The following is a 72,089-nucleotide window of genomic DNA, read 5'->3' as shown; positions in this document are numbered from 1 at the left end:
TCCTTGCTCTATGGCACATCTGGGCGCCACAAGCTCTCGTGCGTTAAAAGCAGCTGCCAACGCTATGAGGTCGCGCTTCTAGCCTTCGCTGCGGTACAACAAAAGGTGAAACAGAGTATAGTTTCAGCCTCCCCCGGCAAATGCATAGTCGTCAGCCGTCAAAGGTACCGGCGAAGCTATCAGCGACGTGACAACCACATCATGACTCATAGCCGCCACACCGAGGACTCTCTGCAGCGCCTTCTGGCGCCGCACTCTATGGTCGGCACCCTGGTGCGCAAGCGCACGGGATGTGCACGACCGTTCGAGAACCGCAACCGCTTTCCTCCTCTTTTGTTCGCGGTTGAGGTTGGGGTAAGCAAACGAGAGCCAGCAGGCTCAATTTGCGTGTAAACAAGCGCGCGAGGTGTGCAAATAACACACGAATTTTCCCGCCGTATGGGTCGACAGAGGAAAGTTTATAGCGGGTTCGAAGGACGTGACTTTTAATTACGCAGCGCAGCTGTCGCTGTGACACACGTCACTCTTCGTAGGAGTAAACAAAAAATCCATCTCCGTGATCAAAGCCAAGTGGGAAATCAGAGCGACCAAAACGGTGCGGTGCGCCAGCGGGTTAATACGATGTAGAAAGGTTTTCATCTTCATTGTTTTTGTCTGTTTTAAAACTTGGAATACCAAGATACACGAAATGCTTTCATCGCAACGGTCATCCACCGTCGATTGATTCTAAACACTAACTCAAAAATAATGACTGAATATTGTGGCTACAGAAAATTGGAACTATTTTTTTTTTCTTTTTATTATTTCGTGGTTTTAAGGCACTCGAAGCTTGAGGCTCGTGTCTACATTCGACAGAACTACGTTCACATGTTCACCATGTCGCCATAACCGTTTGCATTCACCTTCAAATTTTTAAAAGATTTCGCCACCAGCAGAAACATATTGGCAGAATTACGCTTGTAGCTAATGCTTCGAGGCCTGCCTAGACAAATAGCTGTATCAGCAGACCTATGGAGATCCATTTAAAACTAATCTTCCTCGATTGCTTGCTCAAAATATATTTCAGTGTCTCTTCAAGAAGATACTACAACGAAATTTTGGTTTTGTCTATACATGTTCAAAGGAGCAGTATCACATCGCACAAAGTAATATCTTGTTAAAAAAACAAAAAAAAAACATGAAAAGGTATTTTAAAACAAATTAAACGATTAGCAAAGAGCACCTGGTAGATGTCGCTAAAACCTCGTTTGTAATACCCGTCTAGGAACATTGAAGTTGATAGCTAGTAAAGATAACTGTTTCGCCTAGAACTACACATGATTTGAACCTGACGTCATCCCAGCAGCTCTACCGCCAGCACAAGAGAAGAGGTGAAGGAGGTACTCCCAAATCAACGGGATTCTCTTTTGTTTGTACCAGACGTCGCTCTTCTCCCCTACAAGATTATAAAAGATTAATCCGACACTCAAAATTCAAAGAAAAGCTTTGGGGTTAGTTGCGGTGGCCGGATCGCTTCCGTGCTTTGACCTCTTCGGTGGCTGGTACGGCCGGCTAGGGCACCATGACGACGTCAGCCTCGACGCAGCTTTGCTCATCCGGAGACAAACTACGTCACGATTTGGCCGGATGTGACGTGCTCTCCGCTGGCTGCTCTCCGAGCGCTTGCCAGAGTGGGCCGTCTATAACGAAAAATACAGCCATCAGGCTCAAAACAAAAAAAAAACAACAAAAAAAAAAACGTACGATTGTTTTTTATGGATATAGTTGATCGTACTCAGCATATTTCTGAACACGACGGGTAAATTTCAAATTTCGTTGAAGTATATCGTTAAGGTCGCCCTGAGGAGGTTCCTGAGATCGTCTAAATATGGCGATAACTCACTCTGTTGGTGGACGCTGCACCGGAGCCGCTTGATAGTGCCTCTCATTTGGTGCGCATAAGCTCACGCTACGTATATTCTGGCATAGCCGAGCTAAGCCACCGCAAATTTCTTTTTTCCTTTCCGTCCACTTTCTTTCTTTTATGTAACACAATAATATATATCCTGCAATTACGTGTTCTACTCGCTGATCCAAAACCTCTTTCCGAATTTCCTCGATTTTTCGTGCCGACTTCCGCCGCTTGGCATCGGACGCTCGCGCGGCGCAGAACGCTTCTCGGAAGGGGTCCATTCTGACGCGTGCTCTGGTTTCGGATTCTTATTCAAGCGCATCTTGGCGGCAGCCGTCCGGCCGTCCAACGGCTGAACCGCAGAATCAAGGCCAGCCCAAAAGTCAAAGCAGAATCTTGCAATGTCATTCGAACAGCAAGGCGTTCCTTATCGCCTGGCCACGCGAGCGCGCTACACTTCTTGTTTTTAACGAGAGAGGGAAGGGAGGCGGGCGGGCGAGAGTATACTTCGTTTCACCTTATGTCCGAGCATGGCCGATGTTATGAGCCGAAGGGCCAATCAAACAGCGCGAAAAGCGAAACGTCATGGCGTGCTCTCTGCACTTGATACGACTAGCGGGAAGAGGAGCACGCACAGAGAGATGGCGAATGCCGGCTGGTCCTATCAAGTGCAGAGAGCACGCCATGAGGGTGTGCCTCTCTCCAAGTATAGCAAATTGTCCGGCCTTGGTTCCGCGCTTCAAACGCGGGAGAGCAGGACAGATGCCGCCAAGATTCGCTTGGGTAAGAATCCGAAACCAGAGTACGCGTCATAATTGAAGGGTTTTTCGAGACATGGTAAAATGCTCGGCATGCTTTATACGTGTGTAAAAAGGGTTCATATGCAGGTTATTGATGATGCCCATTAAGTTACTAATTGAAACTATGCCCTTAAAATGAACAAATTGATGGTTAGTTTCTTAAAAAACAAAACAAAAACTTCTTTTTTTAAACGTTGTTATTTTTTCTATACAGGGTCTTCAGCGGATACCAACACGCCAACACGGCATGAACCTTTTTTCCGTGCGATGCTTAGTTTTCGAAGGAGCAATTTCTGCCGAGTTCTCTGAAACTCCTTTTACATATATACGCATATATATATATATATATATATATATATATATATATATATATATATATATATATATATATATATACATAAAAGTAGAAGCCGCCGAGGGTCAAACATACGTGGAAGGTTTAATTCAACATGTATAAGTCATACAAAAACCGCGACGTTTCGAAGGGGGACCCTTCGAAACGTCGCGGTTTTTGTATGACTTATTCATATTGAATTAAACCTTCCAAGTTTGTTTGACTCAAGGTGGCTTCTACTTTTATAAAAATGCGCCTACAGCCTACTTAGCCCCAAGATGCCATATATATATATATATATATATATATATATATATATACATGCAATAAACTCCTAGCATAGCAACTCCGCAAGTACGGATCTCTGACTTATTACATTTTCCCGGTCCATTGTTCTCAAGCTACTCTGCCTCACCTATATATATATATATATATATTAATTCATTAGTATAATATTTATACGAGGTAGGGGAGGGGAGGGGTATGGAGGACCATCACATCTTCCTCCTGCTCTCCTCTTCCCCTCCTTTTCCTGATCCTTCATACTCTCCCCTCCTCCCACAATTCCCCCGCTAAATTTAGCTGGAAAATTGACGCCACGTGACCTCAACTTCAATTCAGTTTCCCCGCTAAATTTAGTGCGAAATATAACGTCACATGACTTCGTGTCACGTCACCTATGAACAAATTCAGTATCTCCGTTAGATTTAGCGGGAAAATTTACGTCACGTGACCTCAACACCAATTCAATTCCCCGCTAAATTTAATGGGGAAACTGAATTGGTGGTGAGGTCATGTGACGTCAGTTTTACCGCTAAATTTAGCGGAGAAATTGACTGCGCAGTGTCGCATTATGGGACGCCGCAGACCTACACACCAATTCAGTTTCTTCGCTAAATTTAGCGAGGAATTGAATTTGTGTATAGGACGGGAGTCGGAGAGGAGCAGGAGGCGTGGGGGAGGGGGGGAGGAGAGGGTACGGAGGAGAAAGAAGGGCATGCCCTCCTGACCTTAACCTCCCCTCTTCCTGCTCAAGAGCAGGAAATTTACCGAAAATTGGCCGCTAAATTGCAGGGGAGCAGCCGACGAGGGTATGCCCCTCCTCCTCAAGAGCTGCGCTCTAATTCGGCGTTACAGGGGATTGTAAACGTCTTTAATTTTTTCCTCCTACCATTTTCCTATAACTATTTTACGTCCCTCTATTGTCAACTTCAAGATGGAAAATGGGGATTTAGTCGCCACCGAAGGGGCTCTTGTCGGTCGCTTGACTCGGACAATACTTGGGCACTATTTTTTTTTTTTTGTAGATTGTTGTTTTGGTTATTTTGCGACGGGCTCACGTGTATTTTTAAAGAAAGGACTCCGTTCACTCCTGAGCAGAGAGCGAAGTGAGAGCTACGTGTTCGTTGGATCAAGTTTGCTGTCGAGCCAAAACTGACGCCCCCAGAGAAGCTTTCAATGGTCAGAGGATTGGCAGATAAACCGCTGCTCCAGAACAGAAAAAGGTGCATCTCTGATGGAGTCGATCTGCTCTGCTGCACCGCCGGCCAACGCCCAAAAAGCCTGCGATGAGAGCTGCCGTTGGCAACTTTAAACGCGATAACCTCAAGCTATTAGCGTCCGACAAGGAAGAGTGATATGTCGTCCTGCCTCGTGATTTGTACGCCGCCAAAGCCATTGAAGTGATAATCAAGAACGTCAAGCTAATGAAGCCTGCATCTCTGAACAAGGCGAAGTTGAGGGCCGAAGAAATGTGCTGTGATTTCGACCTCCCTGTTTTGGTAAAGAAGGTTAACACAAGTAAGGAACTGAGCGTGGAATTTTTCTTCGCGTCAAAACGCATAAAAAATACGTTTCTTTTAGGGTGATAGTGAGGGAAAAACATTTACGGCAATTCCAGATTTCTACCTTTCTCACAACCCACCTGTCGTCACTGAAATTGCATGATGCGTTTTTGGTCTCTAGCTCGGAGCAGGTGATATATTTTCTGAAGAATAGGACTAGAGGGCAGTGTGATATACCTTGGAAAATTATGTCGAAGACCTTCTTTACTCTGTTCCACATCAGGCTCTCTTTGTTGAGGTAACCAATTGTGTGGAGAGCAATGCAGAAACGACCTGTGGTAAGAGTGTGGAACGCTTCATTGAACTTTTGTGTTCCTATCTTGAACATACACTTGTGTCTTTCAATCATACTACTACTACTACTACTACTACTACTAATAATAATAATAATAAGGCCTTTTACATTCACTTTTCAAATGCATATAAATAATGCTGGCCTACAAAAGCAGTATCCTGCTTGTGAGTAGCACCAGACAATCATGCGTTGGACCAGTCGGATGATGTGTACGTACAAAGACAGGGCATTTGTATTGGTTCGAGGGTAGTTCCCGTACTGTGTAATATCGTTTTAGGGCATTTTCCCAAGCTGTACTTGAAAAACTCGGAAATGATGACGTTTTTTTGAATTTTTCGATAAGGTCGACGATTATTTGGTCATTATCCTTCTACCTAAGGAGCTCACAAATAATGATGCAGTTGAATTGATGTGTGTTTTTTGCGGCCTACTCCCATGGTTTGAGGTTTACGCATGTCAGAAACTTGGTGGGGGGGGCTGCTTGCAGTTTATAGATTTAAAACCCACGTTTCTATACGATCACACCCCTTGTACTCATGAGCCCCGCTTCTGAAAAAGTGGCGCAACTGTGTAAACGATGGTGATGATGGAGTTTTACCGGCAGCGCCATCTTCTAGTAAACATGTGAAACGTGTAACCCTAGTAACCGCTGTGAGGGTAACTCTCGTCACCCTCGTGAGGGTAACTCTCATAACCCTTGTAACCCTCGTGAGGGTAAACCTTTTCAGGGTAACTAACCCTCGTAACAATCGTGAGGGTTACGAGGGTTACCAGGGTTACTCTCACGAGGGTTACGAGGGTAACCCTCGTGATCCTCATGAGGGTAACCCTCGTAACCCTCGTAACTTTCACGAGGGTTACGCGCGGTTACGGCGACGCCGACGCCAACGGCGACGGCGACGTCGCTCCAGCCGGAAACGGGCGCCTAAAAGCTGCGCTCTAAAAACTCTCGTTGGTGTTAAAGTGACACCCTACAGCTTCGGTGGTAATCTTCACTTAGTGTTAGGACCACCCCTTGATACTTCGGTTGAGCCACAAGATTGGAGCTCTGTGCATTGTCGACTCGCGCATCACACTGGCTTACACATGCAGCGCTATGCTGCCAGTGCAATGTCGAAAATTCTGAAAATGCAGCACCTTGATTTGCTGGCCAAAAACATTGGAAAATCTCATGACCAAGATCAACGCAGCGGCTACTAGGTTGAAGCTAGAATCGCTGGCAGCGGCACAGCAAAAGGAGTGGAGTGCGAGTCAATCTCCAGAGGCCTTTACAATGGTCGTGAGTGAGGCTGGGCGTCTAGTAAACCTTTTAACCCAAATAATTACCACCATTTAGTCGATTACTTATTCGATTAATCTGCCTTCTTCATTCTCACGCATAATTTATAAAAAAAAGTAAAGTTTTCCCTTCGCTGAAAATGTGACAAATGGCTTTCGACTCCGAATCAACCTCGATAGTTGAGAATAGCTCAAAGACGCTCACACTCACGGATTATTACATAAGTTGCATGATTAAAAGAGATCCGTTGATATTCTCCGCCAAAAGCCTCCTCCCTTGATTGTTCACAATAGTGTCTGTAGCGCTAAACAGACACTCAAACAGCCTTGAAGAGGTTCTGGACACATTTAACGTTCTACAATTGTCTGGAGGTACAAACATCGTCCTTACAGTTTACTTTAGGTTGAATTTTTCCTAAATTTTACCCTTCTTACAGTTATATTCGTCCAGATCTGCGTGTTGAAAGCGTTGAATTTTATTTTCGGTTCGTGAAACTCTTATTTAAACCGGTTCAATAAAATATTCCAGATTAAAGCATTAATCAAATAATCGGTAGGTTATTCGATCAATTCGATAAACAGTTATGAGCCTCGAGACTGACGCGCGGCATACATGCAGTAAGAACTCTTACCGCGAATCTGGCTGCCATCGGTCACAAGTCTCAAAAGGTGGCTGGAATTGTTGATGTCAACAAAGATGACGCAATTCCTACCCCAAAACATGAAACGTTGGGCACAAGGCAAGTATATGACCCTCTATTCTAAAGTAATCATCTTGAATAACCATGTGCATGACAGAAACTCTTTAGTGAACAAGATCATAAGAGAAAGAAATACGGGCAAGGCGAACACAAATTGAAACGCGGACTTGTGAAAAGGCCGAACATAAAAAAACACGAAAAATCAGAACGAAGAAAAATCAAAACGCCGGAAACTCGAAATGCCGAAATCTTGAAACGTCGGAAAGAAAAACGACAAAAAAGTGCAAAGGCTGAAAAACACTGACCACCCGAGAGTTTCCACTATGACGATTGGCAATGTTTTTTAACACCACGGGCGGGAGATCGGTGCGCGAGTGAACTAGGGCACTCCAGCTCGAAGCTCGTGGTGCGAAAGCTCGGGCGGTAGAACCCAGGGATCGTGGGTTCAATCCCCGTTTCGATCGAGATGAGCATCGTACAGGCACGCAGTCGTCTATCAATACTGTCTGGTGCACATTAAAGGGATGGTGAACCGAAATTTGGATTTCAAAAAAAACAATGCGGGAGGTATTGGCGATGGCTACATGGATAGCACTCTAAAAAAAGCCCGTGCGTCTACTTTTCCGCACAACACTCGGAGAGCCAATGACCGCAAATTGCGGAGGCAGCTGAGCGAATGACGATGCCCAAACATATGTTTAGACAAAAACAAAAACAACACACAACCTGGGCTAAGACATTAAGCAATACAAAACGTCACGCTTGCATTGCTTAATGTCACAGCTCAGACTGTGTTGTTTGCTCTGAACATATGATTTGGCATCGTCATTTGCTGATCGGCCTCCGTAATTTTCGGTGATTGGCTCTTCGTGTGTTGTGCGGAAAAGTAGACGCACGAACTTCTTTTAGACTGTGGATCGATGGTGGCGGCTGTGCCCTCCATGTTGGGCGATAGCTTGCGCCACCAAGCCTAGAACCTTTTGGCATTTAAATTCTGCGTCCAACTTTTGTATCCCTATGACTGTATAACAGGTATAAGCGAATAATGTCTTGAGCAATTTCACACTTCACTTGATGTCTACCACCAATCTTGTAACCTCCTCTCTGCAACTACATTGTGGAAGCGTCCATCGCCAACTGTAACGGGCGATCGGCGTGGATAGGCGTCGCCACAACGGTTTTGTTCCATGGAGCTTGCGTTTGGGTGGGCAATAACCATCTTGCGTGTTTGAAAACATTTTATTTCTCTCTACGTTTCGGAATAAGAACGACAAGAGCCATTACCAGCACGTTTCACATCAATCACTCCTTACGCCACATTTTCTCCCCGATGATCGACCACCGTATTTCCATTCGTTGGCTGTTCTTCTTTAAAATCGCATTTACCTCGATCGCAGACGAATCGACGTGGTATCGCCATTTCGAGCAGCAGCTCGGCGGTGAATCCAAATGTTTGTATGGTCGTTGTTCAAGGACCGCAAACGTCACACAAAACGCGCGTCGTCCCGCTCCTTCCCGAGAGGAGCTTTGGTGGCTTCGATGGGGCAAGGTATACGGTCAGTCCCCCTACCCGCGGCCGTGCCCATGGTCACCCTACTGTTGTGAATCCGCCAGATTCAGCGAGAGTTTCCTATTTTAAGATTGATCTTCCCCCTTTGGGGCGAGACTCCGGAGCCCACCGCCTCCAGTAATTGCCGTAGACGTAAAACATCGCCTTTCGGCGCACTTCTGGTCCTCCGACGCGATTTAGGTTTCAATTTTCAAACCGGTCCGAAAACTCCCTCCCCCGGCGGGAACGCCGCTCGGCGCTCTCGCCGGGCGGGGAAAAAAACGGCTGTGTGAAAGAGGCCTAAGAGCTGCGTTCTAAACTACTCGCGAGACCGTCACAGAATAGCCAGAAGAGCGATCCACGAAGAAAAGAAAGATGGAACCCGAGTACCGTCGAAGCAAGCGAAAGTCAACTTCGGTGCCCGTTTCCTGCCCGTGCGACTAAATGCTTTCCTTTTATGTTTGAAGTACACTATTGCAGAACTCGGAAGGGTTATAAGCCGCTTAAACGCTTACCATGGGAAAGGGATGTAAAATAGCGAGATTGAAATGGGCGAGGAAAAATAACAAAAACAGGGGATCTTCTGCGTGACAAGAAATATTTAAAATGCCTGCACGCCGGCATTTTAAATCCTGACGAGCAGGCAGAAAAGAGGATCCTAACACTTGCCTCTCGTTGTTTTCTTCGTTGCTGTTTCTCCCGCAACAAGAAAGCAAAAGAATAAATTTCGCGTGCCGTTGAGGATGAAAAAAGAATTGCTCCAGCGGTCAGTTTTAATCCATCATATAAGCGCAGAAACCGCGCCACCGTTCTTCCTGAATGCCCCCCCCCCCCCCCCCCCTTGAAACTGCCACATCGCAGACTTGTAAGTAATTCGTTGCAATGAACGAAGTGACTGGTAATCCGTTACATTTATCAGTAATTTTGTGAGGGAATATTCCCACATGTTACGAAGCAAGTGCCAAGTAATTTTCTTACTAATTTAGCTTAGGGAATGATTGTGATTCGTTATATTAGGGTTTCATCCCAGGAGGAAAAATTCGGGAATTTTAAGAACCACAAACGAAAAGCGGTAAATTTTTGTGTTAACATTAACTTTACCGGAATAACATTTTTTGCCTGCACTTACGAAACACGGGGCCTGGCAGACTTCAGATGCTCAAAACCATCCCTTACGGCGCCTAACTTCTCGATTTATTCTTTTTGTGACTTGTTTGTTTGGGATTTGCAGCTTTCTCGCCCACAACTAAAGGCGACACACACCAATACTGTCACGAACGACAGACGGTGAGGCGTCGGATGAACAGAAACTAAACGTTTTATTTGGAGAACTTTTGCCGAATACAAAAATACAAAGAGGTAGCGTCGAAGGTCGGCGGAGTAGCACGATGGAGCGGAAGAGCGAGACTAATTTGTACGGCGTGGTTCTGTATCGATCCTCCTCGAACTATGCATACTGAACATAAATAGGTTAGACGGTTCTGTAACCCCCACGAATCCCCTTCTACTTTCGTAAATAAAGATAAAAAGGACACGCAGTGCCGGGAATCGAAACCGAGCCACTTGCGTGTGAGCCAATGGTGCTGCCGACTCGGTGTACGTAAGCGCGCGTTGATGCGAAGGAGCGGACTCTCGGTGCAAACAATAATAGGCAAGCTCCCAAAGTCAGAATGTTTACTTCTAAAAAAAGAAATGGTTGAAGTGCGCGCTTTATTGTAGAGGGGATATGTGCGTGCCCGTTCTTTTCGTCCCTTCTCCCTTTGTTTACTCTCGAACGGAAATGAAGCCAAACGATTGCGCGCCTTCCAAAAGCTCGAGACAATTTACAATTCTCTATTCGGTTATAGTGACTACGATACCTAGTATGATGTCACAACAGGAGCGGACGGGTCCGTCTTCCGTGTAAATAAAATTTGACACGGAAATCAACTGAAAACGATGTGACAGTAACTGGCACTGCCCCTAAAAATACATTAGAACAGCCCTCTTTCTTTTGTTTTTTTTCTTTCTTTTTCCTTTTGTGCCGTTTTTCACCTGAATGTGTGGATGCTGGACTGATGCTAACAGCTGTAACTTTTATAACCGGCGGTACCTTGAGCCACCCAGCCTAGAAACTAAAACACAGAAGTATGATTCTTCTCCTTGCCCTTCAAAGCCAATTTGCTTCCCTCTGCGGTTTTCTGCCTATTTTTCTAAAGGCTCCAGGTTGCCTGCATCGCTGCCACTCTTTCGTGAGTCAGCTTTTTGTGACCTAGATAAAAATGTTAATGTTTTTATTGTTGTTTCTCTACAATATAAAGGCACGTCGTCAGTAGAATGCGTATTTTGACAAAACACCATTTGCGTTGTTTTTTAGTCTTTTTAAAGCAAATAAGAATAAGAAAAAACAAGAATAAAGGACGTCAGCTATTGTATCTTTTTAGTAAAAATTTGAATTCGTCGATTCCTGGCTTGATTGCCGTTGGCTCTCGCAGTGGAGGTAAGCTGCGCTGCGGTTTTCCCAACCGACACCTATATCGTAAAGAACATTGAGCTGTGCTACGGCCGACACGTGCTACGTGCGTTTTAGACTGCATAGTGATATTACATTTTTGTTCACCTTCGGGAGTAAAGTTAAAAAAACGCTGCGGAAGCAACATATCTCTTAGTGAAGCAAAGGTTAGTTACTTTAATGAAAGAGTTTATATATTCGTTCATTTCAATGCTGCCTTAAGCTCCAAATTTGTATGCGCAAAACGTTTAGGCTGATAGTGTTATTTTTATCGTGAAATCCGGATTGTACATACGCGTCCCACGATTAAAAAGTCTGAAAGCACGGAATATTTTGAGCTAGGTATCAGTGTAATTCTTTCTTCGTTGCGGACGAGAAAGTTGACGAGTTTTACTTTGTAAACAAACAAGCAAAACAAATAATAATAAAAAAAGATTTCTGTCGAGTTGTAAGCTGATGTGAAGAAAGGCTTTGAGCGTCTGAAGAATTCCGGGCCTTGCGTTCTGTTAGTGCAGAGTATAGTGTAATTCCAGTAAAAATGTTCCTTTAAAAAAATTGCGATTGTTTTTTGTTTACCATTTAAAATTTCCGTGTTTCCCTCCTTGAAATAAAATTAAAATGTAATGGATTACAACCGTTTCCTTACGTAGAAGGCAAGGAAATTACTTTACAATGACGTTCTAAAATATGTAATTATTTCTTAAAAAATTGCCGATAAATGTAAGGGATTACAGGTAATATGGAGCTTTAGCGAGTCATTTCTACATGAAAGGTTCGTCCTCGAACGCATCGGCGACGCCACCACGCATGCGCGCGCGAGTCGTTGTCGTTGTTGGCTTTGGGAGGCTATTCTCTTTCGTTTCTCCCATTCCGGCTGCTGGAGTCGTCACCGCGACGCAGCCGGCATCGTTCACGACTCGGGTAAAAAAAAAGATGCAGGTCGGTTTGGCGACTGACGCCGCCGATCCAGCCGAGCGTCAGACTTAGGACTGCGGGAGGCGATTCGTCATCCTGTTACTCTGCTTCTGCTCAAGTAGGAGGTGTTCGATAAAACAGCTCATAGTGAAATGGCGTTTGATGAAACGGCGTTCGAAGAAATGGCGTCGATGAAACAGTGTTCGATGAAACGGCGTCCGATGAAATGTATGGACCATGAAATCACCGCCTACAGAAGAATGCAAAAACACGCAGAAGTAACACATTTTGAACCAAAGTTTGCGAAACCTTCAGACCAACGAGTAACTAAAGAATACGACACTTTGCGTTTTCTGTTGCCTCAGTAGCGTGTTTTTAGTATGTTCAAAACTCATCACAATCGCCTGGGTCTTCAGCTTGCTTTATATTTTCAGTATTTAAAAAAATCCAAGCTGTTTTTTTAACTTTCTCAATTGCAACTTTTAAGCATGAGGGTGGAGGTCTGTTTGCACTAGTAGGTTCTTAAACAGTTTAATAGAAGCTCAAGCTCACAATTACTCGGGAAATATACGACATGAGTCCTAGAAATATTTAGTGTGCAAGTCACAATCACATTATCTAGATTCGTGCAACTATGCGGGTGCTGTGGCGTTGACAGTTGCTGACCCGTGAGTCCACTACACGCTTTTCACCCTGGCGCATTGTCGGCGCTTTCAAAGCCCCACAATTTGGCAGGAGGGCAACAACAACAACAACTGTTTGTGCATTTTCGCTTGTCCGTGAGATCCTAAACTCAAATGTAAACTGTGGTCTGCTCAGAGTCATGATCGGCTCAGCGCAGAAGTGGTGCCCGCATGTTGGAGTGGATAGCGGAGAGAATAAATAATGCGACAATTCCGGTTTGTGGACACGAGAAAAAAGCGAAGTAGCGAAAACTAACTCGTTTCAATCTATTATGAATAGAAAGGACGAGCCTTTCATGAAGTACAAATAGTAGCCCCGTGGGCTGATTGCTTCTATCGCTTTTATTTGCGTCTTACTGCAAATGTGCCGCCACTATCGGTAAGCAAATCAAAAATTTTCTTAAGTAATTCGCCTTTGAACCATCGTGTTATTTTAGTCATTTATAAACCCGATGACCATCAATGCTAACATTGATTCCCGTGCATGGATCCTCATCATAGGAATCCGGTATGCAGATGGTAAAAATAATCAAAACTGTGGGCCGCCTGTCAATACCGCCCTGACCAGGACGAGTTCCACTCACTCCGAGGAAGTCACACGGGAGCACTTTGATCGAGAAAGGTTTTATCGATACTCAAGGCTCAGGAGGGCCAAGGCTGCCGTGTGGTCCGGGTCTTCCGTTGGAGTGGCTGCCCGGCACTGGCTGTTTTGTTGGTCTCTGACTTTGAACTGCCCACACGTACCTCGCCCCCGCCACCGAGCCTCCGTTCTTCTTCTTCGCTCACGACAAAGTCTCTCCACGTGCCGTGCGGCTCATTCATTGTCCTCCACACTCCCCTTCCCTCAAGCCTCAAACTGCGGCGGGGGGGGGGGGGGGGGGGGGGGGAGGGGAGGGGGAGGGGGGTCCGGAGCTTCCCGAGTCACTGGACCGTTCGCCAAGCACTCCTCCAGCTCGCACATCTCCCCGTCAATGGTGGCGGCGGACGTGCATCAGGTAGCCGGTGAACTCCTGGTAGGGGCACTTGATGAGCTCCCGCTCCTGCAACAGGTCCGGAATCAGGTAGCTTTACGTCTGCTTGATGGCCAGGTAGGTGGCCTTGGCAACGTTGCCCAGGGTGGCCGTCGAGCCGTGGGCCGAGGTGTAGCAGTCCTCGATGCCCGACATGTGCAGCAGCTTCTTTGGCACTGGGCGGACATGATGTCCGTGACGCAGGGCTCCGGGATCAGCCGCACCTGCACGCCGCCACACCTGTCGGTCACGTTGCAGGGGACGGTGTGGGGCTTTCCGATCTTGTTTCCCCAATAGCCCCTGCGGACGGGGATGACGGACAGCTTGGCCAGGATGATGGCCCCACGGATGGCCGTGGCCACCTCTTTGGCGCACTTGACAGCACCCAGGCCCACGTGGCTGCATTAGTCCGCAATGGCCACAAAGGCCTTGAAGCAGGTGCACTGGCCGGCACGCGTCTGCTTCTGCCCCGGCATGATCTTCAGTACCTCTTCCTTTAGCGTTTGCCTGGGATTTCCCCGGTACTCCGCGTCTCCGGTGCCCCGCCTTCGTTGACGTGGTCGACGATGGGATGGCTCACCCCGTCTCTGCCAACCAGGGTGACCACCCTGACGGTTGGTCCGCCTTGCTCCTTGCCAACCGGGTTTACCACCCTGTCGGTTGATCTGGCCGTTCCCCCGCCAACCGGGTTGACCATCCTGTCGGCTGGTTTGGCCTGTCTCCTACCGAACGGGTTGACCACCCGGTCGGCTGGTCTGGCCGGTCTCCTGCCGAACGGGTTGACCACCCTGTCGGCTGGTCTGCTCGGTCTCCTGCCGAACGGGTTGGCCACCCTGTCGGCTGGTCTGGTCGGTCTCTTGCTGAACGGGTTGGCCACCCGGTGCGTTGGGCTGACTGATCCTCTGCCAGAAGGGTTGACCATCCTGGGAGTTGGTCCGGCTGGCTCCGCCGGAATCCCAGGAGGTGGAAGGTCGCCCTCCTTAATGGGGCCGCCCATTCTGGTTCCTCCGGGAGAGGAGAGAGGTGGGCATTTCTGGACAGAACAAGCTCTATTAACATCTTGGAATGATTAGATCAAGTTCTAGGCCGCAGATTATAGCGCCGCGCAGAGCACCTATCAGATCTCTCACCGACGGATTCGCGCACTGTTCGGCTACCGCACTTAGGCTGGGTTGCCGGTCGTGCGCGAGAGTCACGAGGAACGGAGGATTCTTCATTTTGTTCTCGTTCATAGTCAACCCGATCACGAAGATGGTACTTCTTCAGGTCTGTGACGTGGACCGGACCAGACACCTCGTTCGCATTTTGCCGAGCGAGCCTGTAGCTTAGGCGTGACAGTCGTGCCTTTACCACGTAGGGTCCTTCCCACTTCAGAGCAAGAGAGGCAGCGAATCCGCTAGCTGCATTGCTCAAAGGATGGATTCTCCTGAGGACCAGGTCCGCCACGTTGTACTCCAGGTGACGATGACTCCTATCGTACTGGGCCGCCTGTTCAATCCTTGCGGCATCGAAATTCTCTCTGGCGTCGTGCAACGCATTCGAAAGGCGAACTTTCAACTCCGCCGCGTATTCAGAGAGTGGGCGCTCTGTCGAACCTTGGTTATTTCGTAACCCGTTCTCCGCGGAGACGATAGCCCCTTACCGAAGTTTAGAAGCGCAGGCGTTAACCTAGTCTATCTGTTCACAGTCGTCCGGATTGCAAAACCCATCTCGACAATGTTTTCGTCCCAGTCCCTGTGTCTCTCTGCTAGTGTGATCAGCATGCTCTTCAAGTTTCGGTTCACTCTTTCAGTGATATTAGCCTCAAGATGGTATGGTGTCGTCCTTTTGTGCTTTATGTTTAGCAACAAGCAGGAGTCAGTGAACACTCTGCTGGTAAAATAGCTAGCATTATCGCTGATGTGGCACGTGGGTGTGCCGAAGCGCATGAAAGTTTCCAACAACTTCTCCCAGGTGCGCTCCGAAACCAGCTTCCTCAGCGGGTGTAACTCCACCCATTTTGAGAAATGGTCGGTTATTACCAATAAATACTGGTTCCCACGGGGACGTTTTGGTAGTGGGCCGATGATGTCGCAAGCAACCATCTCTAACGAGTAGTGACTCACAACAGGCAGTATCAGGCCTAGGGGCTCTCCCCCTCGTGGCTTCGCTTTCTAGCAGGCTGGGCAGCTACGGGCGTGTCGGAGTGTGTTCTGTCTTATTCCCGGCCAGGTCGCGACGCGACATAACTTTTGAAAAGTCTTGCTGCCGCTGCCATGACCAGCCAGAGCCGAGTCGTGGCAGTATCCGATAAACCGCCTCCGTAGCCTACTAGGAATCACAACCCTGAGCGGAAAGTCGTTCCCCTCCTCGTTGTCGATTGTTGGAATGTAGCGGAGCAATAAACCGTCTTGCCCCAGGAGGTATGAATCAATATGTTTTGTAACTTGACCGGTAGCGCTCCCGGTGGTGCTTGCCATTTCAGCAATTTTCCCTAACACCCGCTAACAAAAACCGGCAACGCGACAAAACAGCACGCGTCTAAACAGCACAGCGCCAAAACACCATGGCGACAAAACAGCACGCGTCAAAATAGCACGCGGCAAAACAGCACAGCGTCAAAACGGCACAGCAACAGAAGAGCACGTACCAAAAGAGCACGGCGCCAAAACAGCTCTGCGACAAAACAGCACGCATGTAGCAACTTCGAGCGCGCTCTTCACCTCTCTCTGCACGAATAATTATGAACCTCCTTGACCCTTTCATTATTTGTCGCTAAAGCATAAAGGCATTAATTGTTTATTTCAGTGCCTACCCGATTCCGCAAACCGGAAACCCCCCAAAAATATAAAATATCGCGTCACGACCCCCGCTTGCGCTTTTCACGAGGCTACAACTGTCAGTTTCAAACATAAGTACTAGTAGCAGTCCATATAATAAAATGTATGCTGAAACTAGCTAAACTGATGTCCATAAAACATACTGATTGCAGCAGTTGCTTCGCGAGCCCCCACTGGATCTGTCAGACCCACAGTTTTGAAGGCACGGAAGTTACTAGTGAACCACAATTTGTCAGAATATATTGCACAACAGGCAGTTACCTATCGGCATCCAGCGTAAAGCATTCGCGTAAGGTGACAGGCGGAAAGATTTAAACAATTAATTGCAATTGTTCGAACCTCCTTTAACAGGGAAGCTGTTGTTGGTAGGCTTGTCGGATTTTTTCATGTCATTGATAGCCAGCAAAAAAAACAACAAAAATAGGTCAGTATTAACTGAAAAAGGTCAGCATCTTGAGGGCGTTGGGAGGGGTGGGTGGGGAGGGGGGGTGTGTCTCATTACTGATCCGTATGACTACTTCCTTTCGCAGTTTCTAGCTTGTCTCCGATATCAGTTCAACTTTCAACAAAAGCCTAGGGGCCGCAGGGGTCTTCAAGACGAAATCTGGGTTTTCACCTGATAGGGATTTCGGTGCCGAATTCTTTGTTCAAATTAAAGAATTAAAACGTGCACTGAACAAACTAACAAAAAATCAAGGGCGTCCGTATATGCCGCAGATTTTAACACCTTTAGCTTCCGTCTTCTAGAGGAGGGCTTAAATACGATTGTCTTATTGTTGTTTCTGTGATCGGCGCGAATTTACCATCTCTCGCAGTCGTGAAAATGGGGGAAATACGCACTAAGTACAATGCTTGCAAATTTCTGAATTTTGATAATGGGCTCTCCGACCGAAGTGGCAGTGAAGCTCATGTTCGTCCTGTGTAGAAACACGAGCAAACGAGGATAATGTCAGATCACGATACGGCCCCAGTGCGTCTTGCAAAAAACGTCGTGTCGGCTTCCACAGACAGTAAGAACTAAGAAAACCAGAACCTGGTTTACTCACTATATATTTTAAACAAACGCTTTTCACTATTGCAGTTTCGTCGGTATACTGGTTTTCGACAATAAACTGAAAAGAACCGAGAAGTTTAGGAGTCTGCAAATATTCACCGTAATAATCCGAAAACTAAAAAAAATGTACGCCGAATTTCGAAATAATAAAAACCGAAAACGCCAAACCTGCCCTGTTTTAACGCTGTGCTGTTTTGTTGCGATGTTGTTTTGACGGCGTTCTCTTTTGTGGCTGCCCTTTTGACGCTGTGCTGTTTTGTCGCTGTGCTGTTTTGTCGCTGTGCTATTTTGTCGCGTGCTATTTTGACACGTGCTGTTTTGTCGCGTGCTATTTTGACGCGTGCTGTTTTGACGCCGTGCTGTTTTGACGCTGTGCTCTTTTGACACGTGCTGTTTTGTCGCGTGCTGTTTTGTCGTGTGCTGTTCTGTCATGGTGCCACAAAAACCATCTGTCTTTTGGGCCTCGACAAGCCCTTCCTTGATCACCACTTCACCCCAAGCGACGATCCTTTGTTCCCTCGTGCGGCCTCCTAACACTGCGCCGAGCTCTTGTTGCGTCGATCTTTCCCCGCTGCCTCGCTTATGAGAGGCCGCGCGGGAAACTCGCCTCTCGCGATCCCCTGGTTGCATCCCTTCCTTCGAGCCACTATCATGGAGAGCCCGAGAAAGTGCGTCTGCAACCTTGTTGGTCGAGACCTTGCGGTCTCTTCGCGCAGCTAATGTTTGCTCATCTCGTGATCCGGCGAGTAAGCGTTCTATGCCCTAACCGAAACTCGGTGGAACGGCAAAGGGGATAAAGGGAGTCAACGGATAATGGTGGTGCCCGTTATTTTTCAAGTCTATGATAATCCCCTTCCGGCAAACGATGCCCTGCCCTAACATCACATGAACTTGCATGTCTGGCAGATAGAGAAAACACTGCCTCCTTCGTCTGCCGTCGAGGCTAAGGTAAAGGCGTATTGCGCTTTGCGCCATAGCCAATCCTTCTGCTAAACGCAGCGCGTTGAAACCTTCCCGCGCGTGGAGTGCCGTTCGGCGACAGTTTTCGTAAACTCTGTCGCCGATTAGGGAAAAATTGAACATGTGTTAATTAGTGCGTAGTAAATGTTACCACCGATCTCGATGGGCACGTACGGCCACTTCTCAGATGTCAAACCCTGAGTCCGACATGCCGACGGGGCAAACACCAACCTGTAGCTGACCGCAACTCTAGCCCCGTGGGCAGATTGATGAGGGGCCTCGGCAGCGGCCGGCAACCGTGAGTCGGGAAGTCCAATTAGTGGCGCCGGCATCTCCCGTTTCCCGGAGACCCATGGGGGGGGGGGGGGGGGGGGGAGAGAAGCTGCAGTCCATGTGCACTGACGATTGATATGCCCAAGCTGATTGCATTTATACCACCTGACCTGTCCCTTGCCATTGTGTGCTGAGCGTCCGCCACTAACACCACGTGATGTGTCCGTCTCCGTATCACGTGATGTGGCAGTGTCACGCCGAGAGTCGTTGTAGTTCCCACGACCCTCGTAATGATTCGCGACACCGCGGTGGTCGGCTGCGCCACCTCCCCTACGGGGATGCGCCCTAGAAGAGCCCGTGTTGGCTGCTCTGCGCCTCTGTTCAAAAGCGAAGGGATCCAAGGCTTGGGGCACAGCATTTTCGCCACTCCTACGTCCTGTAACGGCGACGTACGGCGTACGTGAGTCGCCGCAAGCTCCCGCGCCTCGTCCTGTCCAGGCGCAACCCGGCTCCAGAGATTCATTTGCGCGTGGAGGGAGCGATACTGCAACTTGGCGAGCAAGCCCGCCTGAACGGTGCCCGCCTCTCTGGCAAGTGTTTCCAGATCAGCGAAGTCACGTCCGCGCAAGTAAGCTTTAAATCTAGGGTGATATGGCGGATCGCCCTAGCTATACCTTTTTCGGGTCTGACGCTGTAGGTTCGGCTCTGGAGTAGAGCTCCTGGAGAGCGCGGATGTATTCTACGAGGATCTCGTCCGGAGGTTGAGTACGGCTGGCTAGCTCATCTCTGATCCGCATCATATAGTCGGGAAGCAGTAATTACTCTCTTAATCATGCCCGGAAATCTGCCATCGAAAGGAACGGCCTCTGCATTCGTTTCCAACGCGCTGCGTCACCCGTCAATCCGATTGGGACGATCTGTATCAGGGCCGTTTCATCCGACGCGGCCAACGCGGCAAAGTACGCGTCTAGATCCTGCAGGAAATCGTGTAGTGATGCTGCGTCGTAGTAGTCCGAATAGGTCGGCGTCGGCACGCTCAACCGCGGGCGGGGTACGGGAGTAGGCGCGGGATTGACCACCCCTGGGGCCAAACCCATCTTTCTTGGAAACGTCGCGAACATCGCCGTCATAGCGTGCATTAGTTCGCTGAAGTCTCCCGTGTTCTCCGCTGGAATTGGGGGCTCTAGCGCTGCCGCAACGCTGGCTTATCCATTTGTGCCTTCTCCCGCGTCCGAGTCAATATCCGCCACTGACCGAATTGAGGCCTCAGGATGAGCGGCCTTATTCTGAGACCTAGACATGGCGGAAGAACGTTAAACACTGCTGTCCAGCGGAGTAACGAAAAAATTCAAATGGAAAAATAACAAAAGAAGCCTAAATCTAGACATCGCGATTCGTGGGACTCCCTGGGAGCGAACAGAAACAACGGCAGACTGACCAGGCCCCACGTCGAAAGCGCCAGTTATGTGGGTTGCGTGTCCATACCGCCCGACAAGGCCGATTCCCACTCGCTCTGTGGAAGTCACACGGGGAGCGCTATCATCAAAAAAGGTTTTATCGATACTCAAGGCTGAGGAGGGCCAAGGCTGCCGTGTGGTCCGGGTCTTCCGTTGGACTGGCTGCCCGGCACCGGCTCTTCTGTTGGTCCCTGCCTTCGGACTGCCGTCGAACTGCCCACGCGCACCTCGCCCGCCCACGAGCCTCCTTTCTTCTTCGCTCACGACGCCGTCCCTCCACGTGCCGTGCGGCTCGTTGTCCCCCACAAAACGTATTACGAAATTAAATACCGGTAGACCTATCTCACCAGCCAGTATGACTGCGCCACCGCTGGCACAATGCATCGAGGTTACTTTAGTTTTTCTGCACGTGTGACAACTCCGCTGGAGCTCCGAGCGAATTGAGCACGAGACGGCTCCAGCACTCGTATGCACGGCCGTCTGCTTCCATTGAACTAAAGCTAGAGCGGCGTCACGCATGCGCCGAACGGTTAGTGAGATCGGTCTATTCAGGAGTTGGGCACATAGTGATGCAATGCAATTAGGTAGTAAATATAAGTATCGGGCGACCCTTTCCAAAGTGAGGAAAGAAAATGCGGTGAAACGCGGCGAAAAAACGAATACAGCGCATCTGCCGAGGCGCGGAGGGTACAGCGGAGTGACGAGTTGAATTAACGTAATGGCGGCCGGATCACGTAATTCTAAGGTGGCAACGCCCATGCAAGGGCGGAGCAAAAGGTATGTACAGTTATTGTACCCTTACGCGGACGACGATGCCTAAATTAGAACTTACAAAGTCTTACGCGAAGCACGTATCCTTTCGTTAGTGGTAATGTGTTACTTTGAAAAGCAACGATAAAAGTAACAGGTATAAATGGCCTGACATTACGATGTTGCGATTCGGTGGTCAATCATGACGAAACCAGTTAAAATTTAGGGGTGTAGATAAAGGTTCCTGGTGACCACATTCCTTGGAAGGACTAAATACCGGTTACTCCATATCACACAGTTGGGTTTGAAAAAGTGGAAGTGCATTTGGTCCTTTGGGGATCAAATGCACTTCCACCACCATTAGTGCCCTGGGGGACTTCCGGGGACAGGAGCAACCTTTGCGTCCCTTTCGCCAGTTCCTCGAGGTTTTCCTTCAGGACTAACCTTTGGGCCCTTGCATTTAGAAATTCGGACTAAATGTCGGTCCCTTCCATCTCGACCCCTGGTACCAAATCTTGCGAACTTGGATTTAGACCCCTGGATATAGAAGTTAATCATTTACATTTTGTTCATAGTTACTGAATTTGGAACTCTTCCTGTTAGTCCTCTTCTATTGAGAGTTATATCATCAAATTGCACACAAGTAAAAAAACAAGCCTCGTGCAGACTACTGGTTGCCGAGTGCATTGGAATCTGAAAAACAAAATGTTGCCGTTGAAGTGAAATGTAGCTTTATAGCCTCGTAGATACATATCACATTGAAGGATGTCCGAAGTCAATTTTCTGAGTGGCAAAATTCACGCTAAGTCCGGATTCCGAAGGGTGTGCAGTTGCGTCCACGAAGACTTAAGGCTCTGTTATACCCCGACGTAACACGTGCGCGCGTGCGAACGCGTCACAGCGACGTCACGTCGGCGAAAACCCGACGCTCTATACTCCGGCGTCGTGGCGTAACCGGCGCGACCGGCAGCGTTCGACGCTGCGTGACCGCCTCGGCGACAAAATGGAGCATGCCGTATTGTGCGCCGGCCGCGCCAGCGACGCCTGACTAGGATGCAACCAACGAGGTAGAGGGGCTTAGAGCGATAAAATGGGGTTACGGTCTGCACTGGAAAGTGACCCCCATAAGGCGGCTGCCATTGTACGCAAATTTGACTACTCGCCACATGACCAAACCAAATACGTGACGTCACAGGAAAGATGGCAGCGCCCATGCAGCGGCTGGCCCCAGCTGGGCCGAAGCTTGCCGGATGCTTTGTTGGTGGTCGTTCGTCTCGGCGAGTTGATTTCAGACGCGGAAGCCGTCATATGAGGCCGGTCGAAAGCGACTTCAGAGTTCAGCGTGGTGTCTGACGTAGTATAACGTGAAAACACAGAGGAACGGTGTGCATTTCGCTGGTGACCGACGGGGATATTGCGACGGAAGAATCTGCCCTACGTTGCTCGGACCTCGGATTGATTCGGATACCGCTAGCATAAAACTTAAGGCGACGCTTTTGTGATCTGGTTCACCATCGGAATCTTCGAAGTCTGCGGTGAAGCGTGTGCAATATATTTGGACACACAGTTCAGCGTCGGAAATTGCGTGAGTCGTGCTTGGCAGTGGTCAATCGTGGTGCCGCTTCGTTCAAATGACCGAAGGCTCACTTTGGTTGTGCGGCGCACCGGAGAGCTGCCTTGAAGCTGGTATATTTTGCCGTGCCGTGCAAAATGATGCTGTGCTGCTTCCCAAATTGTTCCGGCGTAGACGTGCGCTTTCACGGAGCACAGGTGTGCGGCGTACCGAATAGCTAGCTGTCTTCAAGTGGTAGTTCCTGTGCCATGCTTTAGGTTATGCGGTGCTGCTTCCCAAATTGTTCTGGCTTAAACGTGCACTTTCACGGAGCACAAGTGTTGCAGTTGATATTGATTCCGCTGGTCTGTCGCACGCTTCGTCGACACAAAAGTTTCATCAACACTCGTTACACGAATTGCAAGCCGTATGGACATTTCATTGCGCGTGTTACCTACCCAGTCCACCCGTTCACGCCGCTTTGCGATAACAGTCTGCAGCGGCTCATTACCAGAAAAGTGGCCCCACATCCATTTCAGTTCAGTTCGCCCACGGCAGTCGCCGAACCCCGAGGAAGAGAATTTATTCGGACAGAATGCCACTAAAGCAATACAGCTTCTTTAGTGGTCAGGGTAGTCTCTCTTCTGTCAGTTTTGTTATATTGTCACGGGTGCTTGCTCCAGTCCTATCTTCTATCAATATTTACTATTCTGGAAAGTTCCAGGCCATGCTCAGCTGTCATCGTATGTTCTGGTGGAGGTGATGAGTACTTTACCCATAGCCCTTCACTCTGTGTGCACCTTGGCGGCTCCTCAGCCGAGTTTTCCGATAACCGGACACGGGTGACGGACTGTCCCGCGTCTTAAACCCTTGGCCAGCCGTGAACCAATAACTATCCCGAGCCCAGCAGAAAGACCGCAAGACGAACAAGTACCACAAGGACGAACCTCGAAAATACACCACGAAGAACCTGAAATTCGAGTCGGTCGCTGCTACCAGCAGAAACCACCGGGATTCGGTCTTTTGCCAGAACAATTCGAAGCTGACTAAGCTAGCAATGACAAACCTGTAGCCGTGAACCGCGTCTACTCTCACCATTGTTTGTATGCCCGTCGCACCTCACACTCCGATGCCCTTTCACGCATGGTATATGAAGATGTCGAGGGCTGGATTAAACAATATGACCGTGTTGCCCGCCACAGTGGGTGGACAGACAACCAGCTCCTGCAGAACATATATACTTCCCGTGGAAGAAACTGTCAGACACTTGTTTGTGAACCACGAATCTTCCTGAACGTCATGGGAAGTTTTGCAAGATCAAGCTGAAGTGCACGTTCATCAACCAACATTGATGAGAGCAAGCCGAATTCATCATTATTTCCAGGACACGGCCCCAAGAAGAGCGTCGCTGCCTTCGTGGAGGACGTTTTGCGCCTGATCGAGCACCCACGCCAACCCTTGTGCTACAGAAGACTAGAAGATAAGAATCCCATGTCCCTCATGTGAGGGACAGCAGGCTTCGGCAGCCTTGTCCGCAATCCCACGACAACACTCGAAAGGTTTGTATCACCGAGACTTCCAACATTGAACGTACACTGCAGGCCGAGCCTGTCACTATCAACAACTCCCCAGCGTCTCGACACTCGAGTCATCCAGCTGCAACTTCGACGCCACACTCCCAGGCATCCGTAACTTCATCCATATTGTTGTCCGGGAGGAGATCAGGAAGCTACTTCCTGCCATCAGTTGCCTAGCTTTTATTTTGATTGCTGAGATTGGTTTCAGAACAAGTTCGACAGGCATTTCAACTGAAAACTTCTTCAAGCAAAAAGGCATCTGACAAACCGAGGGCGACTTATGCCACAAAGTCACGACGTCCACCACCGGCTACCAGTTAATATTCAATGCCCATTCAACGAGACACCCCAACACCGAAGCATTCCCAACATCGTAAAGAAACAGAATAGGTTCTTGCTGAACAAAGTACACCGAGGAAAACGGAGGTGCTGCGAATGGTTGACCGAACACCACTCTGCTGCCGCTGCATGAGGCCAACCATGTCTACTGGAGGTGCCGGTACCAATGAATTCGCCTGCAAGAGTTTGTGCCGAACGACCTTCGACCACGGCTCAAGGAGCGTCCGCGGGACATTGTGGATTATCTTCGGCGACCTTTGCCCCTGGTGCTGACATTACCCTGAAGCTCCTGATCTCCATCACCTCGACAGGAGGTAAGCACGACAAAGCAGGTGAGCGGTAATGCAAGGACAGTTGATTTGGTGTTGGTTGTTGTCCAAGGACAATACCTAATAATTTGCCGACACCATTTATCTGTGTCCATGCAATGAAGCACGCAATTTCCAACTTTGACGGAGAATGTCGCTGAGTGACTTGAAGAAATAGAATGGTTGGTTGTTCTCAAAAGTGGACACCAAGCATCACCCAACTTCACTTTGCCACACGAGACTTACACAAGTTTCAATGGTCGCGGGATGTAGAAACAAAATGGCCATTACGAAATGGAAGTGAGATGGCTTGGATAGCAAACAAACCGTATTGCCTGTTGCCAGCCTTCACCATCAAGTCAACACTACAGCAAGAGGCACAGCCACGTAAGCACTACATGCCCGAGCTTGCTGCATTGACGTAGAGAACTACCAGGAAAATTTGCGGATTAGAAGCCAGCTCTGCAGCTTCAATGCATCAAATGTCAGTGGCCACACACGACGTATAACTACAAGACGGCATCTGTCGGTCAAAGCTGCCACTCGACCAAACTGAACACCGACGTGCCAGGAGCATCATCCGACAACAAGGAGCACAGGTACTACGACTGGACGTCTGACACGAGACTGTCGCAGAAAGACCTCGTTATGGAACCATTTTCTAAGAATCAATAATTATATAATTAAGTGAAAATAAACATATTTGTTACACAAAACAGATAAACATATTTTGTCTCGCCTTTACGCCTTCAGAGTCTCTACACAAAGAATTATGTTCACGGCACGTGCTGGACCTTTTGAGGACACCCGCATATCTGACCCCTCAATATTAATTAATGGGACTTACCAGACTGGCAGACTGGTGGCATTGGGCTGCACTCGCTCCACTTCTCTTGAACATGTGGCGCGTCCGAAAACCAACTCCCGCGATGTGAAAATGTTGTTTATTATTTTATTCCCTCCAAGTGCCTCTGCAGGCATTGCAGAGAGGATACTTAAAGCTACACACGTGATAACATCAAAGCATACGGACATTAATGTGCACAAACCAGGCCCAGCTACCGAAAATAATTATTACACTAGTAAGGAATAATTATTGCTGCAACTTGTTGAGTGCAAAAAAAAAAACAAAAAAAACACACCTCTGAGCATCTAGTTTAATAGTACGGATGCATTGTTGTATAGTAGGGCACTTCCTATACGTATGACACACTAGACCCTTTGCAGAACCCCATCAAGCAACACAACTGTCACGATTCTTTTTTTTCAGCGTAAAGCATACGAATGGCCCCAGTTCACGTCGAATGCTAATGCAGCATTCCAGTCCAATAAGCGCTGAGCCGAGTTCACAGTGATGGCGGACATAACACTCTTGTTGAACAAATGCCCAAAGTATGAAAGCCCTGGGTTATTAGAATGGTAGCTACTCTAATTCGTTTCATCACAATTTGGCAGACGGAAAAGGCTACAGTCTCGGTGAGCCAATTTGCACGTTGGAGAGAGGCACATGACAACATGTCATTCCGAGTGCTCGTCTGCACAGATTTGTCACACACCTTCGCTCCGTCCCTCTGATTGGCTCGAGGGGGCTGTGGCGGTTGCTCTTTTTCAAGTTACAATGATACAAAGTATAGGCAGTCCACACTTTTTAAAAAAAAAAGGTCGATTGAAGAGACCAAAAAGAATGGTCAACATTTTTCAACAAGACTGCTTTTCAGGCAAGGGATGAACACAAATGTGAATAATCTTATCCAGGTAAATAGAAGAAGTAAATAATTGATCGACTAATGCAATACACTCTTGATGGAAAAAAGTATTGCTGCAATAAATTTTACAAAAGAGAAAAGAGTGCAGTTAGTGTATGCATACACCAAAACAGTTGTTCCTGTAGTAAGTCGAAAAGCTTTGAAGCAGGTGCCTGCAACGATTTATTCATCCCCACACTCACTAAAACGTCATCCTCGTAGCTGGAAATAATTGTGCACTTCGCACTCACAAAAAAAAAATGAAGAAAAGCGTTCGAATGTAGAACCGTCAATTAGCAGAAAAGGTTAAAGATCGCAGGTGTTTCCTCGCTAAAAGTTGCTATGGTTATTCGGTGACGCAGGACTGAAACAACATCCCCTAGGCCCTAACGCGACGTATACCTTTCGCTTCGATCCTCAGACATTCCAACGTTCAAATAAAGCTAGAAAAATGCGATTATTTTATGCCTGAAGTTATATCGTAAAACTTTTTATAAGTGCAAAACGTAACAGTCGCAGGCACTTCCTCGCTAAAAGTTGCTGTGATTATGCAGTTACCTAGGGCTGAAACAAATTCCCCTAGGCCCTAGATCCGACGCATACATTTCGCGTCGATTTTGACATTGCAATGTTCAAACAAAGCTAAGAGAATGCGAAAAGTTTATGCTAAAAGCACTCAAAGTTCTATCGATCCTCGAACAGATCCCGAATTCGAGCACCAGTATGGCGATACGGCTGATACTGTCTGACAGGTGTTAATATCCAGATGATCCAGAGCGATCTTGCGCAAAAAGGGTATCAAGTCTCATTCCTTCATATTTTCACATTATACCTGCGTCAGGGAGCACGAAAAAGCCCGAAGTCGTCGGAAAGCCGCTGCACATCACGGCTACCGCGCACCAAACAAACTCGCATCCGCCAGCTCTGGGCGCTGCCATCTTGCCTGTGACGTCACGGCTCTTGGGAGGTCACTTGACAAGTAGTCACTTTTGCGTAAAACATGGCGGCAACCGGGGGAGGGGGGGTGCCACTTCCGAACTTCCTGTTTATCACTCTAAGCCCCTCTACCTCGTTGGATGCATCACACGCTGGCTCCCGGCAGCCCTCGCGCGGGAAGCGCGGCGAATACGAGCAATAGCAGACGACGAGCACCACTCCATCTGGCGGCATGTTTGAAGATTCGGACTCGGTCGTCAAGTAGCTAATGGAGGGAATTTCCCGTGTGTCTACGATATGAGGAAGCTTGAGTACCGTTACGCGGACAGGAAAGGCAATGATTGGGAGGCAATTCGGGAGCTATGCGGTCTCCCCACTGGTAAGCGATTTCGTTCTCCGCACATCACGTCTGTGCTTGCTGCACTGCTGTGTTCCGTTGCTTCAGCGGACGCGATCATGTTTTGTACTTGGCTTTAAAGGGAAAGCTTTATATGAAAGCGCTCCACTCACTTTTCGTGGTTAACGTCGCGGTCGTGGCTGGATGAAAAAAGAACCGGATACGCAACGGAGTTTCTTGGCAAGGGATAATGCGTCGTGGTAGCTGAGGACTGGGTGAGGGCGGGCAGCGACTTTGCGCTATCCAGTTGCGCTTATACAGATTGTAAATAAAATGCAATGCGCCCCAAAGAAAATGTGTAGAGATGAAGGAAAGCTTGCGCGTAACCGGCGGCTGGCAATCGACTAGCGGGCCCGGCTTGGACATGCACCAACACTGCAAGCGCGAGTTGTCGTTGTGGAAGATACGTCCCCATCATCGCTCGAACTTGGCGCTCAAGAAGTGCGAGAATTCTCGTCTGCTGTTTGCCACGAAAAGGCGGCACGAATGGCGCACTCACGCAGGAAATGCGCCCTCGTAGTCAGAGTCTGCGTATGCACCGCGCTGTCGCCCCACCGACGCTCGCCGCGAGAGCCGCCAGGGCCGCCAGAGTGTAGAGAGGGCGAATTTCTGACGCGCGCGGGGCGTGACTGCCGTGACGTAGCCGACTTCGGTCAGCGCTCGCTGGCGCGCGCGTTACGTCGGAGTATAACAGAGCCTTTATACCCTGGGACGTCTGATCCAACTGGTTGTGGTCCAAGCACCATAAATTGGGCCACCGGCAGCGTCTTTCCTGCTCACGAGGGATTTGCATTCTTAGTGACGATGGCAGTGTGAAATGCCGAATCGCTCGACGGACGTATGAGACATAATACACACCTAATAATATAATATATAGGCTTCGTAAGGGCTGCAACGGTTCACATAAAACATGCGATCTATTTGCGGCCTATTGTTGGGCGCATGCGCCAACTCTGAGAGAGGGGAGAAAAGAGAAATGCGCCATTTTTTGGAAGCTCTCTCGGCCGCTCAGTCGTTCAGGCAGTGCTGGTTCGGCTTGACTTCTTCCGCTATTCTCGCGGCTTGGATTCATAGTAGGGGTGTGCGAATATGCGAAATTTCGAGTACGAATCGAATATCTTCCTTATTCGAAACCTATTCGATTTGAAAATTGCATATTCGGAAGTTTCCGAATTTTCGGCGATTCCCATATGTACGGAAATAACGGCCAATATTCGCACAAACTGAGAATATTCGAGCAAGTAACGAATAATCTGCCTGTCACGCATTACCCTGTGAATATGTTTATTCACTGAGAAATGCGTAGATGCGTGCGTTATCGGTCTGCCCCGTTTCTACGTGTCCGATGGCGGTATGACAGGATCAGTTTCGGTCGAGGGCAGTCGAGGGCGGTCGAGCGCGACTGCACTTGACTTTACTGGATGAAGTTAATTGTTGTTGTTGTTTGTTTGTTGTTTTTTTCTGGGGGGGGGGGGGGGGGCGGGGGGTTGTGAACAAAAATGTAAGGGTTTACAACGAATTCGTCACCTAAGTATGTAAGGGAATTACTTTACAATTACTCTAGGAAATATGTAATTATTCTGTTACAAAACTACTGATAAAAGTAAGGGAGTAATTCCCTTAGTTGTGAGAGGTTACCTACAAATCTGGGTCTAGTTACTAATCATTCCCACCACAACCAGGCGTTCTGACGTCCCCGGCCACTCCGGTCTCCTCCGCTCTCTCAGTTTCTCGGTGCTTAGAGCATGGCGCACGTTTTGCAAGCTCAAGAACGCGCTGTCCCGCAACGTTCTCCGCAAGCCGCTACGAGATCCGGGATTCTAGTGGCAAAGCTGGCGCAGCGCATGCGCAGTGGTGGACTCTTCGTTCCGGAAAGCGTCGCGGAGGTGGGGAAACGGTCTACGAAACCTCCCCGATTAATGCACGTAGTAAACAGAAGTACTTCGACATACCGTTATCGGGTTTCCTTTTCTTGTGACTTCAGAACAGATCAGGCGCAGTGCTGCAGCACCGCGAGTCCAAACCGGATTTGCTGTCCCGCTTCGAGAGTGCAAATGGTGGGCAAAAGCAATTCTGACTGACGAGATGGGATACGACGCAGCCCGTTTTGTGGACATCCTTGCCACTCCAGGATGCTGGTCTGTTGGTGACTCCAGCGAAGTCGACGCCGCGTACCGGCAACGCCGAGAAGCTCAAGAGGGGAGGTTGTTGAGACTCTGTCGTCTGCTATCGCCGCTTGGTTTTCGTGGGCAGCATAGAAACACACATCGTTTGCAGTAATTCTTTTTATGCTTCCGCCGTGTTATTCCTACGGATTGACTAGAAGGTTTCTACCGTTGAAAAATCGCTTTGCTCTTATATGTAACACCAATTTTACGCTGCAGTGCAAACAATTTATGGTGGTCCGCGTGCTGAACGACGAAGACGACCTCCTTTCGTCCTTTATTTTGCTTGACCAGCGCGCCCCCTATAATTCGCCGGAGTCACGAGTACTTCATTTCGTCCTACGATGGACTAAAGCCCAATGCAACAGGCCGCTGGGTTCATTCATAAGCCTGTTAGAAACCACGTGGTATATTTGTTCCGTCGTACGCCAGTGCGCCAAGACGCGTCATGTGGCGTCGAGTTTTCGTCTGCTCACTGAGCCCTCGTGGTGGTTCCGTCTACCCTTGCTACTACTGAACAGATTACATACCGTCTGGAAGCGATGTGGCAAAGAGAACCAGGAAGCAGAACCAGTGGCTATTACGAAATGAAAATGAGTCGGATCAAGTGTTCTACACCGGATCGTATGTAGGGACTGTGTGCGAAAGGAAGAAACGGGTCCGGGTACGTCCGCAAAGACTAGATTGGATGGTTATGGCCAAGGCGAAACAACTTTATGTCAGTGTTGCTTGCGCGTCCTTGGACTTCTTCAAATAGTTTACATGTTTACGAAATGCGGCATGAATGTCTTTAAAATTAGATATTCATTTACCTTTTTTTCACCAAAATAAAAGTGCGCGCTATCACAACAGAGAACCATATGCGTATGATTAGCGCTCTTCGTACTCTGTGTGTCGGATTATGTCTCGCGCACTCTTTTGCAATGCGGATGCAAGCTTTTCTAAGGTAGTGCTGCGCCCGCCAGCCTTCTGGCCCTAGTTCATCGTAGGGTGAGAAGGAGTATATGCCACGTCACTTGACCAGCGTGTCGGCCACATGCCAACCCAACACTACCTAGAAAAGTCAAAGCCTCCGCCATCGCCTTCTCTCCTTTCATAAAATATCTTGACAGTTGGATCGCGCCAACTCGGTTATTGGATCCGAGTCCGACCTTCGACGCGCTGATTGAACACGAGCCCCGGCCGAACACTGACGCAGCACTCGTGATCAATCTCAAGCCTCTATCAATCTGACTGTGATGACAGTGCGGAGGCCTTCCTGCTTATCTAGGTGGTGATGGCCGACCACGTAACACCAAAAGACAACTAATCAGAGCTCTTCATTTCTCAAAAAAAGAAAACGCAGTGTATTTTTTTTTTTTCAACTTTTTTCATTTTCTCCGACGTTTTCTTTTTAGTTCGCATTCGTTTTGTTACGGACATGAAAATGATTGACGTTGCGATCGCGTTGAGTTCATTCTTCAAAGTTGATCTGGAATGTTATGTAAAACAGCGACGAAGGCATGAAGGTTTCTAGATACACCCCTCAACGTGCTTTCTGAGGGGGACGTGCCGTGCATCATTGTGTCGTCACGGATTTTGAGTTCGACATAAGACTAACCAGAAAGTTTGGTCACGGAGAGACACTGAGATAAGTCTCGAGCAGACCTCAGTAACTCATTTTCAGCAATCGACGTGACCATTTAGTGTGACTGCGAGACTCCAGGGCTGAAAGCGCTTCTATTACAGATGGTTGTTTATTAAAAAAAAATATTGTTAATATTCAGAGGTGTTCCATTTCGAGAAATTATTATATGTTTGCGCGAGGGCAAATTACGTCTATGGGACTTGTCAAATATCAATGCATCACTGCTGAGGAGATAGATGGGTAAATGCGAGTTACCGCAATCCTCGCGTTCACAAAACACACGAAGGTAGCTGTACGATGTACTGTCTGAACTATCGTTGCACATTAAAGCAATTTGTCCATTTCGTCCAAGATTGGTCAACACTTTCAGCTGTGCTGGGCTTAGTTGCACCGATCCCCAAAACGATCGAAATATCAGCGGTCTTCCTGGCGAGCTTTCCTTTTGCCTTCGGAAACTAAAACATACAGAAGCATACAGATGCACGCTGTCTGAGGAGGACTAATGGCTGCTTTTGCTCGCGCACGCCTCTCGGCTATTCCCATTCGAGAACAGTTAGTCCTTAGTTTTTGCGCACTGTACCTAACTTGAATTCAATGTTTTCGAGGAACAACTGGAAGTTCAGAGTACAAAGTGCTGCCGTTATAACGGCAGCACTTTGTACTCTGATGAACTTTGTACTAAGATGATCTCAAAGGATTATAATCCTTTGAGATCATCTTAGTTTCGTAGAGTGTACTGTGCGGGTGATGACGAGGGCGTGCGTTCAGAAACTGCTGCAGCTTGCTATGGCAAGAAAGCGATGCAACGCACGTCATAACTTTGTAAACGCAGTGTTGCGGAATAAACACTGGTAGATGGGTCTAGCTCAACTGCCCGAACCAAACGCTGACGCTTGCGTTTCAAATGGTCGCGACTCGAAGAAGAGAATTGACATTGCTTAGGGAACGGCGGCGCGACGCATGAAAACCTTACGCTTGGAGACTCGACGACGTCAACGATGCGTTTTTTTTTTTTTTTCTATGTTCAAAGTAAAAGTGCACTTACAGTTGCTTCGTATTAAGCGTCCTGGCACGCGGCATTTGAGACACGAATGTTTCGGTAACTTAGACGTAACGTAAGAAAATGGTGCAGTGTGAAGGCTCGTTCACACAGACCCGCTTTTCTTACGTTACGTTACGAAGCGTCACCGGAAGTCTGGGCTTTGTATTAAGTGTGGCTTCCAGTTCAAGGAGATAGCCTGGCACGCGACATTCGAGCGACGAATGTTTCGGTGACGACGAGCTAGGACGGTGAGTTGCCGTGGCAACCAAGGACACAAGGCTCGTCGTAACGTAACGTAAGGTGTTGAGCTCGGTTCAACTTTTCACACTGCACCGTTTTCTTACGTTACGTCTACGTTACCGAAACATTCTTGTCTCGAATGTCGCGTGCCAGGCTATCTCCTTGAATTGGGTGCGACGCTTAATACGAAACACATATTTCCCGGTGACTTTTCGTAACGTAACGCAAAAAAACGGGTCTTTGTGAACGAGCCTTAAAGTGTCTTGAAGCACTATCTATGTTGTGGTTTTTCTTTTTGAAAACGCTTTTTAATTGGGTGAATCAACCGTGAAACAACAATACACGCGGGGGGCACTGCGCATGTTTCGTATTTTGATTAGCGCCAGTACTCCGCACTGCACATGTTTCGTATTTTGACTTGCGTCACTACTCTGGCGTGGAAATTTTCAAACACTAATTTGGAGAAGCAACTACTGCTAAGTTACAATATGACGTAAAAAGCGCACTTTTTAATTTTTTGCAATAAATCTTGGTGAAGAACGTTTTTTTCCTAATTTTTTTTTGTATTATAGAAAAGTAACTGAAAAGTAGCGTCGTTACTTTTTAAAAGTAACTGTAACTGTAACAAGTTACTCTTTTGTTGCGGTAACTGTAACGGTAACGTCGATACTTTTTTCTGAAAGTAACTGTAACTGTAACGAATTACTTTTTAAAAGTAACTTACCCAACACTGCTTAAAATGCAAAGATTTACGTTTGCTGTACGATTCTTACGTTTTCTTAACGCACTCAGTCCAAGTATTCATTTGTGCTCCACGCAGGCACTAGAAGATCGGCTGGGTTTACTAACCCTGTTCGGTTCACTTTCGGGTTCCGTAGCTTTGTATTTCGTTCCGGTTCGGCTCTGGTACAGTGATGCTTTTTGAAATTCGTTTACCGGTTCCACCAAACGCGAACCAGTTAAATGCGGTGGGTGGCACTCAGTTGGTTGAAGTACGTTTCAGCGGACGTCTACTTTTCTTCGAAAAACACTTTAGCGAAGCAGGTTTTATGGGTGCGCCAGGTGGGTTAACATTTTTGCAATGAGTCGCCGCAGACTGCCGCCGCGAAGCGGCGTAAGCGCAGCGCGGGGGCATAGGTTGACAAGCGCCCCCGTTACTCGCTAAAACGTGGATTCGCTCATGAGATATGGATACAAATCCGGTTCTTAAAAGTAAAGTTCACAGCTCCCTGTCATTTAAAATAAAAGGGGCATTCCACACGGCGTCCTCTGTATTAAAACAAAAAAATGGATGTCACTAGAAGTCGGGCTGCGTAAACGAGGACAGCACAACAAATAAACGCTTAATTTCGTTTTGTGATCTTGAATTTTTAACGCAAGCGCCGTCCTATGAAAGTTACTTGTTTATACAGGCACTTAGAAACTACAAAGTTGCAGTATTTACATGAGTCAATCAGCCATCACGCACAGTGCCTCGGTGTTGTGGTTCGGGTCAGCCGTCTGAGTGAAAGAGCAGAGTACACGGTCGACGGCAGACTTGTACACGTTACTGAAAAATAGTAAGGAATTACAGTTACAATTACTCAAGGCTAAATTGTAATTTATTACAACTACCCTACCATAAAAGTAACTGACCGTTACCCCAAAAAGTAATCCGTTACTTTCGTGGCGTTACTTTCAACATTATTGTCCTCTGGTAAGAAACAAAAGGAAGAGGGTTATTCAAGTTCTTATTGTTGCAACCTGTTCCATTTAATGACCTTGAGTGTTTTGAGCAACAGCTCACTCTCGAAAGTCTCGTGAGACATTTAGCGTTATTCCTTACTCAATATGTCGACTGCTACGCTGAACATTCTCTGAACTGAGGCACTGGATGGGAGTGGCATATTGTGCCTCACGAATGCTTTATGATCTGCACTGAGCTTCTTCAGCGCAGCAATGGAAGAACTATTTACAAGAAGATATTTACCTAGTGACGAAGCGAAGCTTCGTCGTCGCGGCCGTTCCCTGGTATTTGAGTTTTTTAGTAGATCGTTTCGATACCTCCGATAACGATATGATGAATACGCAAAGGCGGCGGCGGAGTATCGGGTATCGTTATCGGATTCATCTCCTAAAATCTACTAATTCTCCATTTTCTAAATCGCGAAGCTGTAGAAGTCGTCATACAATTAGCCAAAACTAGAATAAGAATTGACTTATGTCCATCTTACTATACCGGCATATATTGCCAGATAATAGAAAAAACATAGTTGTAACCGTAAGGTGATAATTAAATAATAGATATGCTTCGGCTCGATATTCTTCTTTTTTTGGTTCTGAAGAGGTTGAGCCTCGGTTGAGACGTTGGTGAATAAAAAAAAAAGTTTCCAGTATATAAATATAAGTAATCGGGAAAAAAAGGACACTCATAACAGCAATTAATTAGAACTTCGGTTAAAGAAGGAAATGTAAACGTACGTTTACCGTGTGTACCTCTCTTGATGCCGTTCAAAAACGCACGGAGCACGAACCGACTGCAGTTTACTTAGGTGTTCTCCAGGTAGACGTCCGCTGATGCCACGGGCAGCGAAGGACAGAGAACTAAGCCGCACTATGGCCCCACTCACGAGTTTCACCCTCTCCTCAAGCCCAGAATATCAAGTCTACGTCAGTCAACATTTTGTTTTATTTTTAAAAATATCTGCTTGAGATAAGATGCGTCCTGCTGGGGTAAAAACAGGAATAAGAAGAAAGGAAGACTATTACCATTTTCGAAGCGCTCGCAAAAAGCTGACTCACAAAAGGGTGACTGAGATGCAGATAACCTGGCTGGAATTCACAAATAAAGTGGGCCAACCCTAGAAGTTGGACTACAAAAAAGTAAGCAGCTTTTAAAACAGGGTCGAGTAAGGTGAAATGGAACAGAAAAAAAAAAAAACATCCTGTTTTCTAAGAGAAGATGATAAGTGTGCCACAACGAACGAGGATGCTTGTGGCAGTAACATCTTCACATATTATCACATCTCCTTTGGTGGATTTTAGGGTAGACCGAGCGTTGTCTCGTGTTGTGACATAATGAAAGTGGTCGTAATCACTATAACCGAGAAGGACATTGTTAATTCTTATCTGTGCACTTACAGCCTCGAGCTTCTCGAAGAGGCACACGATCACTTGGTGTCCTCCTCTCCCCGTCTTCGATCGCAAAGAAAAAACAAAGGGGCTAAAAAAAAAGCGAATATAACTTGCATCTTACCCCCTTTCTTTTTCTTTTTTTTTTTTGTAAAATTGCTTGTTTTGATTTTTTGACACTGTTGTTAGGGTCTAAAAAAATAGATTCAGGGGCTTGGTGTTGCAAAAAAGACTTTGCGGAACTGAAGAGTGCCAAGTGCTTTGCGTGGTCAATTCGCGTGACAGTGTGACTGCCCTCGACTTTACCTAAATAAAAACCCTTTCTTTAGAAAAAGGGGGGGGGGGTGGTCCTGAAAAAAAAATGTAACGGATTACAAGGAATCCGTTACGTAAAAATGTAAGGGAATTACTTTAAAATTACTCGAGAAAAGATGTAATTATTCCCTTACAAAATTACTGATAAATGTAAAGGATTACAAGTAATTTCGTTACTTGTAACGGATTACGTACAAGTCTGGTCGACGGTATAAGTCAGAGGAGGAACGGTGGCCGAGTGGGCAGAAGCGCAAACCCAGCTCGACGCGCGTGGAGCGAAAGCTCGCGCTGCAGAACCCAGGGATCCTGGGTTCGAGCCCCACTCCTGCCCGTGGATGAGCATCGTACCGGCGTGCGGTCGTGTATCACTACTTCGTGGTGCACGTTAAAGACCCCAGGCTAGCGGTTGTACTGCACTGGCTAAATTGCTCATCTACAGCGTGTGACTCGTTGCAAATTTAATGGCAGACCAACTACACGCTGTATAAATATCCCCACAACCCCAATTATTATTATTATAAATCAGTTTATATAAAACACCGACATACGTAAATAGAAAAGATCACTAATGCCTAGGTATTTACACATACAAAGTTAGAAATGTTTGGAATTATCACGTCTCTCTTCAGGTTGATAAGCTCACTCTAAAAAAAAAAAAAGGTGTCAAAATGTGTATTCTTACACCCTTTGTCCCATATAATACACCCCAGAATTTAAATTCGGCGTACAGCGCCCTACAGTCAAACAGACGGCCCGAAATTTTACGAGGGACTTGATAGCCGTGTGGTACAACTTATTAAAATAGCTAATGTACGTTTTACTGAGCACGAAAAAAATAATCCGTGTTTTCTTGGCCCTACTGTTAAAACTCGGTGTTTTCTTTATATGGTTTTTGATACGTACTTTAGATATTTAAAATGTTGTACCGCACGGCTATCAAGCCGCTTGTTTAATTTCGGGCCCTCTGTTCGACTGAAGGGCACTGTTCGTCAATTTGAAATTTTGGGGTGTATTATATGGGACAAAGGGTGTAAGAATACACCTTTTGACACCCTTTTTTCTTGAGAGTGCTGGGGTCACAAGTGTTCGTTGAGACGATGATGTCTTCCTGACGGAGCCAGTTGCTTTTTACCAGGGGTCGCTGTCGAGGTATCCCTGGGCTCTGTTGGAGGTGGCCCAGGTTATGCCGAGAAATTATCTTCTGGGTACCAGGGTTCGTCGCCTTGATACTTTAGATCCGTGAGAGGGCTGTGGGTCCGAGTTACGGTGGAGTCGACTTGCATCTGCAGTTCACGGCCGAGGACTGCAGCTTTTTCGAGTCACCGTCGAATCCGTCTCATGCTGGAGTCACATCTCCTCGAGCATCTTCTTTTCTTCCTCTTCGCTTTTTACCGGCGAACCTGGCACCTCTTCTTTCCTCCTCTTCTTTTTTCACGGCGTAACGTGACTCGCGAACGGAATACTAAAACAAATTAGTCGCTAGTTGTTTCTACGCAGGAGTTTATTCTGCCAGAGTATGGCAAAATGTTTACCCGCTGTAGATGAGACATTCAGCCAATGCACTACTTGTGCTAACCTGGATCATTAACGGACATCACGCAGTACTCATACTCAACCACATGGTGGTGCGATGCTCATCCAGATCGAAACGGCCAACTGACCACATTGTACGCCAAAACGACTTGCTCGAACCACTCAGTTGGAGGAGAAAGACAGCGAAAGCCGGTCGAAAACCAATTAAAGCAAAAAAAAAAAAAAAAAAAAGGGGCATAAAAAAGGCAACGGGTAACTTTCTGTTTCTAGAAAACGCGCACACACCAAAGAAAAAATGTCTTCAAACAGTGTCCAGGGCTCTGGGCTTCTGGCCACTCGGCGACTGGTGCCGCAGTGTCGCGCTCGTCGCAGCTTCGGATCTTGATAACTCCGGATTTGGCCAAAGCGGAACAAACACACCGACAGCCGGCAACATTTTGTTTTTATTTTGATGTTTATGTTCGCTTTCTCCTCCACTGTGGAATATTGCTTCGCATCAAGAAAATACACACACACGCACAGACAAATGCACACACATATGCACGCGCACACACACGCACACACACACACACACACACACAAAGGATGGCACTTTAACCTTTCGGTATAGGCAGATATACTCGGTTTCACCTTACGATGTACTGCAATGCATGGACGCTACGAGTTACACGAGCCAGTCCGTAGTTCGTAGCTTGTCTCGTGGCTTCCGGTTCTCCGAATCGCACCGCTCAACCGGAAGGGCACGAGACACCCTCCGAGTTCAATTGGCTGGCTACTAGCGTCCTCTGCGGTCCATAGTGTGCTGAAATAAAGTATAGAAGTGTAAGCTTCCACGCCTACTCTCGACACCCATTCGCGCTGCAGATAGGCGTGAAATATTTTTATTTGTTCAATTATGATTGAGCTGTCTTCATGTCGTCGCTGCCGCTTGTTTAATCAAATACTGAGCCGCTGGCAAGACAGTCGCGGATATTTCATTTACTTCGCGCCACCACCCGCACGAAGGTGCGGCTCACATTTGCATTACGGTGAACCGTTTCTAATCAGTTACCACCACAAGAGACTTCGGTTTTGTTCCAGTTTGGGTTCAATCTTAAATGTTTGAATTCATCACGGTTCTGTTCCGGTGCAGTAAAAAAAACAAACATCGGTTTTGCTCTGCTTTTCATTTCGGGTTCGGTTTGACACCACGGTTAAAAGCTACACGCTAATAGTGCATAATTACAACAGCCATCTTGTCGCCTCTCGCGCCGTCAGGAATAGCAACTTGTCCGTCTAGAACTATTCAGTTGTGGTTGCTTCACTGAGGGCGCGCCATTTTCAACCTCGCAGAAGCATAAACCAGTGGGGCAACCATGCCGTCAGTCGCCTCTAGCGCAGTGATGCTGTTTCAAGAGCCACTTACCATGCTCTTGTGAATTTGACCATCAACCCTTAAGTTATAGATTAAAAAAAAAAGAAAAAAAAAAAACACACAGGCCCCATAAGAACCGAGCCCGTTCCACTCCCACTCCATTCTGGACAAAACGCCTCCAATTTCATTCCCAGTCCATTTCTTCCAGCGCTGCCGCCATTCCATTTATTTGTTTGTTTGTTTTGTTTATTTATTCATACTACTAACCCCTTTCGAGGTCGTAGCGGGAGTGGAAAGCAGATACATACAAACATTTCATGGTGCACTCATTGACAAAGAGCATTGCAAAATCAGAATATGTGGCTGCATTAACGACATTGGGTGGTAGGCTATTCCAGTCAACTACTGTTTTAGGAAAGAAGGAATACTTAAATCGATTAGTTTTATAACTATATGGTTTGAGTTTATTCTGATGTGAATATCTGGTCACACTGGGGCAAAAAAAGTTCAATGTATTACTTTTTCTCTATTCCCAGCTAATAGTTAGCAATTAAATAAAGCAAGTTGAGCCATTTTTGTTTCCGTCTTTCCTTTTACGTTTCGACTCCTGCTCTAGCACACGTCTGTGGGCGATACATAGGAAAAATATATATTATAAATAAAACGCACTGCAAGCCTCTGAGCTCTTTTTAAATCAACTATGTTACAAGTGGTGTGCGGGTCCCAGACACTGCTAGCGTAATCAAGAATGGGTCTATTGTGTGGAATGGAATTTCCATTCCATTTCGGAGTCACGGAAGTTCGGAATGATTGCGGAATCATTCCCACTCCGAAGTGGCAATTTCACAACACTGCTGGTTACTTTTTCACAAAACGTTTTGGTTTTGATTTATAGAACTTTACAAAAGCTTGAGTGTGGCTATGCGACTTACTGTTTTCAGGTAAAATAACCGGCTGTATTATTTCACATCATTTTTTTATTTTTATTTGTTTACGCATGAAGGGTTACTCCAGAAGAAATAAAACTATTCTTTCCTGCGCCGTTTTTATTTAGCATTTATCAACCTACATGTGTTTTCATTCTATCCTAAGAGAATAGCTGAAAACGTGGCTTGAAAAGCCGGCAAGTCCAAGACTTTTCCGATTACGAAAAATAAAAACTAAACACGTCTCTAATTTCCGTTTTATGGGACATGGATAAATGTCATTGCTTCAAGGACGGCTTCGGGCTTGACACGTATCTTCAAAGACGAGGATACACGGTGCGCCCCTGAAGGGACGTACTTTCGTCAACGCACCCTTTGATCACAGGTTTAACAGAATGTCAAGGCGGTGTTACCGTGTATTATTGGCCATATTAGCAGCACAAGAGTGTCCATGAAAAAAAAGTAGAAACGGAAGGTGCAGGAGAGAAAATAAAGGGCGCCTTAGTCTTAGTTCCCTTCCCTGTAGGAAAAGAAAGGTTTGCTATCCTTCGGGGTTAAAAAATATATTTCCTAGATCAAAAATTTCTACTGCTCTACTAGGTGGTTATTGATGCAACGACTTTGATGAAACGGCTTTGATGACACCGCTTCGATGAAACGGCGTTCGATGAAATGGCATTCGATGAAAAGGCGTTTGATAAAGCAGCTTTAATGAAACGATATTGGATATGACGGCGAACGACTAATTGTCTGGACCCACTTCAAAACAATTCCAATATTCATCTACATGCTTTCAATGTAATCTCAATTTCTCTTCGTCACAGCGGCCCAAGGTTGGAGAAGCAATGCATTTTCGTCAGGGCAACTTCAGTGTTGATACGGCTGTTTATTCAAGTTCATCCTACAAAACAAAAACAAAAACGAAAAAAAAAAAACAAAAAAAAACATCCGGTATGGCATTGAACCGTATTTCACGGAGTGAGTCCTTGGGTCGGGAGCGAGTGAAAACCTGATCGGCTCATCTCGGACCTCGGTGCCCGAATGCACTTCCTATTCACACATGTTGTCACTCGCTGAAAATATTGTCTCTTTCTTCACCGGAAACATTCGGCCTCGTGTTGACGTACAAACTGAAGGTTCCCACTGCGAACATACTGGTCCTTTAGGCCGGATTCCATGGAGCCAATACGCCGCGAAAAATCTACGTACTTCACAAACAAAATCTAGAATAGTCAAGGCCTGCAAACTGCCTTCTATACATACATGGAAGTTCATCACACCAGAGGATGACGTCAAATCAGCTAATGGGCCCGAGCCTTACACGAGGCGTCGTTCTAGGCATTGGTCGAACGCGAGGCCAGCCTAATGCTGACACAGGGCTTGTGTTCAATTTGAGTCTTCCCTCAATATCGCTGTGAGGAGTTCTAAATTTTAGCTTGAGGGCTCCGATTATTCTAGGTTGTGTTGACTTTACCCGGCGGCAGGTTCTTGTTGTGCGGCATCCACCAATTTCTCGCCGACTTTGCATCATCATACTTCACTCTTTTTTTTTTTTTTGCAAGCATATGGTTCGAGCAGATGGCCTACTTCCTTTTCCCATCGTACTCGAGACCCAAGATTCACTTTACTGGTGTACGCCAGTAGTGGGATAATCAAAGTCTCACTCGGCTAGCACCCAGAAATGTATTAAGGATTTTATAGGCGGGCTTTTTTTTCACTTTTTTGTTGGTCGCGGCATCTTATTTTAATATAGGTGTAGAAAAATCTCGCGTTTTCTCGTAAGCTTGCTATAATTATACGTTCGGAAAGCTGTTGACGCTCACTTTGACGCGCTCAATTTGTGCGCAGGCTGTGCCAATATGCTTTGTGCGGGCACCAGAGGTCTTCACCCCAACCAGCATAAAAACCTATGCACAGAGCCTCGTCTGTACATTTTAAGCTGTTAAAAAAGAAGGTTGTTTGGACTGCCACATCTAGTAATGCCGCAATGTGGCATTCCATTTCACAGCATAGCATGCCGTAGGCACCTCATGCGGCATCTTACCTTTTTCTGGTAGCTGTGGGCCAGCTCACATTGCCACTGACTGTAATGCTAACGGTGTTGTGTGTCTGTTTAGACATCGGGTGGTTTCTCAACCCTGCAGTGGGCGTTTGATGTGTCCGCTGTGGTTGAGGAATTCAGCCAGTGCAGTACGATTGCTGGCCTCGCGTGTGTAACCTGTATACCCCGCAGTAGTGAATCATGACCGCAAGCAGATACGATGCTCATCCAGTTCAAACTGGGCAGGAGTAGGGATTGAACTCAGGATCTCCGGGTCCTGCAGCGCAAGTTTTTGAGTCCATATGTTCCGAGCTGCGGAACTTGCTGCTAGTTGAGAACTCCAAAACGTGACTCCTCTCTTCGTGTTTCAGGTTCAACGGCTACTTTCGGAGGTTCCTGTGCGGCTGTTACCCGGCTGCGAGCCCGAACTCAAAGAACGGCTGCAGCGTCAACACCAGACAGAGTCGCTACAGTCCCCGCCATTGGACGAAACAGCGGACCGCGGTCGCCGTCCGGATGGAGAACAATGCCAACAATGTGAACAGCATGGCACAAGAAGACGGCGAAGACCCCAAAATAAAGGACAGCGTGAGGCAATTATAAGCACGGCTCCGTGGTCTGCTGCTTCTTGTATTTCGGTGTAGGCCGATTTCAACTAAGCCGGATTGATGGTTTCGGAAAGCGCAAGGTCCTTGGCACTTCCACTATCCGTTCCGACAGTCAATTTTGCGGTTCAGTTAGGACGGGGAGAGCTAGCCAAGCTAGCCGCACAGAGAAAGGTGATCACGTGCATCAAAACGATAGACTGACCGGAGACGCTTTGCAAAAATTTTGCTGTCGGCTTTAGTCGTCTGTCGTCACAGCGGAGATGGAAATTTCGTTCTCCTCCCCATGACGCTGGGACACAGCAAGTATCATGAGTAAACAAAGCCAAGCCGTGCTCACTGACTAAACTAAGAACGGAAGGGCTTGGCTTATAATGTTTATGCTTTTGGCTGCTTGATTCGTCCTCCGGCCTTTATAATGAGTAACGCCGCAATATGATTGGCTATGCAGTGACAATGGGAAGCGTGCGACAAAACAGTGTTGCAAGGGTGCGGCACCTAACAGAGTCATTCGGAGTGAGCATCGGTCGGATCGGCGCGCCCCCTTTAGGTGTCTCACGCAGGGGCGGATCCAGACCTCCATTTTAGGGGGGGCGGTTCCTCGGTGTAAAACGGCGGGGGGGGGGAGGGGGGGAGTGTTTATATTTTTTGTGGAGTCATCGTTTTTACTAAACTCTAATAACATAATATAGATCTTGAGAGCTTTTGTATCGGTTTACCTGTCGGGGATGAACTCTTTGAATTAAAACCTTTTGGGTGACCACGCTAGAGGTAAGTATCTCGAAAATTGTGGTGACACTATCCTTTCTGAAACTTGGGTTTCAGACCGACGCTACGTGAGCAGTCGATTTAGAGCAGCTTAAAGACATTGCCTTGGCAGACGTTCTGGTTGTAGCTAGTGCTCAACTGCTGATGCAACGGGAAGAGCGGCTTAAATCAGCGGAGCGAGTACAGCGCAAACAAGCGACAAAAATGGCCCGGCGGCTTCGACGCTGCTCGCGGCGTTAAAACACTGTTGACGCAGCAAGCGAAACGAACGCTGCCATGCAAGTTCGTCGGTTGTTCGCCGTATATTTGGAATGTCCAGAGCGCAGCACAAGCGGCATTGCCAACCCAAACTCGTGTTTTCACGTGCTCTGGATGCAACTCGAGAGAACGAAAGCGAATAATTGTTGAATATTTTTGAAAGCATGTTGCAGTTCGGCAACTATAACTTTTGAACTTAGACAATACCTTCAACCAGCAATGGATCCTTCCAAATTATATTCGATTGCACTTCGTCTGGATATTTTCTGTATCAAAGGAACACTTACTTGTTTCTGGGTAGTTAGCTCATTCGTCAGGGTTGAGAGGACGGGTGCAGAGATATGATAGGGCAGAGCGGTTGTAAGGTCGGCGAATCTCAACTGGGCTAAAGGCCGATCACGACTGCAGCATAGATGCTTGGGGTCGGTGTTCACTCGAACGGGCACAGGCACTGTCTATTTAATTTATGTGTAGCCGCATTTTTGAAAGGGCTCGTTTTCCCCAAGTCCGTTCGACACACACATATTCGCTCCTGCAAAGCCGCGCGAAAGCTCTGCCGTCAATCCACAGAAGCCGCGTTTAACTGGAAAAGACGGCGCCAAGGGGAGACAAGGGGTAGCGGGCGCCTTTCCTGAAATATGTCCCGCCACCCTAAGTTGAAACGGCATTGTATACAAATAAATGCCTACGGCGTCGGCTTGAGGACCCCGTGGAAGCAGCCTCCAGCCTTTAGAGTGCTCGTACGGTTTATCTTTCTTTTATTAGCTTCCCGCCACCAGAAGTCGTACCGCAGGCAGTATGAAGCCCATTAGAGGAAACATCTCCCCCTTTTAGCACTCGTCGGCTTCTTTCTGTATTCCGCGCTGCGGCGTTGATCCTGAGTGACGGATGGAGGCGAGGACGTAAGCGGGCTTGTGTTTAAGCCAAGGTCGTGGGAAGTCCGGAGCGTCTTCAGGAGAACCTCAGACCCCAGACTACACTGTACCCAGAGCATTTGCTTCCTTTCTCAGTTGAGAAGAAAAACAATTGGTCACCTGGTTGTACAAGCTGCATCCCCCTCCCCCCCTGGAACGTCTCCTCCCGGTACGTCCCCTCCGCACCTCCCTTGGCAATTAGCACACCGTGCCAATAAGATACCTTTAGTGAGCCCGTGGACGACAGCAACTCAAAGCAAGCCAAAAAAGACATGCCAAAAGACTAGCCCAGTACCACGAAGAAACCATCAAACGAAAAGTGATGAAAAGGCGGCCGCTAGAGAGGAAGGATAATCCGCTACCCTTGAGGAAGGCTGCTTGACGTCTGCGTTTGGGAGCTTTCAGGGCACAAATTTTTCGCAGACAACCCCCAGAGAGAGGGAGACAGAGAGAGAGAGGTTAGGGGACTAGATATGTTGAAGGTATTTTCCCCCCATGCTCGACGTGCTGGCCTTGTTTAAAAGTGTGCCTGCAGTTGAGGACCCTGATATTTGGTGCGCCACCCCACTGTCTCTCCACTTCGAGACTCCTGGCGGCGTCCCTGTCGGGAAGACGTACCGTGACCTTGACGGAGATAAACCCCACTTTGGAGGCGCCCAGCTGGCGCGTCCACCTACCGCTGTTTTTATCTTTTGTTCCTCGCGTCGATTGCTTACGTTTTTTCTTCGAGCTGACGAAGAACCCCGGGGGGGGGGGGTTGCCTGGCGAGGCGTTTGGGGGGGGCGATCGCCCCCACCGCCCCCCCCCCCCCCCCCTTGGATCCGCCACTGGTCTCACGCTCCCTATATTGATATCGAACACGGTGGAAGTTTCGGGAGCCCATCAACACTACCCGTAGCTACTGGATACTGCCGAGGTGGGATTGTGTGTAAAGTGAGTAATGTGTGAAAACGACAAAATAACTCCTGGAGAAGGGGAACAAGAGGAACAAAGGATAAACACAAATCTCTAAGCACAGCTAGGTGACTGGTGCGCGACCGAAAAAATCCGCCTGTTCCGGGTATCGCGCCCGGGACCTCTCCATTACAGGTGGAGCGTTCTACCAATTGAGCTAACCAGGGGTTAGACGTCAGTAGAGCAAACGGGTTTTATCAGCTGCCACCAGTCTAACACCAACAAGGGTGAAGCTTGCAATTTCAGGTTACGATTAGAATGCAATTAAATGCAAAGGTGCAAGCGAGCTGGACGAGAATGCCGAAAATAATCCCTGGAGAAGGGGAACAAGAGAGACAAAGGACAAACACAAATCTCTAAACACAGCTAGGGGACTGTTGCGCGACCAGGCGGATTTTTTTGGTAGCGCACCAGTTACCTAGCTGTGTTTGGAAATCCGTGTTTGTCCTTTGTCCCTCTTGTTCTCCTTCTCCAAGGATTATTTTCGTAATTCTTGTCCAGCTCGCTTGCACCTTTGAATTTAATTACATTATAATCATAAATGTTTGAAAGCACCTGTTTTGAAGTTGTCGTTAGCACACGACGCTTCCTTGTCGTCGCGCCGTTGTCGGCAGGTCGTCGGGGCTCTCCTGTCTCCTCTCTTTGCGCGGCGCGGTCAATGGGAACACCTGACCTCTCTCTTCCCTCGCCGCGGAGTGATAAAAGTGTTTTATTATTTCGGCTGTGACGACAGACTACAAGCGCCGACGCCGAAACACCTGCAAAGTGACACCGGTAAAGATCGTTTTTAAAACCATGACGAACCGAGACACCGTTGAGATGTGCTTAACGGGTGCGTCAAGCCCCTCAGAGTACTTTAAGGGACCTCTCAAACCTCTCAGAAATTTTTGAAGTCTACATCAAGACCATTCAGAAATCCTGATGGGCCTCACAGACGGATGTACATCCGATCGCTCTGTGCTTCATAGCCATAAGTCGTCTACTGCTGCCATGTGTATCCCTGAGCTCAACATGACCGAGTCGAGGAAGCTAAGTTTTTATACTACGTCGACAACTGCCGAACTTGTGGCACTTTGGCTTGCCCTTGACTCTCTTAGCAACCTCCCTCAATGTGGCAAAGCGTTAATCCTCACAGATTCTAGGATGGCGCTGCAACCGCTAAATCGTCTTGAAGACGCACCGCAATACGCTCGATTTGTCGCGCACGTAGTGAGAAGCTTACAAGCAAAGGGCTGGCAATTATCCTTTCAGTGGTTGCCTTCGCACACTGGCATCTCGGGCAACAAGGCCGCTGACCACCTCGCTGCAGCGGCTCATCACCTTGATGTTTCAGTGGTGACAATACCTAAAATACACGAAGCCAAACTACTTATACATCGATATATAATCCTTCATCACCCGGACCCACGGGTTTCTGGCGGAAAACCTCCTGTACGTGTCCCACCGAAGCTACAACGAGCCAGTGCCTCCTTGCTGCACAGGCTATGCACCGGAAGTGCCTTCACGGCAAAAGCCCTCCACCGCATAAACTCTGCCGTCGACCCCCACTGCCCAACCTGCAATGTTCCTGAGGACTTCGACCACCTCCTCTGGGACTGCGCGGCGTTAACGAAAGAGAGAAGATCCCTCATCGACGGCCTGCAGTGCGCCGGCGTCGCACATGCCACTACAGAGGAAATTCTTTTCCCCCGGGTCCGGCCGGGACCGCTTCTAAAACATTCCCACGTCTCCTCACATTTTTAGAAGACACAGAATTATTCGATCGCCTATAAACCATAAGCACCCGATCTTAAGTGCAGAGTGCCAACAAGTGACAGTCATCCACCCATTCCCTTTTTTTTTTATCTCTCTCCCTCTCTCTCTCTTTTTCTTTAATTTTAATCTGTCTCTCCTCTATCCCATTCCTCAACCCTGAACTGACTCGCCCCCATTTTTAGGAGTGGCCAACTGTTTTCCTTTCCAATAGAACGCGTACTACTACCACGCGCACGCTGTTGCCGCCTCTGAAATGATCTTCGGAAATGATATCTTTACTGGCTTAATTATGTCGCGCCGTCAATACTGACGCCTTTACTCTCACGAGCCGTCTTATCACAAACAACGAGAGCGAAAGGGTCTAGGTCCTCTCCTCCGGCTTGGCAGAACCGTTTCATACATATACCTAGCTGACATGAACTATAGCTACGCAGATTAGTGTTTGAACGCCTGAGCAAAGCTCAATAAGTCACACACATTCCCATAAAAAAATGCCATCTTATAGAACGCACTATGCTCCGTCTCAATAGTCACGTTCAGCGGGTGTCTGTACCACGGCGGCAAGTGTAAAAGTTGAAGGTGTTTTATTTTTATATTTTTGTAAAACATTTTTGCTAGCAAAACAGTTTCCACGCCACGTTTGAGCGCCTATCTGGTTGGTAGAGCTGCACTCAGATAGTGAGATGAAATACCGGCCGTTTATTTCCTTCTAAGTAGAGCTCCCATTTTGTAACCCCAATTCAACCCAAAGGGTACAACGCTTCGGATCAGCCCATCGGCATTCACGTAAAAAATCACCAGGCATATCGAATCGCTCACACCAAAGAATAATAATCTCGCAAAGCGCAATCTTGCTATTGAAACCCTTCCTCGGCCAGCCAACTATTCTCCACCAATAATCAAATACCCGGATCATGTGTTGCGTAACAGCTCGTCCAGGTATAGAGCGGACGACGTGCAGCGGAAATTGACGTTTTTAACATAAATTTGTTTAGCATTTAAGTTGTTTCCGACTCATTTTTAATTACCGAAATATGCATAATTACCAAGAAATCAACTGTTCAAGATTGGAAAAATAAACATGTGAATGAACAGATAAATAAACAAGTAAATAACTGACCGTCGTCGATTGAGCAATGACGTTGACCCGCCGCCCTTCTTTTGAGCCCTCTCGAGCGCCTAAATGGAGATGTCTCGGGGGTAGCGTACATACCAGAGAATCCGAGAATAGAAACAAATGAGCGGTGTCTCTTTCTGCTTTTTTATTTGCTCCTTTGTGTGTATTTGTACTTTGCGGATAACCATAGGGATGTGTCTGCAACCACGCGAAAAAAGTCACGACGTGCTGCTATACTCCCTTACACAATGCGGTGGAGCGCAGCTGACGGTACGAGTCCTCGCAGATAAACGAGCGCTCCGAACGGGCATCACGTTCATCATCGCGTGCGCCGACCGTTGCTGCGTCCCTTCCGAAGGACATGGGACGCGCACAAGCGATTGGATTCACTCCATGGCTCGTAGCGTCCCTTGCGGTCCATTGTATGGCGAAACGGAGCATAAAAGTATACCGACATTGTCATTCGTTTATGAGCTGCTTTATCCGCTCTCCGTAGAAGGAGCGCATGGTGACACTGAAGGTTATGAGGGCATTGCCTCCAGGTAGGTGAAGATGAATGTGCCTATATTATTCAACCAAAGAGTGAAGGCTGCTATGCTCTTAATGAAGTGTACGTTCAGGGAGAGACGCGCGGCAGTGCGAGCAACGCAGCCAATTGACGTAACTTATCGTGGCTGTTGCCCTATACACTGTGGGTGTCAAGCGAGAGTGGTACTTGGAGCAGGGTTTGGCTGTTGTTTAGCGAAAATGGGGAGCGCAAAACGCACCGGTAAATAAGATAATGATACCATCACACACATATATGTGTTATGTGCGTGTTGCATCGAGCTTTCACAAATATTTAATTTTCTTTTTTTTACGTACATTTAGTGGAATTTAAAATACTTTCAGTGAAACGGACTTAAATCCCCTTCGAGTTCGATCCCGCCTGCGTGCCCCAAGTGTGACACTCCTGCCTTGCGCAGGTCGATTGATGAAAAATTCAGAGTTTTAACACTGGGAGCCTCTAGCTCTAAAGCTGCTCGAAATGTACGCATATCTTGTTGTCAAACCATTTTTCTGTACGGAAGTGGAGGTTTGCCTCCGGCTCCCGCCAGCATTTGTACTATTTCTCTCATGCTTTATATTTGATTGTTGTTGTTTTTTTTTGTGGGGCAGGGGGGCGTTTTTTTATTTTTTTTTATTGGGATCTTGATCAGATCCTTGGCTTGTGATCATAACAGGGGACCAGACAGAAGCACACACAGTCCACTGACTGTCATTTAGGCCTCCGCTACTGCTCTTGGTCCCCAATCACCGAATAACACAAAAGGCTAGGAGATGACAGCGAGGAACCAATGATGAAAACCGTGCTGTTTGTGTGGTTGATGTACTCACTAAAACACACGCGACAGCCGCAACTATTACGCTTTTCAAAAAACGCGCGTGTTTTTCTTGGCGTGTGCCCTGTGTGGAAACATGTAGATTTTTCTGATGTGTCCTGTGAGGACAGCTCTTATCGGCGACGTAAACTGCCGCTTAAAAAAAACATGCTCCGAGTTGCAGGTAGGAGCGTCATTAAATCTGTGTTTAGCTGAAGCTCCCAAGTATACAAATAACAAAATATGAGTTGCAATATGTTACGTCTTAGCTGCCATCCGCCGTTCGACCCAGGCGCGACGCGATTATGACACGCTCCTGTGGTAGCCAGTATGGGAAAACGCCCACTTTATTGCTTCGAACACAGATATATAGAGAACGCCACGACTGATGACGTCAACAGGGAAGCTGGTATCGACTTGATAACAGCGGATAGACGGATGGAAACAATGACAATGCACATGTCTTCCTCTCTTAATATTGCAAACGATCGATCAGTTTCCGTGTCCGGGTTGAACGTCGTAAGGCTGGTTGGTCTTGACCGTCGGGGGCTGGCACGTCTTGCTCGCTCGGTGGCTCCTGGCTGTCCGGCTGTCCTAGTGTCACTGGCGGTCCGATGTTCCCCGAATCGTCTTTAGGGCCACCCAGAATTTCAGTCGGACCTTTTCTGCCGCGGACCTGGTCCATGTGTCGACGGACTGTTCGATCCCTCCGGAGTCTCGATGACCAGCATCCTTGACCCGAGCTTGTTCTGGACGGTCCCCGGTGACCATCTTTCACCTTGGCCGAGGTTGCGGACCCACATCGGTGCTCCGAGGTCCCAGGAGTCTCCTTGAACCTGCACATCGTCCGACAATAACGCAGGCCGGAATGGTACACTCATGTCCAGGCGCGAACGAATGCGGTACCCGAGAAGTATTTCCCCTGGGGACTTGCCACACTCTAAAGGCGTCCGACGATAATTGATCAGAAGCTGCGCCAGCCTTTTTCCCATATCTCGCCCGGTTAACTTAGCGAGGCCGAACTTGATCGTCCTGACTGCACGTTCAGCCAACCCGTTCGACTGCGGATGATAGGGAGCACATGGAGGTGCCACATTGTTTCTTTTCACAAAATCTTCAAGATGCTGACTAATGAACTGAGGTCCATTATCAGAAACGATTGTTCTGGGCAGACCGAACCTGCTGAACAGTTCTCGGAGTTGATCGCATGATGCAAGCTTCAATCCATTTGGAATGGGAATCGACGACTATTAGCAACATCCTTCCCTCAACTGGTCCCGCATAATCGATGTGCACTCTCGACCATCTTTCTTTTGTTTCTGGCCAATTCACCGGTCAGCACGCGGGCGGCATTGGGGCGGCTTGTACGCACTCGCGACAATTTCCGCTCAGTTGTTTCACCTCCCCGTCTAGTCCCGGCCACCAAAAAACAACGACCGCGCATTTCTCTTCATGGCTGATACCGCCTGGTGGGATTCGTGCAGCAGCTTCAGGATGTCCGTGCGGGCCCGTGTGGGAATCACGAGGTGCCCGCCCCAGTAAAGTAACCCACGGCACGTAGACAGCTCGAGCTTCCGGGAAAAATAAGGCTGTACCTCCGTCTGGTTCTTCAGAAGACTAGCAGGCCAGCCATTCTGCGCGTACTTGATGAATTTCAAAAACGTATTGTCTGATTTCATCAAGTCTTCTAGCCGCTGCGCGGACATGAATGCTTCGTCTACGCGGTGCAACGTCAGCACGAATTCCGGGAGGTCCTCTTCCACTGGTGGTCCTTGCCGTGGAAGTGGCAATCGACTCAGCGCGTCAGCGTTTCCGTTTTGTTTTCCCGGTCGAACTTTTATTTCGTACCGAAAATCGCTGAATAGCAGAGCCCACCTTTGAATCTGTCCAGACGCCAGTAGCGGGACAGGGGTCTTCTCGTAGCAGACCCAGAAGTGGTTGATGGTCCGTGACTAATACGAATTGGCGTCCCAGTAAATAATCACGGAACTTGATTACGCCAAAGATCAACGCAAGGGCCTCCTTTTCTAGTAGCGAATTTTTCGGCGGAGGTCAATGTTCTTGACCGAAAAGCTATCGGCGTATCGACGCCCCGGCTCTTGTGCGATAGGACCGCGCCCACTCCCGTTGGGGACGCGTCTCATTCCAGTCGCAGTGGCTTCTCAGGGTCAAAAAATGTCAGGACCGGTGATGTCAGCAATGCGACCTTGGCCTGTTTGGCGGCCTTATCTTGCCTTGGTCCCCAATTCCACCTTTGATCCTTGCCGAGCGGCTCATATAACGGTGCTAACAGGGTCGACATATTGGGCAAGAAACGGTGATAAAACGACAGAACCCCAAGGAAGGAGCGAAGTTCGCTTACATTCGACGGCGTCGGTGCATCTCGGATGACCTCAAAGTTTTTCTCGATTGGATGTAGTCCTTCCTTGTCGATCTGGTGCCCCAGGTAAGTGATGTCCGGCTTCCTAAATTGACAGTTTGATCGCCGAAGCTTGACATTCATGTCCCCGAAGAGTTGCAGCACCCTGCTCAGGTTGTCAGTTCCCGGTTGTTCAGCTACCAGGACGTCGTCCAGCTACACTTGCACACCCTCCAGATACGCGAGCATGCTCTCCATCTTCCTCTGAATAATCACCGGCGCGGAAGCGACTCCAAACGGAAGGCGATTGAAGCTCTAAAGGCCATGGTGGGTGTTGATGGCTGTTAATTCCTTCGGCTCTTCGTCCAATGCCACCTGGCTGTAAGCTTCCCTAAGGTCTAAGGTGCTAAATCAAGAACCGCCCCGCAACGACGCAAACATATCAGCTATGTTAGGTAGCGGATACTGCTCTGCGTTGCACGCCGTGTTCGCTGTCAGGTTAAGATCGCCGCACAGGCGTATCAAGCCGTTTTTTTTTTCCTGCACCGGTACAATCGGTGCTGCCCACTCCGATTGGCTTACAGGTGAGAGAACTCCGGCCTCTACTAACCGCTCCAGCTCCTCTGACACTTTTTCGCGAAGCGCGTAAGGAACAGGTCTTGCCTTCATATATTTCGGCACCGCTCCCTCCCTCAGATGAAAACGTATACCGGTGGCCACTTGATGGTCCCCAGTCCTGGCTCGAACAGGTCCTGAAACTGCAACAGCAGGTCTTCCACCTCTCTCGTTGAGCCTGCAACCACGCTTGACACCAGAGGCTCCAGTAAGTTCAGCTTGACGATTACACCTCGACCACACAGGCTTAGTCCGGGGCAGTTCACAACCACGAGCGAAGCCGGCACCGTGACGTCGTGGACGATCGCCCTCATGTGTAGCTCCCCGAGGATGGGCAGCTGTCCCAAGTAGCATCAGAGACTCAGCTTGGTTGCCGACAGCGCCGGCCAATGGTCCGTGTGCTCATTGTACACCTCTCGGGGGATAGCACAAACAGGAGAGCCCATGTCGACTTCCATGGTTCAGTCATGCTCCCCCCAGGAGACCTGCCTTCGGACCGGCGGTTAAAAACTTGCCTGTGTTCGAGATTGTACCATGTACACTGATGACAAGTCCGGGTCCTCGCCCTCTGGCGCCGTCGCAGCTGCAATCGTCGAGCTTGGTCGTCCTGCAGTTGCAACGTCATGATGCGCCTCACATTTCTTCGCGAAATGGCCTTGTCTGCCGCATCGGAAACATCTGGCGAATATGTGCCGACACGCGTCCCGTGCATGTGAACTGTTTCCGCATCGCTCTCATTCTTCTTTTCTTGTATTTTACCTCCTTCCCAGGTGTGGCTGTTTTCGGGACTTCCCGGCTTTTCTGTGTAGCTCCGCTTCTATTTTCACCTCCTGGCTTTCCATGTTTTTTACCTCCTTTGTGGCTACCTCTGCCGCGGTAACCAAATCTTCTGTTTCTGCCAAAGTCAGGTCTCGCCTTGCCAGTGGTTGACGTCGGACTGTCTGGTTCCGCACTCCGCAAACAATGCGGTCCCGCAGCATGTGGTCCAAGCTGTCTTCGAAATTGCATTTTTCCGCTATTTTCCTCAGTTCCACGACGAAGTCTTGCACCGACTCGCCTTCCCGCTGTTGACGATTGAGAAACTTGTAGCTTTCAGCTATTTCGTCAGGCTTGGGCGCGTAGTGTCGACCCAGGATATCGACAACTTCCTTATACGTCAGTTCGTTGACACTTCGAGGCGGTCATATTGCGCACAGTATTCCAATCGGCCTGGAGCCGAGCGCGGCTACCAACAGTGCGCGCTTTATCTTGTCTTCGGTAATAGCATTTCCTTCAAAGTAGGCTTCAACTCGAACAACATAAGTTTCCCACTTATCTTCTGCGTCGTCGAAGAAAGGAACTTGAAACGCCATGGCCGCAGTTGCCATTCTTGGGCTGTCGTTGCTTGTCGTGCCCCTTGTGTGAGTTCAGCTCGTCGCCACTGTTACGTCTTAGCTGCCATCCGCCGTTCGGCCCAGGCGCGACGCGATTATGACATGCTCCTGTGGTAGCCAGTATGGGAAAACGCGCCCCTTTATTGCTACGAACACAGATATGTAGAGAACGCCACGACTGGTGACGTCAACAAGGAAACTGCTATCGGCTTGATAACAGCGGATAGACAGATGTAAACAATGACAATGCAACACAATATAAAATAAAAGAAGAAGGAGAGGACATTTAAGTATACTTTCTCACGCGTGAAGATCATCTCATCTATGGAGGCTTCAGGTATGGTTCGTTTCCGACCTCTGATGTTGCGTTTTTCTTTTCTGGTTGTCTCGCTTCGGGCTATCACACTCTCTACAAAAAGTGTAAGGTGTAGACGTCCTGTAGCAGGGAATTATAAGACTAGTTTCCACCTGCAGTAATTACTGGACTTTGAAATGTGTCTAAGACCCACTACTAAGCTAGAGGAAACCTCGAGCAAAATATAGGACGTCATGCGCAAGAGCCACCCGAGGTAACACCAAATTAGTCTACAGCCTGTCGAAAGCATCACACTTTCCCAAGAATGGAGGAGAGAGCTCGGGATGTTGTGTCAGTTTTCAAAAAGTGGGGTTACCAGAGAAAAAAGTTGTACGCTTTAACGTGATTTTGTTTTCGAGAAAACGTCACCGCTGTCAATAAAGATAGGGGTGAGCAAGTTCACTTCCTTTTCAGGTGCCATTCTGGCTAACGAGCAGACTAGAGCACTTAATGTTACTTTGGTCACTCACAGAGTGAGAACGACAAGGCGTGTCTCTCGAACGCCCGGCCTTAGACACCCGCTCTGTGCCTTCCGTCGTGCTTTGAGTGCACGCGCTAGAGGTGCAAAAGACGCCAAAACGTCGTCCAGGATGAGAAGCTCGCGCTGGAGGCGGGAAAACTGAAACTCTTCCCCGCCGCTCTCGCCCTGTCGGTGGCTACAGAGAGAATACCGAAAAGGTAGAACTTCGTCTGTTTACCGCACCGGGACGCTGAGATCGATGGCAATAATACGACTGCCCGGTGGAATCGAATCAAAGCCTGGCACCGTGTTTTTGTTTGTGTTTTTTCGCGCTCTCCTCGTCAAAGGGGGCAGCACTAACACACATGTTATTAAATTACTTTCTGATGTAATTAGAAACGTATAGATTACCTTTTTAATGTAGGCAATTTATTAACGTTATCAATTGTCCTAGGGCGGTTATTGTAATAGAGACAGTGAGGTATTTCTGGGAGATTCAAGTATATTTTATTGCGCATAGAAAACCATATCCTGTTTTCGGGGACACGACGGCCTAGTTCCAGGTTTTCGCTTCACGGGTCATATATAGCGTGGTTCAAGTCACCAGGCTCTATCTAAGATCGACCGTAAAAGCCCACACCTGCACGTAGCAATCTAAACTTTCCGTCAAAGGTGTAGTTCACAGGTCGTTTTTTTCTTGTAAAATTACAAAACGTAATTCTCTTTCTGTAAAAAATAAGGCCAAGAAATTTGCCAGGGTCTACAGCGGGCAGCAACGCAGAAAACAGGGGTCCATTAGCGCGTTGTGTTGGACGTTCGTATTGATAGATGGCGCTACCTCCTTATCGCGGCGGCTCGCGTCCACCGTGGTTTATTAAAATGATTATAATCTTTTTGAAATGAACTTTTGGTTAAAAACTAAATGCAATCAATAAAAATGAAACTTAAAGTAAAAAAGAAAGAGACACGTCGGCATAACGGCGGCGCTTTTGCTGCCAACGTATTTCCTCTGCGTGTCGTCTGCTATCTTTCGCTAATTGGCTGCACCTTCAGACGCTGCTCTCGACGCCATCTATCCATACGAACGCCAAACACACCCCGCTACTGGACTTGGTAGTCTGGGTCGCCGCCTACGTAGACCCTGGCAAGTTTCTTGGCCCTATTTTTTACTAACAGAGAACTACGTATCCTTTGTAATTTTACAAGAAAAAAACGACCTGGGAAATACCCTTTGAAGAAAAGTCTAGGTGGCTACGTGTAGACGTTGATTTTTACGGTCCGTCATAGATCGAGCCTGGTGACTTGAACCACCCTATATATCGGGCGTCCAAGTCACCAGGCTCGATCAAAAATGGACCGCAAAAATCGAGGCCTGCGCGTACCAATCTCAACGTTTCGTCAAAGGTGTATTGAACAAGTTGGTTTTTTCTTGTAAAATCACAAAGCGTGGTTCCCTTTCTGTCAAAAATAGGACCAAGAAACTCGCTAAGGTCAACAGCGGGAGGTGACGCAGACGATCAGGTCGAGTTTGGGGCTCGTATTGCTAGATGGCGCTACGTTCTTATCGAGAGTGCTCCCGAACACCGTGGTTTATAAAAATGAACATAATCTTTTTGCACTGTACCTTTGCTTAAAATATAAATGCGAACAATAAAAGCAAAACCTGGAGTAAAAAAAAAACAAAAAAAAACGGGGTTTTACGAAGACGGCGTCCTGCTGCCGACAGAGTTTGTCTGCGTGTCGTCTGTTTTTTTGTTGTTGTTTTTTTTTCGCTGTCGACGCTGCTCCGACGCTGCCCTCGAGCGAAAGAAAGCAGACGACACGCAGACGAAATTCGTCGGCAGCAAGAGCGCTGTCGGCGCCGTCGTTAAGCAACTGCTTTTGTTTAATTTTAGTTACTTCGCGTTTTGCTATATTTTCCATACTGGAACAAGCGCCATCTATCAATACGAGCGCCAAACGCGCCCAGCTACTCGACTTGGTAATCTGCGTTGCCTCCCGCCGCAGACCCTGGCAAGTGTTTTGGCCCTATTTTTTAGAGAAAGGGAGCTACACTTTGTAATTTTACAAGACAAAACCGGCTTGTGATATACACTTTTGACGAAAAGTTTAGATTGCTACGTGTAGGCGTCAATTTCGACAGACCATTTTAGATCGATCCTAGTGACTTGGCACACCCTATACTTTGTAGGAGATGATGTCTTTAGAGCGAGATAGGGAAGAACGGGTTTACCGCCATCTTAACAGCACCTCTTAGGCATCTTTCCGGCCGCCCATCCTTTCACCGCTTGAGTTAGGCCGCCGCCGTTTCCAAGCAAATTCTGCATCACACATCAGAAGTAAACAAGCAGAAAGGGCAAAGGGGGAGGGCTTGCTTGTCGCGACCGATTATCGGGTGTTCTTTGGGGCTTGTTCTTCTGGTGCTTACATCAAGCTAAATTTACAATTCCAAAAGTGAATTTGCTACCTTGTTTGCACCTCTGGGGTGTGTTTCATTTGCGTTGGTCACATTTTATATATACCTATATTTTATGCCGACTATTTTACCTGGATGTTTTTTTCTTGTACGGTGCTCCCCAAACTTAACGCCGCCACTAGATCGTCCGGTTTATTCACTTGTTGAGCTATTCCTGAACCTAGTGGTCGAACTACTTAGTGAACATTCGCGTCCCCAATGAGAACCCAACCAGGGGAAGGTATTCGAGCAGCTGCAGCGACCAATTTATCTTTGGGTAGCATGCAATAGATCAATATTTGCGTAACCGAGTGTAACCGAGTGGCGGCGTTAAGTTTGAGGGGCACTGTACATGGTTTTGTTGCGTGAACTGCATATGCGCAAATAATTACGTTTACTGTTGAGTTAAGCATTTTCCTTTCTGCAAAATTTTGTATGAGGCTTACGGTGTTAATACGTGAATAAGTAGATACATATATAAACACAGGAGACATCTAGGTATTTCGAGCTGCCTACACGAATTATGTGAGCAACACCATAAGGACCTCTAAAAAACACCTTTCTTACATTAATCTTGCAGGCCATTATAATTAAAAGAGCACAGCACATAAAACAAGCAAAACATAAATATTACATTTTTACGTACCTGATTATAACACTAAGATGACTGCTGTGTGAGGACCAATTGTTGTAGACTGTTCTTGAGTAGCTGAGCATCTACCCAACACAAAATTTCACCGTAACTAAAAACAAAACAAAAAAAAAACGAAAAAAAAAAAACGGCAGTTGTATTTTTTAAGACAGCAAGCTCATGTCTATTTGCGTCCGAATAATTTACCAAATAAACTTTTCCTTGCCCATGTACATTTTGTTGGCACGGTTACGGAATAGATTTGCAGTTAGGAGCAGTCTTTGCGGTGACGTATCACAAGTAACGGCGTTACCGGTACCGCGTTACTTTTATCCGGTAACGTTGTAGCGAACTCGTTATTTTTTATGGCAGTAACAGACTCAAAGTTACGTTACGCGTTACGTATTCCTTCAAGCCCTAAAAAAGGATATTTAATTTTCTGTCTTGTTTCTAGGCGCTAAAGCTATTTGTATATATAGCTTTGGCGACTAGAAACAATATATATGTATATATACATATAACTTTTTTGCGTTCTTTGTTTTGCGTTTTTCTTGTGAGTATTTACCTGTAAAAGTAAAAAATAGTAGGTAAGCATATTCAATTTGTGGATGAACACAATGTTTCTTGAATAATGGCGCTAATGCATAGATGTAACGTTAAAACTGTAAAACGTGTTAATTGACAATAAAAAATAACGCAAAAGTAACGTGCGTTGCGTTTTAACGGTAACGTTAATGGTGACGTGTTTTTTTGTTTCTTTTTAGGTATCGTAAATTAGTAACGCGATCTTCTTTTTTCTTTTTATTTTGTTTTTGCAGGTAACAAGTAACGAATTCCGTTACTTTTTTGGTAAAGCCTACAACATTAATTAGGAGTTTCATTTTTAACATCTAGGGCAGTCGGACGAAGATGAGAGTTACGATGCCCTGCAAAGTTCGGAAGGGACGTCCGGGGCGTTGTTGTTACAGCATCAATCAATATACATTTAGCCATGTTCTAATGCAGAAAAGAGTGAGTCAGCAAAAAACCTTCGTATTTTTAGCTGTGATTTGTTGCCGGCAAACCATCGAGGCTTCTAAACTGGTCAAATACAAAGTTGTGGCGGAAGTTGACGGAGCGCATCGATAGGCCTACTATCACGACGATGACTTCGCACTGTTTTCGCTAACGTACTATGGACGCGCTCCGATAACTTTCGGCTCCGACTTTGTGTTTGACGAGTTTAACGACCCAGGTATCATTTTCGATTCCTCATGCAACCAATGCCTGACCACTCCAATGACGCATCTCAAGCTCCCTGTAGGGTCAAACGCACAATACACAGACATTCCTACTGCGCCTTCACAAGTTTACACATAACTCAGTCGTTCAAAGCATCAAGCGAACTTGTAACCTGGTTTTTATTTTAAAGAATGTAGATTGGTTAATTCTGCATAAGATACCGGATCATGACCAGACAACACAGGCTGAAAACTTGTCAGCATGCGAACTTTGTAGGAATACTTGCCGAAACGTAAAAATAGTGTCGACGGTCGAGCGAGATCTTTATTTTTGTTTTAGTATGTTGTTTTTGTTGCTGTTTACTAAAACAAAACTGAGTGGTATACTTTAATGCATCCGACGGAATGAGCCGGTGGGACCAACCAGACAGTATAAAAAGCGCGCCATGATGGTGTTCGTCACGTTTCTGTACGTTTCCTTTCGTCCTTACACCAATCATAAACGAAAAAGGCAGGGTGACTTGCATTTTTGACGCTGCGCTATTGGTCCCATTACTTCGTAGCGTCGGCTGCGTCTCAACTTCAGCTGAAACGAACTATAGTAATCGGTTGCCCTTTGGCGCGTCAAAGCGTGGAGCATCAGTTTTCTTTTTTCACTCTTCAGTTTCGTGATAGCGCAACACCATGCATTGGTCGGGGCATGTAGCGCCGGTGAATGCACAAAAACAGTCACGCGATTTTCTACGCCCTAAATACCGAGATAAGGTTAAACAACCAACAATATTTGTGTAATTAATTGTCTAATAGTGTAGTGAGAAATTAGTCTTTATTGTTTATGAAATATCATGTCATGTCGTGCATGTTTTTTTTTTTTTTTTTGTTAAGTCCGACTCAGAGTAATTTACGCATGAACGTATTTGTTTCAACGCGCTTCCTACATAAAACTTTCTGGCAACAAGTTCTACTTCCTCTAATTTTTAGATTTTAGAAGTGTAGATTTTTAAAATTTTTTTCGGTGGCTACTTTGTGATGAAAGCCCTTTTTTTTAAATGAAAACATGAAAAAATGAACAACGAAAACGAGGCAATGCAAGCAAACAAAGCTCACGCGAAATTGCATGAGCAAAGCTCATGCAATTTTGTGTGACATATAGCTTATACAATTTGGACAGCACTGCTGAATAGATGATAGCGCTAAGGTCAGGGTTGACTCAGTAACAAGTGGCCGGGAGAGTGAGATCTGAGGACACATAACACCCGAATAAATAATGCGCATGCGCGATATTTCTACTGATAGCCGAGTCATTTCTTTTTTGACTGTCTGTTTGCTGAATTTTTTCTTCAGTTTTTGAAAGACGAAAGACAAAACGGATCACTAAAGTGCGAGACATACGAAGGTCCAATCATCCCACGGGCCAAGATTCGTAGGACGCTTAAAAAATATTGTGGAATCCTACCTGATGCATGCCAGACAGCGCGTCGAATGATTTAAAGAGGTGGGTGTATCCGACCTAGCGCCAGCTGATCAGGAGGTCACATAATTCAAAAAGTTACAGCTATCCGCAGTGGCGCCAGCCATTCAAGACGTCATGTTCTTAAACAAATGGCCGAATGTGGTTTGACTTTAGCGAATGGCAGCATCACATGAGTCACGTGAACTCACGGGACGCCTTTACGTTTTGACGGTTAATCGCATTCAGCACCTAACAAATGTACACCAAAATGGCCGAGGTATCTTTCGAACCCCACCAGGCAGAATATGCGTAGCAATGTCAATCTTGGGCTTCCCGACATGTTCTACGACACGTCAGCCGTTCCGTCCTTTGTATGTATGGCCTTTTTACCTTCTGTATGAGGCAGCCCACAAAACGTAGGACGTGTTCTCCCCTCTAACACAGAATGTCCCGCTACTATGGTGCCTCGATGTCCTACTGTTTAGGGTGATGCCATTCTTTGTACCAACCGATTCCGACAACACGCTCTCACAGAGAAACTAAAAGCAAATCACCGAAAACAAAATGCCACCGTAGCATAGTCAACACCAAGTGCACGTGCAGGAGGGGCGGGGGGGGGGGGGGGGGGGGGGGGGTTTGTCACGCGCTCCAAAACAAGGCAAAAAAAAATGCGGTGGGAACAAAATGATCAGATTTCATCGCCCTAAGCAAAGCACATATGAAGGCACCATTGGACAGATATTTCAAGGAAAAAAAGCGCTCGATAACCTTTAATCCTCACGCTTGTTCAGCCGTTCTTTATATCACTGGCAGCTGTGCCTTAATTTCATTTTCATCCGTTTGGGGTGTTATGCAAGCATATTGGATTGCGATCATCTCCCATGATCCCTCTTCGTCTCCACAGCCCTGCAAGACAACGACACATATATGGCGAACCTTAAGTCTTGAGTAAGGCTTTCCGCTTTATTTATTTTCATTTTTAGTGAACAGAATATAACTACATATAGCTTTAGGCTACTTTTCGTTTAAAAAGTGCACAGTAGAAAAAAATATCGAAATTTTCTTTTTCTGGTTAGGATTTGGAAAATGAGCCCATGTAGTGGCTGTTATCTAAATGCCGATGTCGAACATAGCAATGTTCGGTGGAAATCAAGCAGTTAAAATAGTTCGCTAAGTATTTCAAGTATTCCAAGCAGTAAAGTTTTCTTCGCTGCAGGTTCCAAGAGTAATACCCGTGTCAGACGACGTTCTAAAGATCTTTTTCACTGAGCTCCTTTATAAAATCGGCGAACCAGCGCACGCAGTAGGGCAGGTGCGCACTGAACTTCGCGAGCAGATTGGCCGATTTTATAAAAAAATCTTAGTGAAAAGGATCTTTAGAACGCCGTCTGACACGGGTATTAGTGTAGGTCCTCAAAACGTTCGCCGGTTCCCTCCTTCATGGAGTGGTTCTGTCGAAATTGCTAACTTCATATTTTATCTCAAAACCAGGGAGAGTCCTGCCAAGTTCCCGGGCAAACATGTACACGCATTCGAGTACATACTCCAGTTGTTGTAGGCCGCATACTTCAAATCCTGGAAGTTACAAAAACGCACTTTCTAAAAAAAAAGAAAAACAGAAAACTGATAGTTTTTTTGTTTTCTTTGGGGGGCGGGGGGGGGGGGTGATTTTTTTGAAGTAGTTGCTTTCAGCGACTGTTATCTCAACAAACAGGGCGAATCTCGCAATGTTCCCGGAAAGCCATGTAGTAAAACGAATTGAGCAGACTTGTAAATACTTATAAGCCAAATAGGCTTCGCGCTGCAGGTTCCTAACGGAGGCGCACTCCCTCATAAACTTGTTGGTTTGCCCTATTGGACTGTTATTCTTTTTAGGTAGTCACATTCAGTGCCTCTTATATCAACAACCAGGACGAATCTTGCAAAGTTGTCAGGTAATCTTGTAGCACAATTCTTTGACTAGATGTTTAGTTCACGTTGAGCCATATCGGTTGCACGCTGAAGGTTCCTGGCGGTGGCGCACTTCCCCACAAACTCCTTGGTTTGCTCTTTCGGAACGTGATTCTTTTAAAGTAGCCCCCCCCCCCCCCCCCCCGCCCATTTAGCACCTTATATCTCGAAAACCAGGTGTATATCGCAAAGTTTTCCGGGAACCACGTACTCAACATCATGGGGTACCCAATCGATAAAGTATGAGAAATCTAGGTTGTTTTCTGCGGGTTCCCTTGCGAAGGCGCTGTTACTCAAAATCTTCTGGTGTGATAACACCAGGCAAGATTTAGTGAAAGATGCCAATTTTAGCGTCTCCTATTTCAGCATCCAGGTCATATCTCGAGAAGTTCCCAGGAAATCTAGTAGTTCACCTCATGGGGTAGGTGTTCAACGAAATATAAGACATCTAGGATATTTTCTGCGACCTCCCAGTAAAGGCGCAATTGTCCCCCCATCAAAAAGAAAAAAGAAAAAAAATCGCTGTTGGGTTGTTTTAGGGGAGACTTAGTCAGACAGGCCAACTTCATCGTCCTTAATACGGAATCCAGGTTTTTATCTCCCGTAGTTCCCCGGAATATGGTAGTCCACCAAGGAATTTGATGAAATGTCAGACGTCAAGGTTGTTTTCTGAAAGTTTCCGGCGATGACGTAGTTGCCCAAAAAACGTGCGGTCACATTTCCGCAGGAGAGATTTAGTCAGATGCCAACATGAGCGCCTTCTATTTCGGCATCCAGGTCGAATCTCGTAAAGGTTCCTGGAAATGCCACAAATATTAGACATCTAGGTTCTTTTCTGCACATTCGCTACGAAGGCGCAGTAGCCCAAAAACGCGCGGTCGGATTGCACCAGGCGAGATTTAGTGAAAACGCGTATCTTCAGCACCTCCTCTTTCGGCATCAAGGTCGGACCTTGTAAAGTTCCCCGGGAATCCCGTAGTCCACTTCATAGGGTACGTTATCAACAAAATGTTCTTACCTAGGTTATCTTCTGTGGGTTCCCTACGTAGGCGCAGTTTCAACAAAAGCGCATGGCAGGATTACACCCGGAGAGATTTAGTCAGAAAGGCCGAATTCTGCGCCTCTGATTTCGGCATCAAGCTCGTATCTCGCAAAGCTCTTCGGGAATCCTGTAGTCCACCGCATGGGGTGTCTGTTCAATAAAATATCGAACGCCTCGGTTGCTTTCTGCAGGTTCTCTGCGAAGTCGCTATTGCCCGCAAACACGCCGTTCACAACATCGGTAAACGAACCTATCGCAGCAGCCCAACTCAGCACGGGATATCTTGACGAAAACGTAAAATCGTGCAAAGTTCCCGGGGAATTATGCAATATAATTACTGACGTGCGTATTCGATCCAGCTTGAGCGGTGTACGTGATTGTCTGCAGGTTCGCTGTTAAGCCCGCTTTCCCCCAAAACTATCCCGTTGGGACCACCGAAGAGATAATCTGTCAGACCTGTTTATTTCAGGGCCGCTGATCTCAGCAACCAGGTTGGATTTGTCTAATACTTAAGAAATGATTTCTTAAGACTACTTAAGTGCATAGTTATTAAAGAGGCATTTAAACCCAAAAGATGTTTATTTTTTAGACGATGCCAATTGCAGTCAGACACGCAAAAAAATCCACAATGCAAAAAACAAAACAAAAAAAAAAAAAACACAAAGGCGCGCGCGTTTTTTTCTTTAATTTTTGGCGCTTTTTTTACCTCTCTACCCTTCTCCCTTCTTTTTATTTTTGACGTAATCGATTATGAAACTTAGAACCTTTGTAAGCGACATTTTTATAGTATTTCATAACGGCATTCGTACATAATGTTTCTCTAACGCAATTGCGAACGCACAACGGCCATTCTTTCAATACCGAAAATCGGAGTGCGGACTGATGTCGCCTCTAGACTTTTTATCCTCCCACGTAGAAAATGGCGGCTTTCGGCACATGCTTTTGAGGTTTAACGGTGCGTCTGGAATTCTGACGAAGTATACTTTCTTGGGTGCCCGACGACCTCTCCGTTTTCTACAAGGAAATCGTCAAACGGTCAAAACAACTGGGTTTTGTGTCTGCTTACCGTAGTTTCGGTTGTCACTCCGCAGGGGCAACCTTTCACGCAGAACAGGAGCGACGTGTTCCCACACGTCGCTCACAAAAGTTTTCTGCGCGTTCTCTTCGACCTCACACCGTTTAAAAAAATTTGGGATCGCTGAAAGCACTCTAAGAGAGCTTCAAACTCGAAAGTGGAGCGTCGTCTGCTCACAGCGATAGGCGTCACACACAGAGGACAGCGGTTGATAGCGGGACGCGGGCGAACACGGCACTTCGGGTCCGGGCGGTTCGGAGGCGCTTGAGAAACGTGACTTGCAGGACGACTCAATCTTTGACGTCACTGCAGTGGCAGGGATCGCACGGGAACTTCAAATTCGGCTTTGGGAATTTTATTTTACTTCACAAATCCTGAGCTTCCAAGCTTTGAATTCTGAGGGTAATGTCCTGGCATTGCTTTATTCGTTGTTAATAATACAAAAATATGATTTTGATCTGTTAGTTGTCATTTAAGTTTCCAACGGTGCAGGTTGTTCTCCGAACGATCTATCGAAGACACACTTCACCAAAACAAGCGGTGCTCACTATGTTAAAAATAATGTTGTTAAAGTAGCAAACTTAAGCGCTTCTTACCCTAAGAATCAAGTCGCATCTCACAAATTTACCAGGAAGTCTTCAAATAAATAACGAGAACGCTAATTTTTTTTTTTGCCTTCGAGAAAGCAACTGTGACCGAACGAAAGATTGCGACCCTTTCGTGGATGTTAGAACTTTTTTGTATCTTGCGCGTCTGGAGATCCGCTGCCGGACAAACATCCTAGACCTGAAGCAAATGTAGTAAATACTGGGATCATAAAAATTTTTTTTTTTCATAAATTTCACTGCGAAAATCTGAGGTGGTCTTTCCTGCAACCAAGTGGATGCTGCAGGGAGCGTACATCTGCCGGCATAATCCGGAGATGTAAAATAATTACCTCGCTGTGAACCTCGGACAATTAAGTTCTCTGTTATATGTTTAACATTTTCGTTAGCAGATACTTTCTGGTACATATAACTCAGGGAACTTCTGGAAATTCAAAATGTATCGGTGATAAATTTACAGGAATTAGCAAGAGAAACTGAGGCTTCATTAAGGTTCAATGGGAGAAATTACGTTTTTACCCTAGGAGCCTAGTGAAGCAATTCTATAGGACTAACACTTCTCCTGGCCTTATCATTTTCATTGATCGTAATAGCGCCAAGGGATTTTTGCATAATTCAATTTCGATCAGGTAAATTTTATTATTATTCGGACGATTGACCACATATGCGGAGAGATAGTTGAAGTGGTTCACGTCCCGAGATGCTGGAGATGGGAATGACAATATTTTTTTTTTAAACAGAAACGAACGGTTTAAACAAGACTAGCTAATAAAATTAATGCATATATACATAGCATATAAATATACTATGTATGTACTTTGGTTCTGAACCAGAGTCATTGGAAGCGTGCAATGCTTGAGAAATGATCACCAAAACAAACATTGGTAAAAAACAATTTCAGGAGAAACATGAACTTAATGGTGCAACCTTTGTTCCCGCAACAGTTATGACGCTTGCACACTGCTGCTGGAATCCATACTAGTTCGAATAAACTGTACATTTTCTTACAAGAACAGTACCTGCATTTCAAGCAATGATTTGTTGAGTGCAAACTTTGATGTTGCAGCAAAAAGGTTTCAAAATAGAGTAACCACCACCCAGTCACTTGATTGATTGGAACGGTAGAAGCTTCTCTCATTTTTAGTAACACCACTACTGGGGGACGGCAGCTAGTTCTTTATTTTTCTTTTAACAAATAAATGTTATGGGGAACGGCTAACGAAGCAGACAAACCTGTCTATTGCAGCTGTACTAAACCACCAGTCACAATGAAGAAGTCAATCATCTATATTCGAATTCGAATTCTTTATATTTGGAGATTCGCCCGATTTCTTAAGCTCCTCTTTTCCCAAGATCAAATTCGCGATCCTTCCTGCCTGGTATGATTTATGTAAATACAGCATCTAAAATGTAACTAGAATAATACGTAACATAAAGTTTGAATCCCTCTGTTTGTATAAGAGTGCATGTAATATTAAAATCGAAATAATTGCCTCATTTTCACGTACTTATTGCAATTAGTTACTTTTTGCTGCGGTAATCTCTAGTGTTATAAACAATTACATGTTTGCCGTATCTGGCACGGAATTTAGTACTTAACATGGCTACAAAATAAAATTTATTTGCATCCTCTGCTTGTCGTTTACAGTTCTTGTGTTTTAAATCCGATCAAACTTAAAACGCACCTGAAAAATCAAAGCCGTTTACAACTCAATGTAACGCCGCATTAGAGCGCAGCTCTTGAGGAGGAGGAGGGAATGGTACTGAGGGGAGGGTGTACCCCTCCTCCCTCCACCTCACCTCTTCTTGCCTGCTACTCCTCCCTCCGAGCGGCCTCGGCGTTGGCGTAACCGTGAGGTCACGTGACCCTCGTGACCTCACCGGATCACGTGACGTCACCGGGGTCACGTGACCTCACCGGAATCACGTGACGTGACAGGGGTCGCGTGACCTGGGGTCACGTGACCTCGTGGTTACGCCGATGGCGACGGCGACGCCGCTCAAGCCGGAAACGAGCGCCGAAGAGCTGAGCTCTAAATTATAAAACACTTTTATGGACAATGCCGTTTGTCGGTGCGGCATATAGCTTCGTTTCTTCGGCGAAAGCATTACGTTATTTGAATCTCACCATACACTGCAAACCGGATTACTTAGGAGTGACTTCTAACGGTTTTGTCTCGAATCTATTCCGGTGTAATCTACTTGCCTTTAGACAAAAGTTTCACTGTAAATCCTTCGAATGCAGGAGTTCGTGACGTTCATCCTAGTTCACTAAACACGTTGAATTCTGAATCAAGAGAGATCACACTCATCTAGGACGACACCCTAATCGAAACTAGTTTGTAAGAAACTGCATCCAGAATAGCCGATGTGTGGCACCTCCGCCCCCTACTTTTGGCTTACTCCATTGAAAGTTGCCCCCGGGTATAAACCTTTGCAAGCACGGCCACTGGGGCGTACATCTTGCTGCTGGCGCGTCTAGGTCACCTGATAGTCAAGCCTTGCTAAGGAGTGCTTATGGCTGGCAGACTGAAGCCTGACATAAAGCCGCTTTGATCCATGGTGGCCAGCGCAGCTTTTGGAGCGAGGCTGCTTCTAAACGTCAAGAGTGGTAATCACTTGACAACTCGCGGAGACTTATAAGATTACTAACTACTTTAATGCTTGTTTTTGCATTGCAGTACAATTCCAAATCCAACAACGCCGATGTGAGTACTAGGGCCTATAGTTTTTTCCTTGACTACTTTTAAGTGCTTAGATTTTTGAGGACCCTTTAAAAGCGTTCTCGACTAGGGCGCCCCTGGATTTATCTTTATTTTACCCTTAATCTAGGGAGAACAAAAGTTCTTTCCACTGTGCTCCAAAGCCGCAGAGAAAAACTAGAAATCTAATCAGAAGCGAATGCTGGACACAGGACACCTTTCGTTCCTGGCTTAACTAAAGAAGTTACCGGCGATCACGTCATTGAGTGGAAATTTAATCCCTTTCCGATTGCGATTTTGTCTGTCTCCAGAACTGCTTAAAGCTAGGGAAAGAAAGAGAGACAGGGACGAGGAAATTGGACACTGTAGAGGGGAATTGGAGAAACACGGTACAAACCGCCAGAAGAAACGGAGACTTACTGAAACTGAAGGAAGAAACAAGAAAGAAAAAGAGGTGGATGGTTGAAAAAAACCCTAGACTGCGGGTAAACAACACAACACTAAAAGTCTCTAACACAGCTCAAATATTTATTTTCCAAACCTGGTTATATAGGCACTTTGATACAAAAGAAAAAGGGGGAAAGGGTGTGAACCCCAAAGAATGCCACTTTCAACCAGCGTAACCTCTGACTAAACAACAAGGGTAAGAGACTCTGCGTCATGCACTTCTTATCTTTGACCCCTCGCTTCCCGACCGCCAAACACACTGGTAACCCCGAGTCCAGTAACACATATACAAAAAGAAAAGAAAAGAACGACCCACCGTCCCCTCTACCCGAAAACCTACAGACATAAACCTTGAAGGTCAGAACTTTTCACAGCCTAAGAAAACGCCGCAGTTCATTGTCCAACCCAAAGAACGGCTTATTAACTGCGTTCCCGTGACCTAATATTGTTAATCACTCTTTTATCAACCGGTTATGGTCATCTTTTTGCCGCAACTCTACTGAAGTTAGATGCCACAACGGTACGCAGTTCCTACATTCGATCAGATGTTTTGATACTTCGGAGTACGGGTCTTTTTTCTTTATACAACGTTTGTGTTCAGTCAACCGCTCATTTATACACCGTTTAGTTTACCCAATATAACAAAGGCCACAATCAAAGGGTATCTTGTAAATGACACCCGACAAACATTCCACATTCCTTTCTCTGTGTTTTATCACGCAAGCTGAAGCAGTCGAGGCACACGGGGTCAAACGGCTCAATCTATATTTTGTAGAAAAGGCAGTGCCTACATTAAACCTGCTGGCTAACGCTTTGATGTTGTGCGAAATTTTATGAAAATCTGGACGGACTACTCGCTTTGAAGGTCTAGGATTTTTCTGGATTGACTTCTTTGGAAATATCATATACACCAACTTCCTTAAAATATGTTCCTGAGGATATCCAGCAACCTCGAAACGTTCTTTTAGACGGCGAAGAGAAGAGTCATTAAAATATGAGCATGACTTCTGTACTGTTGAATTGACGAGATTCCGAATTATCCCCAGTTTGACATGTTTAGAATGGCAGCTATTGAAAGGAGGAAGAGGTTTTGCTGCAAACTTTGCGTACTCCCGAGTCCCAACAAAGGCCTGAACTAGCCCTAAGTTGAAGATCGAGATATTGTAAACGGTCGTCATTCGGTCTCTCTAGCGAGAACGTTAATTCGGGCGCTGCTTCGAACATTAATTTCTCCAAAGAATCCGCTAAGGAGCCATCTGTAAAACAAACCAAAATATCGTCTACGTATCTCCTCACCAGAATTTCCTTAGGGGTCCTATGTCTAAAGAGGTGGATATCGTGAGCGCAGACTAGGAAGTGAATGCACGACCGATGCACCACTCAAAATTTATCCGATTGGGAGAAAACGCCAGAGATGGAGGCACCAGGTGGACAATTCTTGAATACTTTACAAAAAAAAAGAAAAAAAGAAACGCTTCTAAGCACCTTAAACACTTCATCGAAATATATTCACCGCGTTGTTTCGCGTAGTCACCTCCTTTAGGTGTGGGCATCAAATTTGCTGATGCGAAAGAGCCTTAAGGAGATTAGCACGCCAGCGGTGAGAGTAATCTAGCAGAGGCACGGATTGTTGTACTCCATAAATAAATAAAGGAATACCCCACGACTGACTGTATGTAACAACGTTTTTGTGACACTCATGTCGACGTTAAAGGAGTCATGAAACGCTTTTTCAACTTTTTTCTGTTTAGCTTTCCTCTTCAACTCATAAATCACGCATTGTACCAAACAGTTCAAGAAGTCGGAAAGGGGGGAGTCCCCTCTTGCTCGGAATCTCGCTTGACTAGCCGGACACAGCCATTGTTTCCCTAGAAGATTAGCCCGTCGCTCAAAATTCCGACTAGTTGCTTTCCCCACCCCGTTCACCCCGAAGCTGATAGTGCTGTGGAAGCTACGTGCTCGTTGGGCCAGCCACACATTTTCCACGTGATCATGTTCTCTCGCGCATACCGACCCGCAGAGAATGAGGTCAGGTGATGAAAGGGAGACGGCTGATTGGTCCGGCAAGCGCGTAGCTTCCACCGCCATGTCAGCTTAGAGGTAAAGGGATTAAGTGAGGTCCGGTGTCGTGTGACGTGCGCTTGGGCCCTGGTGACGCGCTGCGGGGGCCCGGTTATGGTGGCTAGTAGCCCGGTGACGCGCTGCGGGGTCCGCGAATGTATCACAGTGAAAAGGCGGAGAGTTTACGAAGGGAAGGAGGTACGAAATAGTCCGCTATGTTTTGCAAATTTTCGTAGCGAAAGTCAGGCTTCTGACTTTCTACCTTTGTTCTTTTGGCCCACTGAACGATGTGCTATTAGTAAGATCCCAATATAAATTGATTTACTCCAGCCCAAAATTCGTTTCATGGGTCCTTTAATAAAAGTTATGAGGAATGTGAAGATATATCCAGCATATATTTGTAGATTGCATTACCGAGGTTTTTATGCGACATTTATTTGCTTGCATGCGACAGCTTGATGCAGAAAGAAGGGCCCCCAACTACGGACGCAAATATGGTTGCGAGAGCAGCACAATACAGTCGAACCCGCATATATCGAATTCAAAGGGGATCCTAAAATAGTTCGATATATCGATAATTTGATATACAAAAATATGTTAAGCTCCAGCTGAGATTTCCGCGCGTCTCTGCTAGTACCGAAGGCCGCGACAAACGGAACCTTACCAAATAGAGCCACTAAGAGCTGCTAAATATAGTAGAGCTTAGTTGAAGAAGATCACAAACACCGCCGCGTAAACGGTGTTTGCGATCGCGCGCGCGACCTCCGCACAGCACCGGCGACAAAACACGAATTAAAAAAAAAAAATGGAAGAACGGAAAAAGTGAGCCACATAAAAACAAACAAAAAACGCTCGATCCATAGAATAAAGTTAAGCAAGCGACAAACAAGAAACCTCGCTAAATTCAGGCAGCAAGAAAAAGAAAAGCGAAAAGCAAAAACGGCGAAAGAAAAAGGTAAACAAAGGTAAGGGTTCAAAGTGCGTTTGCTCAACCGTTGTGGACAGACTCGACTTGACGAAGACTTTTTTTTTCTTATTTTAATCTGGATCTAAGGAACACTCTCTGCCCACTCTATGCGCGCGCGCGGGTGCCCTTCCATTTGCTTTTGCCATCCTCCACTTTTTTTTTAACTGCTTTTTTGTTGAGTATCCCCGTGCGCGCGTATAGACCTTTTCATTTCAGTAGTTGCTTGACTGGCGGATAGAGGGCGCTGGCGCACTCGTCACCATTAGGTTGCTTCA

The 72,089-nt window shown here is 46.9% G+C and overlaps 2 pseudogenes; both read right to left on the bottom strand.

Annotated features, from left to right (window-relative positions):
- Positions 1-13,749: 13,749 nt before the first annotated feature.
- LOC8028616 lies at positions 13,750-53,643 on the bottom strand (annotated as a pseudogene).
- A 130-nt stretch (positions 53,644-53,773) lies between these two features.
- On the bottom strand, positions 53,774-54,352 carry LOC121837251 (annotated as a pseudogene).
- Positions 54,353-72,089: the final 17,737 nt, after the last annotated feature.

This window comes from Ixodes scapularis, unplaced genomic scaffold (genome assembly GCF_016920785.2).
Source record: "Ixodes scapularis isolate PalLabHiFi unplaced genomic scaffold, ASM1692078v2 PGA_scaffold3__209_contigs__length_174095766, whole genome shotgun sequence".
Classification (NCBI taxonomy): Eukaryota; Metazoa; Arthropoda; class Arachnida; order Ixodida; family Ixodidae; genus Ixodes; species Ixodes scapularis.
This window is presented reverse-complemented; position numbering and strand designations above follow the sequence as displayed.